General features: G+C 40.9%; 3 protein-coding genes and 3 pseudogenes across 3 annotated transcripts; 3 read left to right on the top strand and 3 right to left on the bottom strand.

Moving 5' to 3' along the window:
* The first annotated feature begins 14,901 nt into the window (after positions 1–14,901).
* Positions 14,902–34,829, top strand: LOC139819242 (uncharacterized; annotated as a pseudogene).
* Positions 34,830–35,001: 172 nt separating this feature from the next.
* Positions 35,002–44,024, top strand: LOC139818672 (uncharacterized; annotated as a pseudogene).
* Positions 44,025–44,123: 99 nt separating this feature from the next.
* Positions 44,124–45,360, bottom strand: LOC139818674 (uncharacterized; annotated as a pseudogene).
* Positions 45,361–48,870: 3,510 nt separating this feature from the next.
* On the top strand, positions 48,871–49,452 carry LOC139819240 (uncharacterized). Its single transcript, XM_071788438.1, has one exon. It carries the CDS (start codon positions 48,871–48,873, stop codon positions 49,450–49,452), a length of 582 nt encoding a protein of 193 aa, XP_071644539.1.
* Positions 49,453–49,867: 415 nt separating this feature from the next.
* LOC139818673 (uncharacterized) lies at positions 49,868–50,760 on the bottom strand. Its single transcript, XM_071787495.1, has one exon. The coding sequence runs from the start codon at positions 50,735–50,737 to the stop codon at positions 49,868–49,870; it is 870 nt and encodes a 289-aa protein (XP_071643596.1). The 5' UTR covers positions 50,738–50,760.
* Positions 50,761–53,703: 2,943 nt separating this feature from the next.
* On the bottom strand, positions 53,704–64,059 carry LOC139818671 (uncharacterized). The gene is made up of 2 exons (XM_071787494.1): positions 62,630–64,059; positions 53,704–56,149 (listed from the first exon to the last, which is right to left on the bottom strand). Exons 1-2 carry the CDS (start codon positions 62,647–62,649, stop codon positions 54,529–54,531), a joined length of 1,641 nt encoding a protein of 546 aa, XP_071643595.1. The 5' UTR covers positions 62,650–64,059; the 3' UTR covers positions 53,704–54,528.
* Positions 64,060–72,089: the final 8,030 nt, after the last annotated feature.

The raw sequence follows: 72,089 nt of genomic DNA, 5'->3' as shown, positions 1-72,089 counted from the left end.
ATTGGGGGATAACGTTTACATGAGCCCCCGAGTCAAGCTTGAATTTTACGCGTTTATTACAATCAAGTAGCTTAATCGTTTCATACCAACTGATATCGGGCGCATTTGATCCTAACGTATCAATTACATACGAACTTCGCGACTCAGTTTCTTCCCCGACTGCGTAAACATTTTCGTTTTTACAAACCTTTGCAAAATGATTTACTTTTTTACATTTCATACAAGTTTTGCCCCACGCTGGGCATTTATAACCGTGTTTATAGCCGCATCGGTGACAGTCGTTCCGCTGTGATGCCTCTTTGTAGTCACGTTGACCGTTGGTCTGCATTCCGCCTCTCTTCTTATGCCTGACGCCCTGATTCACGTTTGGCTTGGTCTTCTTCCCTGCCTTTTTCGTCTCATTTGATTGTTGTTTGACTCCATGAACATCCAGTTTCGTAGTTCCCTCGCAAAATTGTTTTATCTGTAGATCTGCTTGCTCTGCTGCTCTGCATATATCAATGGCTTTCGTTAAATTTAAATCTTTTTCTCGCAGAAGCCTGTCACGCACTTTCGAATCGCGTACACCACACACAATTCGGTCTTTTATTAACTGTTCTTTAAGTGCGCCAAATTCACAATTCGCTGCCAGTCTACGTAAATCTGCAACGAACGAGTCCATGTCTTCTCCTGCTCCTTGCGTACGGGTATTGAACTTGTGACTCTCCACACTCGGATTTGATTTTGGGACAAAGTATTCTTCTAGTTTCCGCTTGAGTAACGTGATGTCGGTTTTTTCGGCATCCGTCATGACAATCGTCTCGACTATTTCACGAACATCTTCTCCAATACAATGTAGCAACGCTGCCGCCTGAATTTTAGTGGTCTTCGCGTCTAATCCTGAGGCTACCGAGAAAAGCTCAAAGTTCGCCTTGAATTTCTTCCATCCCTTTCCGGGATCCCCTTCTAACGACATCGGATTCGGTTGCTTGAAAGAGTCTATCTTTCTCTGTTCGGAATTACGTCTTACTCGTCACTTTGTCCGGTTCTTGGTGTCACTGTGCTTTCTACCACTGTTCTTCTTCCTGACACTCACGGTTTTTTGCAATTCGTAAGGTTCGCTTTCGACTGCGCCATGTTATAAGTTCATTAATACCAGAACACTATATATTGGAAGAACGTGTCTTTATTACGTGTCTCTGTGTCAGCCATTACAGTCGTGTGCTGGCGCGTAACCTAGCCAGTGGTGCCACCTTAATTTAGTCACTAGCAAGTGAGGGCCAACGTTAGAACGATAATCTATAATCTATTACAGAGTGGATGCACTCGCCTTCGGCTCGTGCGTCACTCCGCACCCGTGTCCAATTCTCAACTTCCCGCACTTGTTACACAAATAACTATTTAAGTTCTATCCTAGAAGTGTGCACGAAGCGTATCACAATGCTCTGTATATATATTCTTTGTGAAGCGTTTAGGAAGCGTCAACGAAGTTACAATTAGTGAAATGTGCGAGAAGTGTATTGGTAAGCTGCATATACTCTTTACGAAGCATTTGGGAAGCGTAGACAAAGTGTCAATCAGTGAAGTGTGCGAGAAGTGTATCGATAAGTTTCATACACCCTTAACTAAGCGTTTGGGAAGCGTAGACAAAGAGTCAATCAGTGAAGTGTGCGAGAAGTGTATTGATAAGCTTCATACACTCTTTACGAAGCGTTCGGAGAGCGTTTGGGGAGCGTGTATGGGTATTCGAAACCGCAAAGGGTTAATGGAAAGTCATTAGATTGTCAAAGATGCGTAAAATCTCTTCATTTACGCTTCTCTGACGCTCCGAGAAGCTTTCTATTTTCACCAAGGAACGCTTGGCGACGTCCGAAATCAACCGCGGGGGCAGTCTAAATCGAACCGCGTACCGCGACCTGTGCGTGAATGTTATCGCGATCTACCCGCAAGTCAGGATACTTGAATAATCCGAAACAAGTGTAACTAAGAATCAACTTTATTAATAAAAAATTAAGTATCAAAAAATCTCGCGAGTGTTGTCCTTGTTCCCTGCAAATTGACGGACTCCGGTGCCGGCCTTGAGATCCATTTCATGGCACGGCACGACATATGTCAAATTCATTATTATTCATCCATTTGCAATTATAAAAGTTATTCAGTTTTATATAATGTCAGTAACCACAACCAGACAACTGTTAATGTTTAGTTATATCTTTCAACTAAAGACGAGAATATTTAGACCACATATTGTTTCTGTTGCGGCCTCAATTAAGAAATAGGACTTATGATTAAAAAATAAAGTATTATAACAATGTATTAAACGCGAAAGCCCGAGAATAAAGGAAAGATTTTTGTTTTTTAATACTGGCGGAAAAAGTTATTTTTTTTATATATTACATAATGTCATTATCCATTGAATACTAAGAACCCCACTGCAGGAAGGAACGAATCCCGGATCTTCCGGATTGTCTCCCGACAACGATCATTTCGGCAGTAAAACAACAACGACAATCACCGTTCTTCATAAATGCAAATTATGCAATTTTTCAATATAATTTACGGGAGGAAATATTCTTCCATTATTAGGAGAGATACATCTTTTTCTTCCGTAATGAAGATAATATATAACCATTATCAGGATATATCTGTCTTGTTAAAAAAATTAATACAAACATAGAATAATTCTCAAGAAAAAGTGGCTACAAAAGAATATGTTTAATAACTGATTTTCCGGCCAGATTTACAATGCCGGAAGTGGTTTTTATAAACAGAAAATAAAAGTTTAAAAATGTAGTATAGGGTTTGTAATCGTATTCTTTGACGAAAACAAAATATAAATTTCTCATTTTTTTAAATCTTTTTTTTTTTTAAACCTTTTTTTTCTTTTTCATTTTTTTTTACTTTTCATCCTTCTTTATTTTAAAAAGAATTATTATATCCATGTTTACCTTATTACTGCCTTTTCGTCAGTCAGATGGAATTATCATTGGTAGCGTCAATGGGAGAATATTTATTGAAAATGATAAGATTTTTCTTATAACATATTAAATCTCGCGACTAGATTTTTATAGCTGTCATCGCCGAGTCATGCCAAAACCACTGCTTTCGGGAATCCGAGTCAAATTGATTAAATAAAATCTGAGATTAATTCTGGTTCTGCAGCCTACCACCTAACCCAATGGGGACCTCTAATTTTCAACGGAAATATTACCAAATCGACGAGAAACAATTCCCGTCGATAAGGATAAAATCATATATACATATATCATTACCCATTGAATACTAAGAACCTCACTGCAGGAAGGAACGAATCCCGGATCTTTCGGATTGTCTCTCAACAGCGGTCATTTCGGCAGTAAAACAACGACAATCACCATTCTTCATAAATTCAAATTATGCAATTTTTAAATATATATTTAATATAATATATATTTTTAATATATATTCGCGAGAAGAAATATTCTTCCATTATTAGAAGAGATACATCTTTTTCTCCCGTAATGAAGATATATGTATCCATTATCAAGATATATATCTATCTTGCTAAAAAATAAATACAAACACGGATAAAATAATTCTTAAGAAAAAGTAGCTACAAAAAATATATTTAATAAAACGATTTAATAATTGAGGATTTCCATAAGAGAAATGTAAATCGACTTACATCTCTATTTTTTTTTTGTTGCAAAAAAGAAGATCAGTAAACCTTAAAGTTACCTTATAAATTAGATTGGCAGCGAAAAGTGCGTTAAAAAAGCTCGCCAAAAGCGTTTTTCAATTTTTGTAGTTTGACAGTCAGTTTCTTTGAGCAATGCCTTTGAGCGGACCTTCAGTGCCTTTAAGCAGTGAACAAACATCAGCAAGAAAGCGGCCGCCATAAATAACGACGATTATGATTCTCCATATGATTATGAAACAGTACATAATCAAGATTAAGATCTCACGTAACATGCTATTTATAATAGCAAATGGTGCTGAGATCATTACGGATTTGGAGAAACTTCTACAAAGTAGTTCGGCGCAACAAGCGCACGAAGATCTCCAAGGCTGTGCAGTTGAAATATTCCTCCAACAGCATTCAAGTATGAGAGGATTACAATGGTCTTATACTGCATATATCCTCTGAATGCTAAAAAGCTATTTCAGAGTTGGGGCACTGGAGCCAAATGCAATATCAAAAAAGAAACAGAAAGATGTAAGAACTGTCTTACATTCTTGCGATACGTCTCCAAAAAAAGAAAAACGCTTTTTTACATGGACTTGACAGAAGAAGCCCATAAAGATGTTGATACAAGCGCCAATAACGACTTTGATCTTGATATTTAAATAATATTTAGATTGTAATTGCTTTTTGTAATAAATTTTTATTTTAAAGTGACATAAATAATATAATTTGTTTCTATTTTTTTTCCCAAAAACTACTGTCGCTATAGAATGTAAGTATCATTAAATAAAATTTTTTTTTTTACACTTTTTGCAATATATTAAAATAGTTTTATTTATTACAAAAATTTATAAGTTTTAGGAAAAAACAAAACAAATTTTATAGCATGCTTTTATTTTAGTAATTTGACAATTAATATTAAGAAGTTATTTTATTATCCTCAAAACAGGGTTTTCTTGATTTACATCCCTCTTGTACAAAAGCTCTCAATTGATTCTAAACTAACAGGATTTACAAGGCTCAAAGTGATGGTTTTTTTATCAAAAACCAAAAGTTAAAAAATAAAATATACCCGTTGGAACCACATTCTTTATTAAAGTTAAACGTATTTTTTATTTTTTTAAATATTTTTACTTCTTTCTTTTAAACTTTCTTTCTATTTTCCGTCTTCCTTTATTTAAGAAAAAATTATTATTTATTATATCCATGTTTACTTTACTATTACGGCCTTTTCATCAATGATATAAAACTACTATTGATAGCATCAATGGAAAAATATTTATCGAAAAGAATATGATCTATTCTTATAAAAGAAAAGTACATATAAAATCTCGTGACTCGACTTTTATAGCTGTCGTCGCCGAATCATGCCGAAACCATTACTTTCAAGAATCCGGGTTTAAATTTAATAAAACCTGGGATTAATTCTGGCTCTGCAACGGGGACCTCTAATTTTCAACGGAAATATATATATTATACCAGTTTTGTTGTGCCGCACGAGGATCAGGTCGGTCGTAACGGCACTGGGGTCCGTCAATCTGCGAGGAAAGGACAACTCCAGATTTCTTTTTAATACTTTTTAATAAAGGCACTTTAATGGTTACACTTGTCTTGGTTACTTCGAATACCCTGATTTGCGGGTAGGTCGCGAGTAATACACGCACGGACTTGCCAGCCCGAGCTGTTCGAGCAGCCGAGCAACCAAGCAGCCAAGCAGCCAAGTACAGCGGCCAACGACCGAGAAAGCTGCCACCATGCGAAGCGCTGCGTTAATGTAAGTCCGATCCAATTTGAAATTGCGAGCGCCGAAAATAAAATTCGCGAGCGACGGAAAAGATTGCGAGCGACATTCGCGAGTGCCGAAAATAAAATCGCAGGCGCCGATAAATGTCGGACGGCGTACCGATATCGGATATACGCCCGCGGACATGGACCAACAAATCAAAATCAAAGATGAGCGAAAGTTCGCAAAGTAAATTGCAAGCTCCTCTCTAAACCTGAGACAACCCGCAACCCGCAACCCTCTGAAGAGATGATCACTAAAACGGGTGCAAGCTATAAACTCCCTCACCCCATGGATGCGGAGAACCTCCCATTGCCATCAGAAGGAGACGTAGGGCTCTACCAGAAGAAAGACGACGATGAGGATCCAGACAGACCAAAGGCAAGGAAAAGACCCCGTCACATGCCTACTCAAAATATAATGGAACAACCAAAAATAACCACACGACAGGATGACATACTAACTCTCCTCCGTGAAATAAAAGACATAATGACTAATCCATCCATAAGAGTAACAAAACTAGAAAAAGAACAGGAGCAGGCCAAAACACAAGCCAGGAAAAATCATGAAACAAGCCAAAAAAAAACCTGTGATAAAATCTTGAAAAACCTTCAAGAAAAAAGAAAAGAGAAAAGAGAATTATACAAAGTATTCTTTTAATGATAAATACCTAAGTAAAACTTTTCCAGCATGTGATTCCTCGGTTTCGACAGAAGCATCGTGTATAACACTATAACACGAATATCATCGTGAACGTGAAATATGAACAGAGGTTCGCTTTTTCCTCGTGCCTAATCGCAATATTACATACATTAAAATAACATGCCAACATTGTGATATTGCTTCATAAGTTTAAGTCGAGGTTTCCTCCACTCCACGGCTGAATGACGGGGAGAATGCAGCCGTCCACTGGGGTCGAGCCGGAGCCGTCGACGTCCCGGAGGAAGCCAGCCATCCGGTCGAGCAGGTCGAGCCGAATTACAAGTTAAACAAATAGGGTTTCAAGAAAAGTGCAAAAAACAAAATGAGCGATACCATGTCCCATTACAATGTACATCACGGAATGTAAGAGGGTCCAAATTAAAACCTTGGTGATATTTTTCGCAATGAATTCTTTACAGTGAGTTAATGAAAATGCTTATTAGCATCAAAATTTAAATCAATTATGTTAGGATTATTGAGACACAGACAACAATGGTTATAAAATAAAGTGTTAACTTTTTAATGAGAAGTATTACAAAGCAGAAGATATGTACAAGTAATCTTTCCTGTTACATATGTATGGGAGAAGAGATTAAAGGCCAGCAGCAATCAATCGAAAAAGAATAATTATAACGGATTTATCGACTACGTGAATATATCTATCTGAGCGCGTGCTGTGTGCTGTGGCGCCAACAAGCAAAAAGTACACGAACTATAAAAATAGCTAGATAGGTAAACTCTCTAACCCAAGACTCTCCTACTAGTTTGTCTATTATAGTAAAAAAAAAAAAGATTTAGGCTTTAAACTATCCCAATTAAGCTGGCTACGGAGTCGCATAAAAGTTTGCTTCGACAAGCCCTTTGTTAGAATGTCAGCTAATTGCTCCTCGCTTGATACGTAATTGACAGTGATATCCTTTTTCGTTACATGGTCCTTGATTAAATGGTAACGCACGTCTATATGCTTGGTCCTCCGATGGTGTTCCTGATTCTTGATAATATTCAGCGCTCCTTGATTATCAACGTACAACGTGGTCGCAGGTTGATCGACATTGAAGTTTGTAAGCAATGTTCTGAGCCAAAGAATTTGTTTAGTTGCCTCGGTTGCGGCCACGTACTCAGCCTCAGTCGTGGATTGGGCCACAATCTGCTGTCGTTGACTGACCCATACCACAGGTCCATCTGCCAAGATTAGAACGAGTCCTGTTGTTGACTTCCTGGTCTGCAAATAGTTGACGTAGTCTGCATCACTTATGCAATCAGCTCCTTATTTCCATTCGCTCGGTAGGTGATCCCCATGTTGATGGTTCCACGCAAGTAACGCAAGATCCTCTTAAGGGGATGCTGGAGACAGGTCTGTTTTACCACGAAATTTTCAGACACACAAATCTTTTGACTGATTTCACCGAATAAAAAATTTTTTGTCCAGAATTAAAGTATGGACGATAACGAAGACGGCAGGCACCAATTGCGTATGAAAAACAAAAAAAAATTAGAAAATTACATTTTTATTTTCGATTCTGCGGTCGACTCATGACAACATTTGCTGCAGATAAAAGTTTTAGACTGTGTACATATACAAAAACCTTGCAGCCGTCACGGAAATACAATAAAGAAGAATCCTGTGCTTGCAGAAATGAGCTGCGAGCTTTAGTATAAGAGAAAAGTATGTTAGAAAATTTCATATGCACATGTTACGCGTTTCCCCGAATTCAGCCAAAAACATACGGATCAGTATAACGGGTAGCCCTAGAGCAGGCGCTCTGTATGTATGTGTAAGAATCGGTGAGCACTTCTTTATCGACGCTGGTCGAGTTTGCCTGCGCTCTGTATGTATATGTAAGAATCGGTGAGCACTTCTTTATCGACGCTGATCGAGTTCGCCCGCGACTCCAGCATCCCCTTAACTTGCTGCCATGCTGCTGTCGTGAGATTTGCTATAAATCTGCTCACGTAGGACACCCCGAACATAATGTCAGGTCTCGTTACGACAGCGATAAATATCAGACTTCCAACTACGCTACGGAACTTTGCAGGTAACGTTTCAGGAATTTGTTCTTCTTCAGCACTCTCTAACAGTAAGTACTTATTTTCCACTACTGGAGTTGCTACCGCCTTTGACTCAGTCATTCCGAATCTCTCAAGAACACGGTTGATGTACTGTTCTTGTTTAATTGAGATGTCGCCAGTCTTCTCGTCTCGGTATATCTCCATGCCAACAAAGTACTTTCCGTTTCCTTCAGTTACCTCGAACTCGTTCTTAAGGACAGCGATGACATCGTTGATAGCTTTCTTTGATTTAGATACCAGCAGTCCGTCATCCACATAAACCACCAGCCATACAGTTTCTCCGTTGACTTTTCCTTTATAAAGGCACGGGTCGGCATTATCGCTTTTAAAATAGAACTTGCGCAAAAATTTGTCAAATCGCTTATTCCACTGTCTAGGACTTTGCTTAAGACTGCTAATCTTGATCATCATTTTCGTCTACTTGCTGATTACTCTCAAAACTCGATAATTGGTACTGTCACCTCTTTCTTACTTTCTTGCAGCTCACAACTTGCTTCCTCGTGGAACGTCACATTGGTGGAGACAACCACTTTCTTCGACTTCGGATTCATCAGCCGGTAATTGTCAGTTTCGACATCATAGCCGACTAGAATCATCCTTTTGGCCTTTGACTCCCACTTAGTTCGATGTACATGTGGCACATGGTTGAAGGCCACAGAGCCAATTTTTCGCAGGTGCGAAACTCTTGGCTTCTTACCTGTCCAAAGTTCAAATGGTGTAGAACTCGGTGCTTGTTTTGTCGGTGTCCGATTCAATATGTGGGTTGCGGTTACACATAGTTCGGCCCATAGCTCCTCTTCAAGTTCTGACGCTTCCATCATCAAACGAGCGCACTCCTCAATGGTCCGATTGTCTCTTTCGGATCGGTCATTTTGTTCTGGCGTGTACGACGCAGTTCTCTCGGCAACAATACCTTTTTCTACCAGATAGTTTTCGAACTCGCGATTTATGTATTCCAGTCCACGGTCGCTCCTGATCACCTTAATGGTCTCCTCATACTGTTTCTCGACATATTTTTCAAACTGCTTAAACCTCTCGAAGGCTTCATTCTTATGTCGGAGTAGATATATCTTCCTGAATCCTGTAGCTTCGTCCTTAAATAGAATGAACCAGCGCTTTCCTCCATAGGACTGAACACGCATCGGTCCACAGACATCGGTGTGAATGTATTCACCTTGCCGCCATTTCTTCTTTTCTGTAATCAATCGAAAATTTCTTCGATGTGCTTTTCCCTTTGCGCAACCTTCACATTGAAGTACGATATTGTCGGGAATTTTGAATCCTGGTAGCATATTTCTCTCGACCATCTCTCTCATGGCCTTCAAGCTTATATGGCCAAGACGTTTGTGCCAGGTTTGCACGCTTACATCTGCTACCGCGTTGATCTCTCCGGACTTCTTCTTCGTTGGCTTGACGACTCTCATTTTTAGTCCCCAGAGATTTTGTCGAATTCTCTTGCCTTCTGCCTTGACTCGGTTGTCCTTTTTACTCACCAGCTTGATACCATCATTGGTCAATTTTGCTTCGTAGCCGTTCTTAACTGCTTGACCAATACTGAAAATATTCTTCATACCGTTACGGTAATAGCACACGTTCTTCAATATTCCTGACTCCCACTGGTTCTGAACAAGAAATTCGACCTCGATGTCACCTCGGTCCTCAATAACCATCGTTTGATCATTGGCTACATGGAATACCTCCTGCTCTTCTTGGTATGTTGCAAATCAGTCTCGTCTTCCCGTTACGTGAGCGGATGCTCCACTATCTGCGACCCATTCTTCCATCTCGTCGGACTTTACCATTGAAAATGCTGTTTTGTCTTCTTTTTTACGACGTTCGTTCTTCTTAGCCGCTCGCTTTGGTTTCTCGCACTTCACTGCAATATGGCCCATTTGACCGCAGTTGAAGCACTTCACATGGCTGTACCGGTCGACTTTTTTGAACGTGGCTTTCTCTTTTGGCTGATTCTTTCGACCTTTTTGTACATGGAGAGATGCATTCAAAGATGTATTTTCAGCGGGCTGACTTACATCAAGATCTTCAGCAGCTTCTTCATGTTTTAGCATCAAGCACAGGTCATCGATGTTCTGTTGATCTTCAGGCTTGTTCCTCCAAATTGTGGCCACGCCACGATATTTACTCTTATATAAACCTTATTTGCAAAAATAAAAAATATAAAAATTATTAATCTTATTTTAAAATTTTACAGTAAAATAATTGGTTTCATAGATAAAATTAAAGGCCTGAAAATAGTTGAAAAAGTTCAATATTACTGTTTATTAAAATTTATTTTTAATAATAACAGTAAACATCGACTACAAGTTGTTGCTTGGAATAAAAAAATTGATCGAATTGAACATCATTCCTTGCGACGCCTGCGCCCGAACGGCGGCCTACTCGTGGCCCTCGTGAGTCTGAGGCCTACAATTTAATGCAAAAATGGGATCTCCATTTTTCGGGAAAACGCGGTAGTGATGCGGAAGCATTTTTAACACGCATTAAGGAAGCTCGCGCGATAATTTCTATCGACGACGGGGACCTATTTAAGTGCTTGCCATTGTTTCTGTCGGGAACCGCGTTATACTGGGTGCGTTTAGAAAGTCAAAATTGGCGCAATTGGCGGTATTTTGAAGCCGCATGGAGAGCTAGGTTCGGGGATCCAGATTACCAATACACATTTCAAAAGGAGGTCCTCCGGCGTACGCAGGGAGAACACGAATCCCCTGCGGATTATTTAACTTGTTTGCGCGCTCTGTTTGGTCGAATGAGCCCCCCCTTGGACCTTGGCGGAACAGCTCACCCTTGCGCACCGTAATTTGTTGCCGCGATTACAAATCGTGATCCGACGGTTCGAGTTTACCGACTTCCATAATCTTGATAGACCGTGTTGTAATGCGGAAGCCGAGTCGGCCTCATTGCAACACTGGGCTGTCAGCGCAAGAGTTCCGGCTATTGCCAAAGATATCTTAGGTGGCATTCCGGGGTTTACAGGTCACCGGGCAACTGACCTGAGCCCGGAAGCAAAAGCGCTGACAGCCGAATCAGCAACGAGGAAGAGACACCGCACGTTAAAAGGCCCGCCCTTCCGAGAAGCAGCGGGCAGTTACCACCGAGAGCACGAAGCGCGTTATTCTGTGTATCGTATCTTTAACCCGCAAGTCAGGGTTGTGTAAGAAGTGAACCAAGTGTAATCAGAACCAGCCGTTTATTAAACGCCACTGTTACAACCAATCTGGTCAGAAAGTGTTTCTTTCGCCTTTTTGCGGATCCAAACAAACCCGGTGCCGGCCCTGAGCTCCCATTCAAGGCGCGGCACGACAAAATTGGTGGCAGCGGTGGGATCTGCTAACCGGCCGAAGGGACATCCTATCAGAGGTTTGCCTAAAAAACGGGAACGAAACGATAAACACGCTTCCCAGAGTAAATCCACAGAGTAGCAGTCGCCGAGCGTCACTTATCAGCGACACCGGAGACGGCCCCGTCGACCTACCGCACAACGAGGCAGCGCGGTACCGAGCAGCGAAGCCGCGAAGCAGCGTGGCACGGAGCAGCGAGGCAGCGAAGCGGCGGACGACGACTCAGCAGATAGAAGACACCATGCGCACCGCGTCATTAATGTAAGTCCGTTCCAACTTATAATAAACTGTGCGAGAAATAGGGAAACGGACCGCGAGCGCCGAAAATACACTTCGCGATTACAGCAGATTACAGAAACTATAACCGCGAGCGCCGAACGAAAAATTCGCGATTACAGGAGATATAAGCGTGAGCGCCGATAGATGTCGGACGACTTGTCCCGGCATCCCCCTGTCAGCAACGCGTCCTTCGTACTCAGCGCGCGCGCGCGATTGAAAACAGCATTCGGAACCGCCTTCGCGCCGCACGACGTACGGACAACGCATCCTTAGACCGCGTGCGACGAAACTTAGACGCGCAACTGACCGACGATAACACGCCAGAGCTCGAGTTGCACCCGAACGTCATAATAGAACGCGGATTTGAATTTCTAGACGCGAGTTTCTGTAACGCGAACGAAAACCCGCGAGATAATGTAGCTAACCAAAACGGTGACGAACACGGTGACGATCACGACAGTGACGCACACAGACTGCCCCCGACCGAAGGTGACGCACGATCGGACACCTCGGCCGATACACAAAGCGAGAACTCCGGAAGAGGAGAATTCTCCCTGACTTCATACGATAGCGAAGTATTCGATCCGACCGAAGAGGATTACACCCCTCGGGCCAGCCAAATGAGCCAGCAACGAGCCGCCGCGGCCATTGCGCTGCGGGAGGATATATCCCCTGCGCAGATTAACGCAGAGATAGAGCGGCTCGGGCCCGCGACGAACAGGCGATCGTCCGAAAACGACCAAAGTCGAGCCCCTGAGCCGACGCGAGTAGAGTCGGGAGCACAGGACTCCGTGCTCAACGACATCTTAAATATGATGCGCGACATGCAAGATCGCATAAACCGCGCAGAGGCCGCAGAACTCGACCGCTCAGTCGAAGTTTTACGCGCGATCCGCGATATACAGGACCGCGTAGGCCGGCTAAAATTCGCCACTTACGATCACTCCGACGCGCGAGATCGCCGCGTACGCAGCCATGGACCGTTAGACGTCACATACGGGCGAACGCATAGCGACGTCCGAAATCAACCGAGACACAACATCGGGTTCCTCAACCTGAAGGAAGCCCGAACCATAATTCCCGAAACAAACGGAGAATCTCGAGAGCGCGTCCGCGAATTCATAAACGCGAGCACGTACGCGATGAAGAACATTCAGCCCGCATACAAAGCCATGCTTTTAGAAGCGATATTATGCACAAAATTCAAGGGCAAAGCAATGACGGATTTCGACACACGCGACATTTGCGATTTCGAGCAATTAAAGCGCAAACTAGAGTCAGGATATCTGGGCAAGCGCGGCATGATGCGACCTGCAACTAGACTTCAACTCCCTAAGACAGAAACCGGGGGAAAGCGCGCAGGAATACGGGAGACGCGTGGAAAAATTAGCACGCGAGCTATACGAGGCCATGGAAGAAGGTTAAGGACACACGCAGGAGCAGCAAAAACCAATCCTAGACAGTATCAAAATGCAAGCGTTGCACAATTTCCAAATAGGGTTGCACGACGACATTAAGATGTTGGTCCGAGCGCAACGGTATCAAAATCTACAAGAAGCGATAACCGGCGCCAGCGCCGAGGAGAAAGTCAGAAGCCCCTCCCCGCAAAACGGACAACCGAGAAACCGAAACAGATTTAATCCGGAAAACGCGACCGTGCAATGCCACAAGTGTGGAAAGACCGGCCATTACGGGCGAGATTGCCGTACGAGCCGACAAGCAAACAAATTCTCGCTGCGGAGATCGGACAAGCCCGGCGGCATAAATACAATAGAGTGCACCTACTGCAGGAAGGTAGGGCATAAGCGGGACGAGTGTTAGTCGTTGAACGGAAGATCAAAAACAGAGCGACCGCGCCAACCGAAAAGGGACGCCACGAAACAGGCGCCCGTAAGCACGCTGAGAAAAAACAAGTCGCGAGAAACGAACGACGAAACGTCCTTCAGCAGCAGCAGCAGCGAAGAGGAAGAGCGGCCCAGGAAGAATAAGGCCCGTGCCGCCGTGGAGTATCGAGTGACGCAGATAACGGCCCGTTGGATATGATAACTCTGCCCATCCACGAGGCGGAGAGAGGAAAAATGGACCTACTATTAGACTCAGACGCGACCCTGACGCTAATCAAAATAGGAAATTTAAAAGGAAACACAATGGTGCGAGAAGAAAAATTAGCACTGATAGACGTAACCGGACACCAGATCCACACGCTCGAAAAGATAAAGGCAACAGTGGATCTCGGGAGCAAAACGATACGCCACACTATGTACGTGGTGAAGGATGATTTCCCGATCGAGTACGAAGGAATACTCGGAAATGACTTTCTGACGAAGCACAAGGCCGACATATCAAACACGTCGAAGCAATTGAAGATAGGTAAATATAATAAAAGCCACATTCAAACTTCGACCGTATCGGAAGGTGACTTTACCGCCCCGCAGTGAGACCATCGTGGAAGCAGTAACCGACCATAACAGAGTCGGCATCGTAAAAAGCGGCGAGCCGGCGCCAGGAGTATTCATTGGCCATTGTCTAGTGAAACCCGTCGAATTCAAATGTCCGGTAAGCATACAAAACGTTACGGACAAACCGGTCAAAATACTAACACCACATGTAACATTAAAAGACATGCCGGTGAATGACTCCGCCGACGTTCTCACGTTACACGCGACCGAGGAACGCGAGCCCATTACCGCGCGACGCGAGAAATTACGCGAGCAACTAGAACTCGATCATTTAAATAAGGAAGAGCGCGAAGCGGTAAAACAAATCTGCGACGATTACTGCGATGTGTTCTATTTAGAAGACGACAAACTGAGCGCGACTACGGCAATAGAGCATGAAATAAATACGCGACCCGATAGCGCGCCGGTGAACGTGAAACCATATCGGCTACCGGAAAAGCATAAGGCCGAAGTAAAGAAACAAATACAGAAAGTGCTAGACGACGGAATAATCCGCCCTAGCGCAAGCCAGTGGAACGCGCCGATAATAGTCGTTGCCAAAAAATCTGACGCGTCTGGCAAAATCAAATTTTGAGTCGTAATAGATTTCGAAAGGTAAACGACCTAACCATGGAAGACTCCTTCCCCATGCCGAATATCACCGACATACTCGACCAACTAGGCAACGCGAAGTATTTCACGGTGTTAGATCTAGCATCAGGATACCATCAAATCCCGATGCACGAGGACCACAAGAGTAAGACGGCATTCTCCACCCCGGACGGACATTTCGAGTTTAACCGAATGCCGTTCGGATTAAAAAACGCGCCAGCAGCATTTCAGAGGCTAATGTACGCGGTACTAGCCGGATTGTTAGGCCTAAAATGTTTCGTATACATCGATGATATCGTAATTTACGGAGCATCGCTAAAAGAACACCTCACACGCCTAATCGCGGTATTAATCAGACTCCGCAAATTTAATCCGAAGCTACAGCCGAATAAATGTTCGTTCTTACGAAAAGAGGTAATCTATCTCGGGCACGTGATTTCCGAGGGAGGAATATCCCCGGACCCGAGAATTCCCGACCCCGAGAAAAGTGAAGGATATACAATCTTTCATCGGTCTAGCCGGGTACTACTGCAAATTCATAGAAAATTTTTCAAAAATAGCAAATTTAAGCTCTTGACACGGCTCACGAAAAAAGGCAAAAAGTTTAATTGGTCAACGGAACAGCAAAATGCGTTCGACCTGCTGAAAGAGAAATTAACGACAGCGCCCGTGTTGAATTACCCCGATTTCGACAAGGAATTCTTAGTGACGACGGACGCATCAGATAACGCCATCGGAGCCGTGCTCTCACAGGGGCCAGTAGGCCAGGATCGACCGATCGCGTACGCCAGCAGAGTGTTATGCAAAGCGAAACAAAACTATATGTTAGAAATACGGAGATGTCGGTAACTTTTAGATATGGCTACAGCCATCTATTGTATCAATAATATACTCTTGCGGTTCCATGAATGAATACTAGATGGCAGGTCGTTTCCGCCTAGTAACTATTGCAAGCGGACGCGTGAGCAACGCGGCGCACCGAGTTCCGCTCACGCTAGCATCACGTGACAAGAAGGCGAGTGGAGGGGATGCGCAAGCACGAACGTGCAGAGAGACGATCCCGGCCATTCTCAAATATTCGGTCGAAAGTGAAACAGTTCGAGTCACGTACCGGGCATTCTGCCACGATAATCCTTTATCGGGAACATGTTCAAGTTCCGTTCAATACTTATCGCTTGTGTCGTATTAATTACTCATGGTGTATTATTGCCCTTGTCGTTGCTAGTGTCGTATTCAACGCTCATTGTATTAATAGCTCATGTTGTAATATATTTCGTTACCGTGAATTTATACACGAGTCCGTAATACTCAGTCATTATTCGAATCACGAATAACGTTATCGAACACGTCAAAGAAAGAGAGAAAAACGACGTATATTCGGGGCTCAGCCGAGCCTTTACTTAACGGTGGGCATTCGAGCGATATTGAAAATCAAGAGCGGCCATCATTGACTTCGTTCCTCTCACGCAGCAAGACGGAATAGCCGCCATTATCCTGATTATCTGGCTCGCTTACAGCGAATGAGTTTCCCACTCTCAGTGGATAATTTTCCGCATAAATAAATATCGGATTATCTATAAATAATTGGTGGATGCTGCAGATTCCACGATAAGGTAACATTTGGATTTATAATCTCAAATATTCGGTTCTTTCGTCAGATATCTCCCTGATGAAAGTTTACAAGTAGGCACGTGCTAATTCAAATATTCGGTTACAGGATATAACGTTATTTTCTTATGATTGTCCTCAAAGAAGGACTCTCATGATTCATTCTGATTAATAAGAAAAGGAGATAAATTCTTATCTCGGGACGTAAATTCAGTGGAATTCCAATTAATACTTCTTATTGATGCGCATACAAGGATTAAATTTATCGTGAATTTATATTCCTTGTGTTTCATATATATTAAAAACTCATATTTCGTTTACTTTATAAAACTCTCTAGCACTTACTGTATATAACAAACGTTCTGTTAATTCGATATATGATTACTGTTTAAGATAATACATTGACTACTCGATCCTTTCTAAAAGATATTATAAATTGATTAACGACTTACAACAATTCTGAACTGTGCGAACTGATTAAGTTCTTTGCTCAATTACGTTATGTAAAATTACTATTGCGATCTTTCCGTATTTCTTTCGATTAATTATAAGGATCTATGCTTCAAATATTTACTGCCTTTAGTAACGTATACGGAATAATTATATTTACTAATTGCAAGAAAGAAGTTTCGAAGTTCATCAAAAGGACAATTACTGATAGACTGTTAATTTATAACATTATCTAATTAATTCCTGCATAATTCTTTCATTTATAATAATTCTCACTTTGAGATTTAATGTATTCAGAAATCTTTGGTTTCGTTATTCCATATTCGTTATCTTAACATGTATTAGTTGTGTTTATTCTCTTTATATATTCTTTGTATTCATTATAATTGATGTGTTTGCCTCGAAGATAATCCCTTGCAAAAGTTCTACATAGAGAAGAGATCATTTATTTCATTTTAATTATTAAGAATATTTAATACATTGAATATTCTTCCATACTTTATTCCTTGATTTTATTTTGAAACATTTCGTAAATGGATCTCAGGCTTAACTTATTATTGGTAATAAGGTTCCGTTAAACGAAGGGAATATCTTCTTTACAATGTTTTGTATTGAAATTACATGTTGATGATTACATTTATGTGTCTCGACCAAACGATATAATTAATCGTCTTACGAACTCAGTAAATTAACGATTCTATTTCTTAATTTGAATATCGTTTCTCCTTCTCCACCATCCTTAGCTCACGCAACATACGAGGCGTGTACACTATAACACGACCGAAAAGGAATTATTAGCGATCGTATGGGCGGTAAAACACTTCCGCCCATATTTATACGGAATTAAATTTAAAATAATAACAGATCACAAGCCACTGATCTGGTTATTCAATGTAACCGACCCCGGCTCGAGAATCGAGATTAATCAGATGGAGACTCAAGCTGGAAGAGTACGATTACGAGATCGTTCACAAAGCCGGAAAGAATAATGTGAACGCCGACGCGCTAAGCCGAAACCCGATACGCGGGCCGAACGAGCACGAGCGTGCATAGCGACGAAGATTCATTCGTCCTTCGACCACCGAAGTGTGCGCGTCTCTGCATTGAGACGATTCGGGTGCAACATAGATTCTTGTGTTAGTCGTTGCGTGTGTCTAATTCTACTTTTACTTCTCCAATCCTGTGATAAAGTGAGGGATTAATATTGAGAGACGAGGACAGAGGATATCCGCAGTAAAGCGGACGAGAGACGTACGACATTCAGAAACACGAGAGAGAACGAGCACCGCCATTACCAAACGATTCTAGAAGGACGATCGTCGCCATTTCGAGAAAGTCACTTGTGCGACGAGTTCATAGCTTATTGGCGATATTAATTACTTTGGTAGTGACAAACACGAGACATAATCCTATCAACGGATTATATCATTATAAAACAGAGAATTCTTCTAATCTCAGGTAACACTTTCAGTATTCATACCATTGATAATCTCAATACGCGGCCTGGTTTAACGGACATTCCGACCAGTTACGATATTTGATTACAGATAACACGAGAGCTAGTTGAACACGAGAAAGAAGTCTCCTGACTTCATATTTTATTAGACTGAGCTCAGTTTAAATTTCCTTCGCATTCTTTTACGGTTGCAACCTAGATAATGAAAGTTTAAGATTTAATTACTATGCAATTGGCCATTGCTTAAATTGGAGTTAAACTAGCGCGCACATTTATGTAAAGAATATTATGTTGTCAGCATTGTGAAGTGTCTCAGCTTACGTTACTCGGCGGTTATTGAATATTAACGTTTGCGTACGACAGTAGAATGTTCTTAGATTGATCGAATAGTTATTATCAAGATTTCTTGCAGAAGAAACGTCGTTGCTTGATAAAGTTCGGCTGTTATGTGAATTTGCGTATATTATATGAACATTATTGATTGTGGCAATATCATTGCATTAATAACTTCAAAATCACTACATTACTTCTCTCGTATTTATCTTTTGCAGCTAAATTACTAAGATATTGGTTTCATTCGTTGGAAACCAATTAATATATTACACTGCGTATTAATATAACTCGTCTCGTTCAACGGTATAATACGTCACACCGTTAATATATTGTCAACACCATTCAACAAATCACAATCTCTCTCTCCATTCGAATAAAAGATAAGGTGTCGTTTCCTCTCTTAGAACACGATCATTTTTACTACCTAGCTTACACTTCAAACAATATTTTAGGTTAAAATGCCACATCCTAACCATAAAAGAACGTTTCATACAATTAATTCTCCAACCCAACGAAAAATAAGGAAATTAAAAGCTAATATAATTAATGAAACTTTAAATTCTAACATATCATCTAATAAACCAATATTATGTAATGAACCAACATCTGAAATTATTGAGAATGTTTTGGATACATCAATGAATGCAAATGTATCAAACGATAGTGATCTTGAGGAAATAAATCCTGCTTCAAGCAGCGAAAGTGAAAGCAATGAGTTTTTACCTTTATTAGAACAAGAGTTTTTGAATAATAATGATGATGATAGTACAGATACTGAAAAAAGTGATTTTAAAACATTTCTTGCCAGTTGGGCAGTTAAAGAAAACATTGCACAGGCATCGTTACGTAGTCTTTTAAGAGGGATAAAACAATATACATGTGTTAAATGTCATCATGACATACCATCTGATCCTAGAACACTTTTGTGCACACCAAGAAGTACAAATATTAGAAATTGTGCTGGCGGAGAATATTATCACTTTGGTTTATTAAAGGCAATAGAAAATAGCTTTTCATCTCTTTCAAAAAATTTAAGTAATATAAAAATAAGTATAAATATTGATGGACTACCATTAGCAAAGTCTTCGCAACAACAATTGTGACCAATTTAGGGTTCCGTAGTACAATCAAAACAAGTTTTTGTTATTTGTGCATATTACGGTAGACAAAAACCTTCTAAGTCACAAGAGTTTCTAAAAGAATTCATAGAAGAAGCAAAACTATTATGTAATGATGGAATTTCTATCAATAATAAACACATTAAATGTAGTATAGATTCAATAATATGTGATACTCCAGCCAAATCATTTATATTACAAATTAAAGGACATACTGGCTATTCGAGTTGCACTAAATGTATAACCGAAGGTGATTTTCGTTGTAATAAAGTTTGTTTTCCTGAAATAAATGCTCCATTGAGAACAGATCTAGGTTTCAGATTAAAGACTGATGAAAATTTTCATATTGGAACCACAATTGTTGAAGAAATTCCAAATTTTGATCTTGTAGATAATATACCATTTGTTGTGAGGCGGAAGTCGCCGTGCCCTAATTGCGACACATAGCTGTCAGCGCGCATCCCGAATATTGCCAAACTCACCTGAGGTGGCATTCCGGGTGTCGCAAGCGGCTTCCAGGTCTCTCACCCGGAAGCAAAAGCGCTGACAGCTAAGTCAGCATCGCGGAAGTACCTAATACGCGAAGAGATAAAAAGCCCGCCCTTCCGAGAAGCGGCGGGCAGTCTAGAACGTAAGGCTAATCGCGCGCGACCAACGTAACTTATCCTATTGTGAACGCCCGCAAGTCAGGGCAGCGAAATTAACGAAGCTATTGTATCAAGTGACCAAAGGTTTTTATTAAAATATTATTGAACAAGAATCTGGCAACATTATTCCTCCTTCCTCCCGGCGGATCCAAAAGAACTCAGTGCCGATCCCTCGAATCAGAGGTACGCAGCGAAGCAGACAACGCAGAAGCAGTGAAGCGACCCTGTCACACTCGACGCGGCAGAAAGCGGTCACGATGCACTACGCGGCGGTACTGTATAGGCCAGTAAAATTAGGTTTGAAAATGGCAAAACGGATTGACAAGCCAATTTTTTGAGGGTAAGTAGAGGGTCATAGGAAATGCCCAAATTCACAAAGTTCCAACAAAATTTCCCTGTGCGTCGGCGGCCATCTTGAAAATAGGGGTGAATACTTAAAGTTTGAATATCTCGGCTTCTATTGGTCGCATTTTGTTCTTTTTTTTTAGTTTTGTAGAGAAAAATATTTGCTACAACTTTTGTTGGAAAAAATTTTTAATAGCTGTCAAGGAAAAAAAGTTAAAACCAAAAAAGTGCCGTCAATTAGAGGTTGAACAATTTTATTAACACTTATATCGCCGCCTGTTAGTTTGATAAAACTTGTAGAGGATTCAATTCTCTACAATTTTCGTATATATTTTTTTGCGGTGGCTTAAAAAACACTAGAGATAGAGAGCGCCAAAGTTGAGTGTATCTAGTAAATGCTCTTTTTCGTGGAAAAAATTCGCGGTTTTATTGTGAATTGTCGTATATTATAAAACTCTTTTCCGCGAACTGTACAGTGTGTTATTGTGTGTGTGTTATTGTTTGTGTGTTATTGTTTGTGTGTGTTATTGTGTGTTATTGTGTATTATTTTCGGTCAGTCGTGATCTGTATTTCGAGCGTTTCAGAGTAAAATTTCTCGAAAATGAGCGAGTATTTTATTTGTAGTCCATATGCCAGGTCGATTGAGCATTTTTATCGAGGTTGATGGTTTAAGTTAATGTTTTTTTTTTGTTTTTTGGGTCGTAAAACAGGAATCTGTAAATAGTTTTTTTGTAAGTCGATGCAATAAAAATTATTAACAATTTATTTGTTTAAATTGCCCTAGCGATCAAACTATACATCCTATAAAAAAATGAACTAGAGAAAATTTGTTCCTTTTTTTACGACGAACAAAATGGCGTTTGAATTTTTCCAAAATCTTGATTATTGACGGAATTGTGTCAATTTTTAGGTAATTACTGCTTATGCGTTGCGGAGTACCCTAGGCGTGCGCGCTCGCGCTCAATTGTACCACACAAGTTTTGCTCCTTTAATTTTAATTTAATTTGCTTTTTTGCTCTTTTTATTACAATTAAGCGCGAGCGCGCACGCCTAGGGTACTCCGTGACGCGTAGGCAGTAATTACATAAAAATTGACACAGTTCCGTCAATAATCAAGATTTTGGAAAAATTCAAACACCATTTTGTTCGTCGTGAAAAGAGGAACAAATTTTCTCTAGTTTATTTTTTTATAGGATGTATAGTTTGTTCGCTAGGGCAATTTAAACAAATAAATTGTTAATAACTTTTTATTGCATCAACTTACAAAAAAAACTATTTACAGATTCCTGTTTTACGACCCAAAAAACAAAAAAAACATTAACTTAAGCCATCAACCTCGATAAAAATGCTCAATCAACCTGGCATATGGACTACAAATAAAATACTCGCTCATTTTCGAGAAATTTTACTCTGAAACACTCGAAATACAGATCACGACTAACCGAAAATAATACACAATAACACACACAAACAACACACACACAATAACACACTGTACAGTTCGCGGAAAAGAGTTTTATAATATACGACAATTCACAATAAAACCGCGAATTTTCCCCACGAAAAAGAGCATTTACTAGATACACTCAACTTTGGCGCTCTCTATCTCTAGTGTTTTTTAAGCCACCGCAAAAAATATATACGAAAATTGTAGAGAATTGAATCCTCTACAAGTTTTATTGGAACATTTTTTTATCAAACTAACAAGGGGCGATATAAATGTCAATAAAATTGTTTAACCCCTAATTGACGGCACTTTTTTGGTTTTAACTTTTTTTCCTTGACATCTATTAAAAATTTTTTCCAACAAAAGTTGTAGCAAAGATTTTTCTCTACAAAACTAAAAAAAAAGAACAAAATTTGACCAATAGAAGCCGAGATATTCAAACTTTAAATATTCACCCCTATTTTCAAGATGGCCGCCAACGCACAGAGAAATTTTGTTGGAACTTTGTGAATTTGAGCATCTTCTATGACCCTCTACTCACCCTCAAAAAATTGGCTTGTCAATCCGTTTTGTAGATATTCGGTGTTTTTTGAGCTAATTTTACTGGCCTAGTAAGTCAACATTCCATTGTAAGCCGATACCGGCACACGCCGCGACGAAAACGTTATATCTCTGCGTGCGTACCCCGCGATAGCGAACACCGGATTGCGAAAAACCATCTTCGCGATTGCAGGCAATACAACCGCGAGCGCCAACAGAAAATTTTGCGAAAATAACCGCGAGTGCCGAAAGAAATTTTCGCGATTGCAGGCAATACAACCGCGAAGCGCCGAAAGATTTTTGCGGTTTCAGGACGCTAAAGTATAAGCGTCGATAGATGTCGGACGACTTGTCCCGGCATCCCCCTGCCAGCAACGCGTCATTCGTGTTAAGCGAGCGCGCGCAACGAGCCATCGAAAATAGTATCAGGAATCGTTTTCGCGCCTCACGACTCGCGAACGACGAATTAGATCGCGTGCGAAGAAATTTAGACGAGCAACTCGACGACGCGAGCTCGCCGGTGCTCGAGCTACATCCTAACGTCATCGTAGAACGCGAATTTGAATTCTTAGACGCTAGTCTCTGCGACGCGAACAGAAACCCGCAAGATAGCATAGACAACACAAGCGGCGACGAACACGATAACGCACACAGACAGCCCCCGACCGACGGTGACGCACGATCAGACACCTCGGCCGATACTCAGAGCGAAAACGCAGGGAGAGGAGAATTCTCCCTGACATCATACGAAAGCAATATATTCGACCCCGAGGAAGAGGATTATACCCCCCGAGCCGACAGAATGAGCCAGCCACGAGCTGCCGCGACCATTGCACCGCGCGAGGACATAACTCCTGCGCAAATTAACGCCGAGATAGCACGGCTCAGACCCGCGGAAAATGGGCAACCGCCCGAAGGCAACCCAAGTCGAGCCCCCGAGCCGACGCAAGTAAGCCCAGGAGCAATAGGCTCCGTGCTCACCGACGTCCTATGCATGATGCGCGACATGAAGGAACGCATGGACCGTACAGAGGCCGCAGAGTTCGAGCGCTCTGTAGAAGTCCTGCGCGCAATCCGCGAGGTACAGGAGCGCATGAGTCGAGTGGAATCCGCCACTTACGATCGCCCCGATGCGCAAGAACGACGCGTACGGATCAGCCAGGGCCCGCTGGACGTGACCTACGGACGGACGCACAGCGACGTCCGTAGTCAGCCAGGGCACCATCTCGGATTCCTCAGCCTAAAGGAAGCCCGTAACATGATTCCCGAAATGAACGGAGAATCCAGAGAGCGCGTTCGCGAATTTATTAACGCAAGCACTTACGCGATAAAAAATATACAGCCCGCGGACGAAACCATGCTCCTAGAAGCAATCTTATGCACAAAGTTCAAGGGCAAGGCAATGACCGACTTCGACACGCGCGATATTCGCGACTTCGAGCAGCTAAAACGCGAACTCGAAACGGAATATCTCGAAAAGCGCGGCATGACCCATCTGCAGCTAGAATTCAACTCGCTAAAACAAAAAGCGGGAGAAAGCGCGCAGAAATTCGGGCGTCGAGTCGAGAAGCTTGCGAGAGAACTGTATGAGGCCATGGAAGAAGGCCAAGGGCACTCGCAAGAGCAGCAAAAGGCGATATTGGAAAGTATTAAAATGCAAGCTCTGCATAACTTCCAAATCAGGCTGCATGACGATATCAAGATGCTGGTCCGAGCACAGCGATATCAAAGCCTACAGGAGGCAATAACCGGCGCCAGTGCCGAGGAAAAAGTTAGAGGCCCCTCCCCGCGGAACGGACAAGCGGTAAATAGAAATAGATTTAATCAGGGAAACGCGCGAAATGCGGGAAACGCGACCGTGAAATGCTACAAATGTGGAAAGACCGGCCATTACGGGCGAGATTGCCGTACGAGCCAACAAGCTAATAAATTCTCGCTGCCGCGAGCGAATAAGCCCGGTGGCATAAACATAATCGAATGCACCTACTGCAAGAAAGCAGGGCACAAACGCGACGAGTGCTGGTCGTTAAACGGACGACCGAAATCCGAGCGACCGCGCCGACCAAAACAGGAAAGTGCGAAAAAAGCACCGGTAGGCACAGTAAGAAAAACCAAAGCGAGCGAATCTAGCGAGGACGCATCCTCCGACAGCAGTAGCGAGGAGGAAGAGAAGCCGAGAAGAAATAAGGCGCGCGCCGCCAAGACATGCCGAGTGTCTCAGGTAACGGAGAAGCACAAGACGGGCCCGCTAGATATCATAACACTGCCTATACAGGAAGCGGAAAGAGGAGAAATGAATCTTCTATTAGATTCCGGAGCAACACTGACATTGATTAAAGTAGGCAACCTAAAAGGGAAAACAACGGTGCGAGAGGAGAAATTGGCATTAATCGGCGTAACAGGACACCAAATTCACACGCTAGGAAAAATAAAAGCGACCGTAAATCTCGGAAAAAAGAAAATACGTCACACAATGTACGTAGTAAAAGATAATTTTCCCATCGAATACGAAGGAATATTAGGAAACGACTTCCTAACTAAACATAAAGCCGATATCTCAAACACGTCGAAACAGTTGAAAATAGACAAAGTCATTTTCAAGCTACGACCGTATCAAAAAATAAAGCTACCTCCCCGCAGTGAAACCATTGTAAAAGCCGTCACAGATCATAACCGAGTAGGCATAGTGAAAAGCGGTGAACCTGCTCCCGGAGTTTTTATCGGGCATTGCCTCGTAAAACCCGTCGAATTTACTTGCCCGGTCAGCATATTGAACGTGACGGACAAGCCGGTGGAGATTCTCACTCCACACGTAACGTTAGAAGACCTGCCGGCGGACGACGCCGCGAGCGTACTCACGTTACATGCGAATGAAGAATACGAGACTGTCACAGAGCGACAAAAGAAAGTGCGCGACCAAGTACAGCTCGATCACCTAAACACAGAAGAGCGAGAGGCAGTAGAAAAAATTTGCGATGAATTTTATGATGTTTTTTACCTAAACGGAGACAAACTAAGCGCAACTACAGCAATAAAACATGAAATAAATACACGACCCGATAGTGCGCCAGTAAATGTAAAGCCATACCGGTTACCCGAGAAACACAAAGCCGAAGTGAGAAAACAAATACAGAAAATGCTGGACGACGGAATAATTCGTCCGAGCACAAGCCAGTGGAACGCGCCAATAGTAGTTGTCGCCAAGATGACGCGTTCGGCAGAATAAAATTTCGCGTAGTGATCGATTTCAGAAAGATGAACGATCTCACCATGGGAGACTCCTTCCCCATGCCAAATATTACAGACATACTCGATCAGCTAGGCAATGCGAAATATTTTTCTGTACTAGATTTAGCCTCGGGATATCACCAAATCCCGATGCATGAAGAACATAAGCAGAAAACGGCATTTTCGACTCCAGACGGACATTTCGAGCACAACAGAATGCCATTCGGTCTAAAAAATGCACCAGCTGCCTTTCAGCGATTAATGTATGCGGTATTAGCCGGACTGTTAGGATTAAAATGTTTCGTGTATATCGATGACATCGTTATATACGGAGCATCGCTGACGGAGCACATCAAGCGGTTAATCGCAGTACTGCTCAGACTACGAAAATACAATCTTAAGTTACAACTGAACAAGTGTGCATTTTTACGAAAAGAGGTCATTTACCTAGGGCATGTGATATCCGAAGACGGAATATCGCCAGACCCGTCTAAGTTACAAGCAGTAAAAGAATTTCCGACCCCGAGAAGAGTGAAAGATATACAATCTTTCATCGGGTTAGCCGGATACTACAGAAAATTTATCGAAAATTTCTCAAAGATAGCCAAGCCTCTAACAAAGCTCACAAAGAAAGGAGAAAAGTTCAATTGGTCAATCGAACAACAGAACGCGTTTGATCTACTTAAAGAGAAATTAACGACAGCCCCGGTATTGAACTACCCTGACTTTAGCAAAGAGTTCTTGGTGACTACCGACGCGTCAGATTACGCCATCGGAGCCGTGCTCTCACAAGGAACAGTAGGCCAAGACCGACCGATAGCGTACGCCAGCCGAGTATTATGCAAGGCAGAGCAAAATTATAATACCACAGAAAAAGAGCTATTAGCAATCGTCTGGGCGGTAAAACATTTCCGTCCCTATCTATATGGCGTTAGATTTAAAATCATAACCGATCACAAACCATTGATCTGGTTATTTAATGTAAACGACCCTGGCTCCAGACTAATAAGATGGAGGCTAAAACTAGAGGAATACGATTACGAGATCGTACACAAAGCGGGAAAAAACAACGTGAATGCCGATGCATTGAGCCGAAATTCGATAGCCGAAACATCAGCGATAAATGTAACGCAACAGGACGACGACTCCCCGAGAGAGTACTCGGAGGAGGAAAAGCGGCAAATACTCTACGAGTATCATGACTCGCCTACGGGGGGGCACCAAGGAGTCACGCGAACACTAAACCGTATCCGATTACAGCACAGCTGGCGTGGAATTACGGCGAATGTAGAAGATTACCTAAATAAATGCGAGTACTGCCAGAAGAACAAATTGAGTAGGAAGACGAAAATGGGCAATACTAATGTTAATGTTAGTAACAATAATATAAATGTAAATTGAATAAGTTTATGTTTATAAGACAATTTGTTAGAAGAAAAAAAAGTTACTTGTACGAAAGTAAACTATCGTTAGTCTTGTAAAAATATTAAATATATATGTCATTAATAAAAACGTTCAGAGATCAAAAATATAAGTTTGGAAAATTTATCTCTTAGATAAGTAAATTAATAATAATACAAGACACATATCACTATTAAGCTTAATTTTAAAGCATAACGTTGTTCAGTCTGTTACGATAAAATCTTCACAAGCGAAAGAGGAGGATCAATAAACTAGCACGGAGAAAAAGTTACGGTTGCTACAACAGAATAATGCTGTTAATTTTCGCCCATCCATACAAAAGGGTTATGGAAACCATAGTACTCTGGAAGTGACCTATGGTTTCCATATGGTTTCCATATGGTTGCCCTAACCTTAGTGAGGGTAGCTACTATATAGATGTTGCAACCATAATATATGGATGTTACAACCATAATGAACAATTATTCACCCGACAAAAAAAAATTATTTATTTCGAAATTTTATTACTATTTTTTAACTAAATTTGTTTCTTAAGATGCAGTCTATGATTATAAATATTTTCTCGTATTTAAAAACACATATAAAAACACACATACCTTGGTGGAATTCGAACTCGGGACCTCTGGATCGTGAGCCAACTGCCTTACGTGGTAGACCACTTCTTAATTTAATGTTAGTGTTATATTTAGTCTACATATGTCAACCAGCGCAAATATATAATTTTTCAAAAATCATCTTAAGAAACAAATTCAGTTTAAAAAAAGTAATAAAATTTTGAATTGGATATATGATATAATATTTCTTATAATGTCGGGTGAATGTCAGAAACCAGTGTCGGCTCATTACGAAATTTTGTGTTCGTAAATATATTTATGAAAAAAGTATATTTATAAAGGCCTATCTACATAAGACGCAGAACGCGAGTCGCAAGACACACGCACAGTCTACATGTCAATCTAACCTCTATACACAAAGAGGTTAGATTGACTTGTAGACTGTGTGTGTGCTTGCGACTCGCGTTCTGCGTCTTATGTAGATAGGCCTTAAAGTTAAAACATCCTTATCAAATCCACTTTATTCTATGCAGAAATTCTTTTGCGCGCGCAATAGAACTAAACTCTCAATCATGCAGTGATTCAGTGCTGTACCGTGCAGCTATATCTTATGGATCTCTCAACCATAATAATTGTGCTGCAGACCACATAAGAGGGATAGCAATAATCCTTTCGTTGAGGCAACCATATACGAGGGTATTATAACCGAATGTTACGTATCGTAAGAACTACGGTTATGACAACTGTATAAATGGGCATATCTTAACAGCTACATTGAATGTAATATCAATTTAACTTGAATTTACATCCATTTCTCTTTTAATCATAGAGAACATTGTTGTAACAACCGTAACAATTTTCTCCGTGTAGCATATGCTACCCCGACAAGAAAAGTCATAGATAGGAAGAACCTGTAGGGCACTTCGTTTTATACGTCAAGAAGCAATTCGGTTTTAACATTTTTCTTAAATGTAATTTTTTTTTATTTATCGGGGAAATAAATCTATTTTTTATCAAAAAATTATTATTTTTTGAATTTTATATCATTTAAAGACAAAATATATTTGATTAAAAAATGCTACAATTTAAATCCCTGATCCTAATCTAACGACGCATTTTCATTGGTAGCAAGCGTAATTACGTCATATCTTATATGCGAGTAGACATCAGGTTCAATGAGACAATGGATTAACATTATTGCTTTTATGAAGCGAACGAGCCACTTAGAGTGCTAAGAAAATTACTGAAACTCAAGAATTTGTAAAGAATTTGAAAATGGAAGGCTTTTTAGGTAGTCGAAACAATCTTTAAGCACAGTTAGAGGTGTCACAATTAGAGGAGTATCACAATTCTATGTATAATTATAATGCGCGAAAAAGCGTGATGTTTTCTCAACATTATTTTCGATTTTATTAAAATCTTTTTACATAAAAATTTGAACGCATTTAAAACTTGCACATCAAATTTGACTTATTGCTACGGATATTATTACAGACATATTAATTTATCGGCCATTCGAAAAATGCGCGCTCGACATAGTAGGCCCGTTAACAGTCACGAATAACGGAGATAAATACCTCCTCATGTTTCAAGACAATCTAACGAAGTTTAGCAAGGCAGTACCCGTAGAAAATCAGGAGGCAAATACAGTCGCAAAAACCTTTGTAACGAAAGTAGTCTTAGAACACGGAATACCGGAGAAAATTCTCACGGACCAAGGAACAAATTTCACAAGCAAGATATTTAAGAACATGTGCAAGCTACTGAAAATCGAAAAAATACAGACAACAGCATATCATCCCGAGAGTAACGGAGCGCTGGAAAGATCGCATCGTACTCTAGCAGAATACCTAAGACATTACATAAACAAGGATCAAACCGACTGGGATGAGTGGATACCCTACGCAATGTTCACGTATAATACGACGCCTCATACGACGACAGGACTTACACCGTTCGAACTTGTCTACGGACACCAAGCGAACCTACCGACAGCCCTAACAAGGCCCCCGAAACTAACGTATTTGTACGAAGATTACGCGAAAGAATTACGAGAACGAATACGCGCCATGAATCAAGTCGCGAGAGAGTATACCAAAGAAGAGAAAGAAAAAGCAAAGCAGCAATTCGACAAAAAATGCAATAAGGAAACATTCAAAGTAGGAGACAAGGTACTGTTACACGACGAAACAGTACGACGGGGACGATCTAAAAAACTCGATTCGCAATGGGTAGGACCGTACGTGATCGTGGAAAAACACAGCGACGTAAACTACACCATCAAAGTAAAACGCAAGACGATACGCGTACATGCAAATCGGCTAAAAGCATTCATCGAGGAATAAGGCTCACGCGCAACAGAACATTAAGCAGTAGAAATAAGCACAAAAAAAAATATATATATAGCATACATATAGTAATAAGATTTACCAAAAACATTACTCCCGATGAGGACGAACCAGGACCACGTCCCTCTGTCCTGTTGCGGAGTGTAGCGTCACCCGCAACGGGGGGATGGGCACCACAGTGCTAGGGCGGGCCACCTCATCATAAGGAGGAGGGGGCGATGGACGCGCCTCGTCCCTCTCGCTCTCCCTCACCTCGCGATCCGCAGCAGCCGCTGCCCGAAAAGCCCTCCTCCAATATTCGCGCTGACAGGCATCGCAGAAAGAGGGTGTAAAATATTGCGTACACCGAAAGCGCCGCATAATAAGAAGCAGCAAATAAAAAGCACCAAACACTGCTCAAAAGTAGCAGCCAACTGACGCGAAATTAAGCAGAAAAATTAAAAAAGGAAATCCGACACGGACAGACGTCAGCAAAACTTACATTAACCACGGGGAACACGAGGCCCCAGGACTATCAAACGAAAACGCAATTCGATGAAAAAAAAAAAAAAGAAAAAGAGAGATAAAACGGATAACGCTACGCGTCCACGCTAACCGTTGAAAGCTTTATCGAAAATTAAAAAGGCAGAGAGTAGAAGCATAAGCAAAAGACGTAGCATAAGGATAGCAGTAATAAAAATAAACAAAACTTACAACTAATCATGGCGAGGGGTACCACGCCCCAGATCAGCCAGCATACGGGAACGAAGCGCAACCAGCGTCAGAAATAATACCATGGTATCAGGCGGCGTACGTTGATCACGCCCCACCAAGAATTCACGCATACCGACACCGTAACGCACACGAGCGTGAACAAGGTCCGGAACCCCCGACCTGTCGGGAACCACCAAAGCCGGACCACCAGCCTCCTCAGCCTCCTCACCAGCCCGAATCTCATTCGGGTCCACAGCGCCAGCCCGAACTGGCACATATTCAAGCGGGGGCATATGGAGAAATTAAAAATTTACGAGACCGGTGACAGACTCAGACTGAAGCGACTTGTAAAGCAATATAAAAGTAGAAATCCGTGGACAGACATAGTCAGCAGAAAATGCGACAAAAATAACACCAAGTCCAAAATAGTATTCCCGTTACAGGACATCGTCTTTCACCTAGCGGGCGAAATGTCATCCGAACCGATGCCCCGTACGAGGTGACGTCATTTAGCGACGAGCCAGGAATTTATTTTGAGAAAATCGGGACAATGCAACTACAAGAAAATATATGGAAATTGGCTATCCGAATCGAAGTAGTGGCGTTTGGAATAAGATACCACCAGCTCCAACATTACCTTGGACGAATAAAAAATTTATGCGATCACGTAAAGGACGATAACCGAGACATATGTAATAACATACTCCGCATAACCGAGGATGACAATATGAAACTGACGCAACTGATAATACGACTGCAAACTATTTACAAAGTACCGACAAGCCGACGCGGACTGATAGACGCGATAGGAACCATAAGTAAAACATTATTTGGAACGATGGACGCCGACGATGAGAAACACATACAAGAACAGTTAGAATTAATGCAAAACCAACAAAATGTCATGCGACACGCGGCGAAAAGTCAGATTAAAATTATAAACGCGACGTTAGGACACATGGAAGCGCTAGAGCAAGCTATTAACAAAAACGAAAACCTGCTAGCGAATGTAACCAGACGAGTACAGGAACGAGTGTCGAATTTAGCGCACCGCGAGGAAATAGATGAACACCTGTTAGCAATAACTGCGATAATCAACAAATTAATAAACAATGTAGAAAACGTCTTAGCGTACCTCACTTACTCTAAGAGCGGAATAGTACTCGTGCGACTACTTCCCCTCGAAAATATTATAACCGAATTGAGAGAAGCGACAACTCACCTATCCCAAGGAGCTCATTTTCCTTTTAAAATACAAACCGAAAATTGGAATAAAATTCAGGAGTTTATGGAAATAAATGCTTATTATGATAACCCCAACGTTTACACAATCCTGACCTTCCCTATTGTCACATATCCAAAGTACGAAATTATAAGAATAACCCCCCTGCCGGTACACGACCGTAAAAATATATTTGTAATACCGAAAACTACGTACGACCTACTAGCTATTGATAAGGAAAACCGAAATTATGTAACACTGAAAGAAAATGATTTGAATAAATGTAAACACTCCGGCACAACGTTTGTATGTAACACGAACCACCCGGTATACTTCATAACGCCGCATGCACCCTGCGAGGTGCAGATATATATAAGAGCGGAAGAGGACAATTGCGAGCGTCGCCACATCCTCTCAACCGTAACATTTTGGATAACTTTAGCGGAGCCACAGGCATGGTTGTTTTCCACACCGTACAAACAGAGTATAACTATTTAATGCAACAATCAAGAAGAACATAAAATCGACATTAATCGAACGGGAAGAATCAAATTAACTGACAATTGCAAGCTAACCACGACAGACCTGACTCTACGAACGAAAAAACGAGAGCACACGACGCACGTGCAAATGCACCTACCACAATTCAATTTAACCTTCAAACAAGTAACTACAGATACCAAAATCAACAACGAAATAGCGACAGAATTAAAACTAGAACCGGTAATCAAAAACCCCGGGGAACTAACAAAATTAAGCCTAAACCTAAACGAGATAAATCAAGAAGTAGAAGACAGCCAAGCCGGTTTCTTATCAAATAAATACATAATGTACCCCGTAGGATCCCTATCTTTAATCATAATAATAACAGGGATTATAGTCGCGATAACATGGATAGCGAAAAGGAAAACGAACAAGAGTACGTGACGCGACTTCCTCACACAACGAAAATCATAACAAGATAATAATTAAAAAATAATAATAATAATAATTTTGTCTTGAACACATATGTCAATAAATACGAAAAACTTCAATTTAAAATCTCAGTTTTTCTTTCCCCCAGGGGGAAGGGATGTTGTGAGGCGGAAGTCGCCGTACCCTAATTGCGACACATAGCTGTCAGCGCGCATCCCGAATATTGCCAAACTCACCTGAGGTGGCATTCCGGGTGTCGCAAGCGGCTTCCAGGTCGCTCACCCGGAAGCAAAAGCGCTGACAGCTAAGTCAGCATCGCGGAAGTACCTAATACGCGAAGAGATAAAAAGCCCGCCCTTCCGAGAAGCGGCGGGCAGTCTAGAACGTAAGGCTAATCGCGCGCGACCAACGTAACTTATCCTATTGTGAACGCCCGCAAGTCAGGGCAGCTAAATTAACGAAGCTATTGTATCAAGTGACCAAAGGTTTTTATTAAAATATTATTGAACAAGAATCTGGCAACATTATTCCTCCTTCCTCCCGGCGGATCCAAAAGAACTCAGTGCCGATCCCTCGAATCAGAGGTACGGCACGACACATTAGATTATATGCATTTAGTTTGTCTAGGGGTTATGCGTCGTTTATTATATTTATGGCTATTTGGTGATAACAGATTTCGTTTAGAAAATAGAAAGCGTCAAAGTATATCATTAAATTTAGAAAATATTTTTAAAAGAAATGTACCATGTGAGTTTGTAAGAAAGCCTCGATCACTAACTTATGTGAAATTGTGGAAAGCAACAGAATATCGAGAAGTGCTTTTATATACAGGACCTGTAGTTTTTAAAAATTTTCTTCGTAGAGATATATATGATCATTTTTTAACTTTACATATAGCTATTAGAATATTATGTTCCAATAAATTACAAGATTCATTTAATTTATTTAATTATTGTCAAGAATTATTAGAACATTTCGTTACAACATTTGCATTAATTTATGGTAAACATAACGTTTCTTACAATGTACACAGTCTTATTCATCTTGTAAAAGATGTAAAAAAATTTGGTCCACTAGATAATTTTAGTGCGTTTAAATATGAAAATTATTTACAAACGTTAAAGAAACTATTAAAAAAACATGATAAACCTTTACAATAAATTGTAAGAAGATATATTGAACATGAAAAAAATAAAGTAGCAGAAAAACTTATGACAAAAGAAACTAATCATTTTACAGTAGATTTGAAATCTATTCATACATCTGGTCCATTAATACATGTCTGTTGCAATCCACAATATAAAATAATGAGAAAAGAAAATATGACTTTACGTATAGATGTACAAGCTGATAGTTGTTGCGCATTAACTGATGGAACTATTGTGTTAATAAAAAACATAGCACATAATAAAGATCTTAATGTAGATGTAATTATAGGTCGAAAATTTTTATACAAGGAAGATTTTTACAACATTCCATGTCCCTCATCATTATTACAAATATTTAGTGTACATAGTTTAGGTCAATTAGAAATATGGCCAATAAAAAATGTTGATACAAAATATGTTAAGTTACCACTATTAGAAAATAAATATGTAGTACTTCCATTGTTACATTAATATTGAATTTAAAAAATATATATATATATAGATTTTAGTTATTGTAATTAGATAATGTATATTTTATATTTTAATATACTAACACTTATATATATTGTATGTTTATAATGTTTATTAAATATATTTCTATAAAATATATTTAATATATATCTATAACTGCTAGTTTGCAGCTATGGAACAGTATGCTATAGAATTTATCGATGGACTGGAAATGATACCCTCTTCTTGGATAACGGAAAATAATAAATATACATATTGGCTTACTTGGCTTTCACATCAACCGAAAAATTTAGAAAAGCTGTGCAAAAATGTATTTCAAAAATAGACGATTGGCCGCAACATGAAATAAGAAGAATTTTAGCAACTGCAAGTAAGTACATACAAAAAATAAAATAAATAATTACATTAAATATACATAAATAATACATTTATTAGATAATTGAGTGTATTCTTCTTTTGTTGCTCATTCAATATTCTTCAATATTAAAATAGTATTAAATATAGTATGTTTGTAGCATATATAACTTATAGATATTTTTACAAACTTATAATACTTACACTTTAGAGTATAATTGTTAAAGTGAAATATATAATTAAGAAATATTTTTTTTATTTAAAAATATAAAATAATTTTTATTTTTATATTTACTATTTGCTATATAATTTAATTTTTTTAAGGTACATATGAAAAAGGAATGAAAAAATTAAAAAAAGCAGAATTTATATCAGATTTGAATTCTGAAAGTGAAGATAATGATACTTCAAAAAGGAGTAGAAAACATAGAGCCAAGACTGTTAGAAGTAGTGAAGAAAGTTTGAGTGAAGAGGAAAAACGTGTTTGTGTACCATCGTATCCAAAGATTCCACACAAAAAAAATCTTGATAAACAGTCGTATGAAAATTCAACAATTAAAATGCCATTGAAAAGTTAGTAAAAAAATGTATAGAGTATATTAAATACAGTAAAAAGATTTATAATATATACACTACAATAATAATTTATTTACTTATTATTTATATAGATAAAAATGTATCAAAACCGACCGAATATGAAAGTAACAATTCAAATATTAACCCAAACAAAACAAATGTAAAAACATTTTTTTTTTCAAGAAAAAAAATTACAGGTAATTGATAAAAATATGTATAATCATTTTTACAACAATAATTTCTATAATAATTTTATCTTTAGTGTCGCTTTCCAGTATTTTTATATTTTCAGTATATTCAGTAAATTATTTTATTTCAATATTATTAAAATAGTTAAAAACTAATTTCATCTTAATATTTTACATTTTCTGTTTTTTTATTCTTATAGAACGTGATTTTAATCAGAATAGTATCAAAGAAAAAGAGTTCAGCTTTGAAACTTGTAAAACTGATTCTACAATTTGTAAGTATTAATTTGCATTATTCTGTAATGTAAATTTTCGTGTATTCTATATTACATTTGTATGTATTATATATACTTTATGTTTTATAGAACGGTATTTTCTTATTATTTTATCTATATAAATACGTTATATATTTACAGCAACAACAGATTTTCAACGATATGTTATACGAAAATTAGTGGATATAGACTTCAAAATATCAAGATTACATGAGGAACAGATAACAATAAACACTAAATTAGATAGTATACAAAATCAAGTCCAAACTTTTGTATTAGATGATGGAGTGAAAAAGAAAGATGTCGAATTAGATTACATGGAATTCTTTCCGTTACAAACATTAGAAGAGCTAGAAAAATTCGAACAACAATTAATTGAGAATAAAATAAATCGTAAAGCATTGGTATGCGTTTTTTGAAAAATAATCTTTAAAAATAATTGAATCGAAAAAATTAAACTTATTAATTTTTTAAATGTAATTTATAATTATAATTATTTTATTTATTTATAAAAAAATTTATTATTTAATTTTTAGATTATACAAGTGGCACGAATAGGTGAAACGGATGCTAAATCGCTTACATTTAACATCTTACGTAGACTTCTGAGTGATTCAGTTGGAAGTTTATATAGCTACATTGGCGGAAAGAAAAAACGTTCATTTTTCGATTTATATTTACGAAAAATTATATTTGGTAAATACAATTTCTATTTATTATTTATAATATTTAAACTACTAAAATAAATACGTGAAATATTTTTCTGCATAAAAATAATATTGTTAACAAACGATTAGTTTTGTCATGTTCATGCATATTATAAATATTGTTGCGTGCATGCCGCCCGGTATACCTTTCCGACACCGAGCTGAAGCGTGCAACGGAAAGTCGAATGTAGCCTGTCCTTAGTAACGAGCCAGTTATTGATTTTATTGATTTAATGTAACAGCTGATAGATTTGTTCTCGAGCTGCTGGACCGTGCGGACGTGGTCCACGCTCCTCTGTATCGCGAGCCTTTAATAAACCTTAAGTTTGTTCTCCTTAATCACCGCAGTGTTTACTTATTTCCGCGAGCGTCGGGAGTGTGAGCGTGTGTGAGTGAACGAACGACTCGGCGAGCGCAACATTTTGGGGGCTCGTCCGGGATAAAAAAAGACGAGCTGCGCTAATTAAGACGGAAATGGCTTCGACCGCTCCCACGAGAAAACGGCTCCGGTCAGCGACTCCACAATCGAATGCTCCGGAGACGGCGGAAGTGATTACGCTGCAGGCGGTGATGCAGGAGATTCGTGAGATGCGCGCGGAGCGCATGCAGAGGGAAACCGAGTTCGCGGCGATGATACAGCAGCGCGATGACGAGCTTCATCAAATGCAGGAGAGGATTTCAGAGCTAAGTCCCTCCAATAATTTTCTTTCGGGTGAAAACGCGAGCGGCGCGGTGCGAGTGACGGGCGCGGGTGTAGACGCGTCCGGAGATAGAATTCCTCGCGGCGTTAAACTAAAGCCCGATACGTACGACGGGACGGCGCCGTTACGCGAGTTTCTTTCACAATTCTCGCTAATTGCCGTTGCGAATGGATGGAGTGAGGCGGAAAAAGCGGTTGTCTTGGCGTCGTGTTTACGGGGAAAGGCGCGTTCATTACTTGATGCGTACGCCGACGGGATCGAATCTCTCTCTTACGCAGAGTTAAAGGCGAAATTGGAATTACGTTTCGGAAAAAGTTAACTCGCACAAAACTACTATCTTCAGTTCACAAATCGGAAACAGCGCCCGGGCGAGGATTTCGCAGCGTTGGCCGCGGATCTGGAGAGGCTTTCACAGAAAGCGTATCCAGAATGCTCTCACGAGGTTCGCGATAAAATTGCGAGCTCTCAATTTGTCGCCGCGTTGACCGACAGTTTTGTGAAGCGTACCCTTCAAGTCGAGGGAGTAACGTCGCTACGAATAGCGGTCGAGCGTTCGAAGACGCTCAGATTTATCAACAAAAATTGTTTTTTGGGAAAAAGAGACGCTACGCCGGGAGATTCTCATTCCGTCCAAAAAGGAGTTCCGGAAACAAAGAAATTTTCGAAGGGACAAAAGGGAAATGAGCGCCGAAAAACAAAGGAGTGTTGGGGATGTGGGGCAACCGGGCATTTCCGTTCAGAATGTCCCGCGCAGAAACAGGAAAACTAGCTTCTGTCGGGTTGATCGGGGCTGGCTCGACAGGCGAAGTCCGAGCTCCGGTTTACGCGCGCGGCAGAGCTAATATTGTGCGCCGTCTCGGAGGCGTGGGCGCAGACTCACGCAAACGTTGTTGTGTTAATGGATTTTTAGACAATAAATCTTGTATTTTTAGAATAGATACGGGCTCAGATGTGTCGGTTTTAAATTTAAGATTGGCGAATAATTTGAAGCAAGTTCCTCTTGATTTTTGTAATCTTAGATATCCTACCGGTGAGAGGGTGCCGGTAATTTCTCGCGTATTAGCCACGATTTCTTTGGGCAAATTTAATTTTGAGATGCCTTTTTATGTGGCAGACATTAGTGACGAATGTATTCTCGGGACAGATTTTCTTGAGAAAACGGAAGTTTTGGATAAATTTTTAGAGAACACTCTCGGTTTGACGAAAAGTGTGGAAGTTGAGCACGGACTAATTTGTTCTCGAATTGAGGACTGTCCTGCTCTTCTTCCGATATTTGAGCAAGGATTCTCACATTTAAATCCTTTACAGAAACTTGTCTTTGCTGATTTCTTGAAATAATTTTATCACGTCTTTTCCGAAAATATTATTGCCGGGAATTGTGATGTATTATGTCATACCATAGAATTGTGTGATTCTCGCCCTATTAAGCAGGTACCTCGCCGAATTCCCCTTCATCTACAAACGGAAGTAAATAAAATTTTGGAAGAGATGAAAGACCAAAAAGTAATTGAGGAATCAAGCAGCCCTTGGGTTTCTCCGGTTGTTCTAGTAAAAAAGAAGGATGGCTCTATACGGTTTTGTGTGGATTATCGAAAAGTAAATGCCATAACAAAGAAAGATTCCTTCCCTCTTCCAAGTATTGACAATATTTTGGATTGTTTAGCGGGGAATTCGTGGTTTTGTACTCTTGATTTAAAGAGTGGATATTGGCAGGTAAGATTAGATCCTAAGGATCGAGAAAAGACCGCTTTTTCTTGCGGAAACGGTTTGTGGCAATTCACGGTTATGCCTTTCGGTCTTTGCAACGCCCCTGCTACTTTTGAGCGACTTATGGAGAAAGTGTTGAAAGAATTAATTTCTAAGATTTGTTTTGTGTATCTAGATGATGTCATTGTTTTTGGAAAAAATTTTGAAGAAATAATGCGTAATTTAAAAGAAGTTTTTCTTCGCTTACAAAACGCTAATTTAAAAGTCAATCCTAAGAAGTGTGTATTTCTAAAAAGAGAAGTAAAGTACCTTGGACATGTAATATCTGCAAAGGGTGTTGCAACTGATCCAGATAAGATTTCTTCTGTTAAACATTGGCCGCTTCCGAAAACACGGAAGCATGTGCGAAGTTTTCTTGGTTTTTGCTCGTATTATAGGAAATTTGTCAAAGGTTTTTCTATTTTGGCTAAACCTTTGTACAAATTGACGGAAGAAAATAATAAATTTGTCTGGTCTTCCGAATGCCAAGAGGCATTTGAGAATTTAAAATGTGTTTTGACTTCTCCTCCTATTTTAGCTTTTCCTTCAGGTGAAGGACAGTTTATTTTAGACACCGATGCCTCAAATCATGGTATCGGGGCGGTGTTTTCTCAGTTTCAGGGAAAAGAAGAAAAGGTGATCGCTTATTTTAGCCGAGTGTTAAACAAATCCGAACGAAATTATTGCGTCACCCGACGTGAGTTATTGGCAGTGATAGACTCGGTGAAATCGTTTCATCACTATTTATATGGAAGGAAATTTCTAGTGAGAACGGATCATGTTTCTTTACGATGGTTGATGTCTTTCCGGAATCTGGAAGGGCAATTGGCCAGATGGTTGGAGCGTCTGCAGCAGTACGATTTTGACGTCTGTTATCGGAGCGGAAAGGCTCATGGTAATGCGGATGGTTTGTCGTCTAGACAAACGAAGTTGAGCGGAACGCCATTCCTGAGGATTCTCCTCAGCGAAGACTATACGTCCACAAGTCTCTTCTTTCGATCCTTCGTTAAGCTCTATATCTTTGTACAGTAACGACAAGACGTCTCCAAACACGGACTAGACGACTAGAAGAGACTTGTGGACGTATAGTCTTCGCTGAGGAGAATCCTCAGAAATGGCGTTCCGCTCAACTTCAGGATCCGGTTGTTTCAAAAATAATTCAAGCCAAAGAGGCTGGTAGACGATTTGATTGGCAGGAAATTTCTCCTGGAGAGCCTTCTTTAAAAATTTATTGGACTCATTGGGAGATGTTGACAATAATTGATGGTGTTTTATATAAGAAATGGCTCTTCCCAAATTTACAGAAGAACATTCTTCAAATTATCGCGCCTAAACAAAGGATTCAAGAAATTCTGAACAAGGCCCATAATTCACCTTCTGGGGGACATTTTGGCATTAATAAAACGTTACAGAAGATTCGGAAACGTTTTTATTGGGCCACTTGTAAAAAAGATGTAGAAAGATGGTGTGCTACCTGCAAGATTTGCATTGCTAGGAAAGGTCCCATCGGTAAGGGAAAATCTTCTTTGCAAATCTACAATGTAGGAGCTCCTTTTGAAAGGATACAAGTGGATATTTTAGGTCCCTTGCCTACTTCTACAGACGGAAATAGATATCTGCTAGTGGTAGTCGATAGCTTTACTAGATGGCCAGAAGCTATGCCTCTTAAAAATAAAAGAGCCAATACAGTGGCAAGATCTTTAGTAGATCAGGTATTTTCTCGACACGGAGTTCCTTTGGAGTTGCATACGGACCAAGGGAGAAACTTTGAGTCCCGGCTTTTCCAAGAAATGACCTCTCTGATGGGGATTAGAAAAACTCGTACGACCCCTCTCCATCCACAATCAGATGGGCAGGTCGAGCGTCAGCATCGTACTATTTTAGATTATTTGGCAAAGTTCATTTGTGAAAGTCAAAAAGATTGGGATCGATGGATTCCTTTGTTTCTACTAGCTTTTCGTTCTTCAAAACACGAAACCACTGGAGTAACTCCGGCGGAGATGTATCTAGGACAGGATTTACGTTTACCTTTAGATCTTCTTAGAGGAAGTCCTTCTTCGTTAATAAGGGAAGAAGACGGAGAGGTAGAATACATATCCAATTTAAGGAACAGATTGGATCTCATCCATCAGTTTGCTAGACATCATCTACAAATTAGATCAAAAACGTTAAGTCCTGGTATGATCGACGTTCTAGACGAATACTTTTCGAACCGGGACAAAAAGTCCGGTTCTATAATCCTCAACGAATTGCGGGGAAGGCCCCGAAATTGCAGAGTCCGTGGGTAGGACCATGGGTAATAATTAAAAGACTTAGTGATGTTGTGTATTGTATCCAAGAGTCTCCTCGTCGTAAAAATAAAATTGTTCATGCAGATCGTTTGGCTCCTTTTCAGGAAAAGGAATAATTTTCCGATTTCGTATTAGGGGAAGTGTTAATTCGATTCGACCTGAGTCTGAGCCCGTACTTAAATATTTTTAAGAAATTGCTAATTAGTTTTTGTTCAATTTTGCTGCGTTTTTAAATGTTTTGTTACAGATATTAACAGCATACGGATAAGGCATGACGGCAGGGGAATTTCAGTCTTCTCCTGGGAAACCTTTCTGGACTGCCTCTCTCACGGTTTTTGACCGTGGTTTTCCCGTGAGACTGAGGGCGAATGCCGGGGCAGGGGACAGAGAGCTCTTAGAGCGATGGGTCCACGGAAGTATTTCCCCCTCTGATCTCGAAGAAAGAAGACCCAAGCGCGCAAAGCTCAAGAGGGAAGAGGAGCACCGGCGGCAGGAGTCAGGGGTGAAGCAAGATCTTCGTCGTAGAGTCTGGCCAGCTCTATGAGAAGAGGAAGCTCCGGAGTGCGGTTGGAACCAAGAAGAGGACGGTGCCCGGTAACCTGTGGCAACAGCCCAGGGTAGGGCAGGAAGCCGTTCCGGTATCCTGGAATCGCACGATGGAGAGTAACTGTTGTGGAGGCTGGGATGGACGGAGCTCAGTAACTCGGTGCAGCAGCACGAGGAGAGCAGGAAACGGCTGCCCTAGTTAGCAAGCTGCCTCCCTGATTGTCGGGACGACAATCTGAAGAAGGGGGGCAGTGTTGCGTGCATGCCGCCCGGTATACCTTTCCGACACCGAGCTGAAGCGTGCAACGGAAAGTCGAATGTAGCCTGTCCTTAGTAACGAGCCAGTTATTGATTTTATTGATTTAATGTAACAGCTGATAGATTTTTTGTTCTCGAGCTGCTGGACCGTGCGGACGTGATCCACGCTCCTCTGTATCGCGAGCCTTTAATAAACCTTAAGCTTGTTCTCTTTAATCACCGCAGTGTTTACTTATTTCCGCGAGCGTCGGGAGTGTGTGAGTGAACGAACGACTCGGCGAGCGCAACAATATAAATAATTTTATAAGGGGCTAGCGAACAAAACTAGTTCTTGGTGTTTGTAATTATATCTCTTTAATCGACGAATACATATAATATTCCAATTTTAAAAACTGCGAGCCAATAAATGTCGGACTAAAAACACAGCTATCGTTGGAACATTAAAACCCTCCCCTCCCCGTAAATTAAATCGACGAGTTAATTATTTAAAAACTGTAAAGAAATTATTGCGAAAAATATTACCTCAGCCAAAATATGTATTTGTCAATTGAAGAGATATAATTACAAGCACCAAGAACTAGTTTTGTTCGCTAGCCCCTTATGAAATTATTTATATCTATTGTTAACAAATTCAATCAATTTTTTAAAGATTTAATTATATTAAATTGGATTTTTTAAAATTACTATATATTTATATATACCCATATTTATGTATTACTATATTTATTAATGTTATTTTATCATGTTTTTTACTCATTCTTATAATCTTACTTAGCTTTTTCAGTTTAGATAGAATATTTTATTATTTTTAAATATTTATTTCTAAATATTTTATTAAATATTTTTTTTTAATACTTTGACATTTTAACATATATTATAGGTGCTGTACGAATCTATTTGCCTGAGACTACCGAACAGAAGATATCAGAACCAATTAAATCCTGGTTAAGGCATGCAAGTGAGCGTAGCATGAAAAAAAAAGTATGCATGTTATTTTTTATAAATTTTATTGATTAATAAAATATAGTATTATATATTATTTTAAGTTTTAAATTTGTTAAAAAATTCTAGCATGGATAAGAGTACAGTTTCTACACAAGATGATGATGAGGACTTAGCAGAAGAGATGACTTCAAATGAATAAACTGGTCCAAATATCTAAGAGTAGAAATGATGAAGAAATGATTGCCGGCTTTGAAAAAATTTATTTGATATTTAATATACGAAGGCTTGATAACCCGATGTTACGTCCAATACCTTGTCCATCGATGGTGACGTATTAATTTTGACAAAAAAAGCAAAAAGCAGTAGCTAAACTCGCGCTGGTAGTAAGCTTACTACTTTATAAGATACAAGTATTTTTTATTTTATTTAATAGATATAGGGTTCAGTTATTTTATAATAGGTTATTTTATATAGGTTCAGTTACTTTTTTCAATATTTTTTCAAATTAAAAATAATATATCTAACGCGAACAAATTTATAAGTTTTACATAAGCTTCATTATACGTGCAAATGTTCGTTAATTATTTAAAATGATTATATTTTGTGTTATATTTAACATTTATTATATATTCTATATATATATTAATATGTTATATAATATATATATATATATATATATATATATATATATACAACATATCTTATATAAATTATATTTATAGTGTATCAAAAAAGTTTAATTTTAATTATTCAATAATTGCAGAATGTTTAATTTCATTAAAAAGAATTTTGTTTTTATATATTTCAATAAATTATATATGCGCATACGGAAAATATGCTCTTATATGTACGTATATATGTGCGAAAATAAAATTAAAATTTGTAAAACAAAATTCATGTATGTGTAATTCTAAATTTATCCTTAAATTATCCTGTACAGTACCTCAATAACATATTCAGGATGTATTATGGAAAAATTACAACGTCTCATGGACAATCGTAGGACTTTGAGCAGGATGTCCTGAGGATGTTTTTAGGTATAGCATGAGGCGCTTATTTGCTATTCCTCAGGATATCCTGAACAAGTATCAGGATTATAACAGGATGTCCTCTGCACATCCCGCAAAGAAAAAAGGATGTCCTTAGGATATCCATACGACATCCATGTGCTGTCCGAGTATATTTCATAGTATTTACAATCATGATATTTCTCAAAGAAATGATGCATACAAAAATATTTTTTGCATCAGGAACAACGTATTATGGCAGGTGCATCACATATGGAACAGCGTGGTATTTCTTGTACATCTTTTCCAGAGAAATAAAAATCTACTGGATTTTCAAACTGTGGTGGCCGTTCGTCGATATAGCCACTTTTGAACCAAGCGTATTTAAAAAGATTATGGAATCGTGGAGAGGACAGCTGTATATGCGTTAAGGATTGTAATTTAATGATATTATTTCTTAAATGTAAATTGATATCATAATTTAACAATGTAACGCGATCACTAAATGTCCTCACAAAGTTCTTCCATACTCTAAACCCATAAACATCAAGAGGTTGAATCATTGCTGTGGTTTTTTTTTTGGTATTGTTAAAATCCGTACATCTTTATCTTTAGACGGCATAAACTCTTGTAAGTTCGCAGGACAATGTCCGCTCCAAGAGTCTAGTAATAACACACTGAAACTTCCAGTTGCGGGTAAAAAAACGTTTGTGAACCAAGATTGAAAGTGTTGTGTAGTCAGTTTGCCTGATTTCGATGCTGCGATGAAAACATTTGCAGGCCTGAACAAAGTCGCTTCTACGCGTGGTCCAAAACTTCCACTGGCCTCTTTCAATACCAAATAAAGAGGTGATTGTAATTGTCCACTTGCAGAAATTGTAGGCATAATGGTGTAGCTGTGTGTCATTGTTGATTGTGATTTGTTGCGTGTATATGGTTTCGCACTGAGCGCATTCCGATGGGCGATAACGAGGGCGATAATATTGCTTATGTTTCGTACGAGATATGTGCGTTGGCGCCGCGTCTAGTCAGTCTCGTCTAGCGTGCGTTAACGGTCAGTCGACTCGTATATTAGCGTCTCGTAATTTGTAATCTTTCGTTATTGCACGGTGTATGAAAAGCTCTGCTGTTTGTGCGAAGCGCGAGAAGTCGCTTCAGGTTATGGGCCCAGCACGCTTCCACTGCGCTTAAAGATTACATCATGTTGACTTCGATGCAAATGCCTCAGTTCGAGAAGCTGTCGGGCGTCGACAACTTCCCCATGTGGCGTCTCCAAATGTCGGCCTACTTAGAAGTGCACGATTTGATGCAGGTGGTCGACGGCACGTACAAGATTGAACCTGGGGCGGCCGGGGCCGACCAGGTCGCCGTCGCCAGATTCAAAACAAAGGATGCGGCGGCTAAATTGGCAATCTTATCGGCTGTGGATGCTAACCAGCGTGAATACGTCAGTGCAGCAAGATCAGCGGCGGACATGTGGGGAAATCTGTGCCGAGTCTACGATCGAAAGAATCCGACATCGCGTACGAATGCACTCAAGGTGTATCACAGGTATTCATACGATGGTCGGTCGATGGCGCAACATATCGCGCATGTAGATAATATGGCACAAGCATGCGTTGACGCGGGCGAAGAAATCAGTGACGAGAACTACTACGCTAAATTACTCGATGATTTGCCGGAACGGTACACACCGGTGGTTATCGCCTGGGACGTGGTGGCGACGCAGTCTCGTGATGCGCTGCGACGTATGCTGTTGCAGGCTGAGGCCCGCATGGCTAACGCTGAATCGAGTGATCAGGCGTTGGCGGTTAAAAGCAAGACACAGCGAGCAGTGGCTGATCCGGCTAAGACTTCCGGGAAGTCGAAGAAAGGCAAAAAGGCTGTTACGTGTTACAGGTGTCAACGTGTTGGACACTATGCACGGGAATGTCAATCCGGCGATAAGAAGCAGGACAGTAACGGTGAGGAGAAAGATAGCGGTGTCAAGAAGCAAGATAGTAGTACCAAGAAGCAAAACGGTGACGGCAAGAAACCGGCTGCCGGGAGCAGTGACAATTGTTTCACCGTTGGCTCGAGGGTGGCTGTCGACAGTGATTGGATTGCTGACAGCGGTGCTACGTGTCACATGACGAATGAAAAGTCATGGTTTGCTGATATGGTCGACTGCTCAATGACTCTAAACGTTGCCAATAATTCGTATGTCGAGGCTGTGGGTCGTGGTACTGTGGCGGTCGAATGCCTGGTCGACGGCCGGTGGGAGTCGGCAAAGTTCCTCGATGTATTGTATGTGCCATCGCTGTCAAAGTCGCTGTTCAGTGTTGGTGCCGCCGGACGACAGGGTGTAACAGCCTGTTACGATGGACAGAAGCTACTATTTAAGAGAAATGGTGAGACTAAACTGGTTGCTGATCAACTTCCGTCGAATTTGTTCGGATTACGTGTGCGTCATCAACAGGTACATCAAGAGGCAAATGTGGCAGTTAGTGTACGGCGCTGGCATGAGCGTCTGGGTCACGTACGTGGGTCTTTCAACGATGCGACAAATGGTCAGGACGGGAGCGATTCCGGAACTGAAGATTCCCACCGACTACGAATTCGTGTGCGAGAGCTGCGTATACGGTAAGCACGCGAAGAAGCCGTTTAACGACGCTGATCTAAAGGCGTTCCGAAAAGGCGAGTTTATCTCAAGTGACGTGTGCGGGCCAATGCCAGTGATCTCATATGGCGGTCATTGCTACCTCGTCACCTTCAAGGATTACGCAACTGGTTTCCGTTTTGTGTTCTTTCTGAAAAGTAAAGACGAGGTATTCGACAAGTTTGTCAATGTGTACAATCGCATTGAGACGATGCATGGTACTCGCATCAAGATACTACGGAGCGATAATGGACTTGAATATCGCAACAGCAAGTTCCGTGATTTCTGCAATGCAAAGGGGATTGATCATCAGTTCTCGGCTCCATACACGCCAGAGCAGAACGGCGCCGCAGAGCGCGAAAATCGAACGCTCGTTGAGGATGGTCGGACGATGCGACTTGCGAAGAACCTGCCCGAGGAGTTGTGGGCGGAGTCAGTCTTGTGTTCGGCATACTTGCGTAACCGGATGCCGTCAGCTAAATATCCAGACTCATCACCGTACGAGCAGTGGTTTGGTTATGCTCCGAAACTTGAGCATGTGCGCCCATTCGGTGCGATTGCATACGAGAAGATCAAAGGACAGCGTACGAAGTGGCAGCCAAAGAGTGTTCGGCGCGTGCTAGTTGGTTACGAAAGCGAATCATCTAATTATCGCTTGCTCGATATGAAAACTAAGAAAATCACAGTCTCTCGAGATGTCATATTCGACGAGGATGGTCAGCCGCATGAAGATGAGATGGTATCCAGATGGGCTCCACGACCAGGAGCTGTGACTACAGCGGATGACACCGAATCGCAAACGGAGTCGAGTGCATCAAATGAAGATGAGGTGGATTCGCAGGCGGAATCGAGTGCATCAGACGAAGATAAAACCGACAAACCTACGGACAATAATAGAAAGCTGGAGTCGCGCCAGCTTCGTGACCGCTCCAGACTGAAAGAGCCTGAGCGTTATCAAGCGCATATATGTGAACTGATTGAGCCGACCTCAATGGCTGAGGCTGAGCGACGGTCAGACTGGTTTAAATGGCGTAATGCGCGGGACTTAGAACTTGAAGCTCATCGCAAGAACGGGACGTGGATCAAGTGTGATCTACCGCCAGGCCGCAGACCAATTTCAGCGAGATGGGTGTTTAAGTATAAGCTGGACAAGAATGGCGACATCATAAAGTACAAGGCTCGACTGGTTGCTCGCGGATACAGCCAGCGCGAGGGCGTCGACTATTCGAAAACGTTCGCACCGGTTGTGCGATATGACTCGGTGCGTGTGTTACTTGCATTGGCAGAAATCAATGATTGGGACATGCGGCAGTTTGATGTCCGAACTGCGTTCCTGTATGGGGAGCTCGACGAGGACATTTTCATGACATTGCCTGAGGGAGTCCCCGAAAGTGGTCAAGTAGTCAAGCTTGTAAAATCGCTTTATGGCCTGAAACAAAGCCCACGACAGTGGAACAAACGATTCAAACGGTTTCTGGATTCGTACGGGTTTGTAGCAAGTGACGCTGATAGCTGCGTTTTTGTTGGCATTGTGGACGGACAATTGGTCATACTCGGGTTGTACGTCGACGACGGATTGTTGCTGTCGAGATCGTCGGATGCATTGGACAAAGTAATTCGGGTGCTCAGGTTAGAGTTTGAAGTGACATTAGAAAGTGTCGATTATTTCGTCGGTCTTGAGATTCGCCGTAATCGTGAAAAACGGGAGATCCGCGCGGTTATATAATTCGTGTAGCCGAGAAATTTAGACTACTCGATGCAAAGGGGACGTCAACACCGGCACAACATGGGCTGCAGCTCGATCACTCGATGGCACCAGGGACCGAAGATGAACGACAGAAAATGTTAAAAGTGCCGTATCGCGAGGCGGTTGGTATGTTGATGTTTGCTGCGTGTGTTAGCCGTCCGGACGTTATGTATGCAGTGTCAGTGGTTAGCCGCTACTCAGCAGATCCAGGTCAGGCGCATTGGACTGCTGTCAAGAAGATAATCTGCTACCTGAGGGACACAGTAGAATATAATATTGTCTACGATGGATCAAACGCAGAAGGCCTTAAAATCTACTCAGATTCTGACTATGCTGCCGATCCGGATACGCGACGGTCAAGAAGTGGTTATGTGGCGACACTGGCCGGGGGCGCCGTGTCATGGTCGAGCGAGATGCAACCCGTGGTCGCTCTGTCAACAACCGAGGCCGAGTACGTGGCTGCATGTGGGGCATCAAAGGAGGCAATTTGGCTTCGACGGCTTCTTAAATCAGTGGGAGTCAGGCTCAGCAGCGCGACCAAGATGTACCTTGATAATCAAGGCAGTATTAAGTTGATTCGAAACCCAGAGTTCCATAAGCGAACGAAGCATATCGCTGTTCCACTTCATTCGAGAAGTTCATGAGAGCGGCGAGATCGACATCATATACGTGCCATCATCTAAGCAGTTAGCGGATATCCTAACCAAGGCTTTACCGAAGCAGTCATTTCTACTTAACCGAAAAGGGCTGCAATTAGAACTCGATGCGCTGAAGTTCTCAACCAGTGGGAGTGTTGCGTGTATATGGTTTCGCACTGAGCGCATTCCGATGGGCGATAACGAAGGCGATAATATTGCTTATGTTTCGTACGAGATATGTGCGTTGGCGCCGCGTCTAGTCAGTCTCGTCTAGCGTGCGTTAACGGTCAGTCGACTCGTATATTAGCGTCTCGTAATTTGTAATCTTTACTCGTATATTAGCGTCTCGTAATTTGTAATCTTTCGTTATTGCACGGTGTATGAAAAGCTCTGCTGTTTGTGCGAAGCGCGAGAAGTCGCTTCATGATTGAACTACACTTTCGACTGTTTTAACACCTTGTGTCGTTAACGTTCTGCCTGAATGTACTTCCAAATTAAATCCACTTTCGTCTGCATTATATATATTTTGTACATCAAAAACATCTATAAATGATTTTACAGAGCCTATGAATTCTTGGCACGCAATTTGTAATTGTTCTTGATTTTTCTTGGGTGAACGGTTTACAAATTTTGTTATTTTCCTTGACACTATTCCGTGTTTTCTTTTAAAATTTAATATCCATGTTACTCCTGCTTTAAAATAAGGAAGATTAATTTCCTCTTTTGCTTCTAGCGCCCATCGTCGCAGATCTAAATCATGCATAATGCTGTTTTTGTCGTTAGCGTCTTTGAATTTGTTCAAGACGTGTTCAAAAATGTATAATAGTTTTTCTCTATGAGTACCACCTCTTTGTAGGAAGAGTTCCCATTTATACAGCTGCGGCAAGGACTTTACCTTTTTAAAGCGATGTTGGACTGATGATAAACTGTAACGTCCCTTTTTTCCACTTTTCCAGAATTCAACAGCTCTTCGTTTATAGTTATTATTTACAATTTCGTATTCTTCCAATGTACAACTATCTTCTCCCTCATCTTCATCAAGTTCTTCTACTTCTTCTATTTCGTCAGTTGCGACAAATTCTGCCTCGTGTAAGTCCCAATAATTCTCAAATTCTAATGTAGTGTCGGTCTGCATAGCAAAAGATATGTCATCCATTGCATTTTTTATAATATTCTTTATAGTATCATGCAATTCAATTTCTTTATCATTTGTAGGTGTTTGTGGAATATTTGAAATTTGGAATAAAACCATTAACATATTGAGAACATTCGCAGGATTTACACGTAACATTTTGGTTTGTTAAGATAAAAATATGCACTTTTTCTGAATTAAAATTTTTTACAATCTTTTATACTTGTATAAATCGTTAAACGCGTACTTATACTAAAACTATGCGCAATATTTCCGACTTATATAGAGCCTTATTATCTTATTTATATCTTCTTTATATCAGAATGTTCCAAATATGGAAAATTACTGCAAAATAATCTCACGTACAACGTGTGTGATTACACATTGCATTGTACTAGACGTAAATGAGCGATATGCACGTGTACATTGCACGTTGTACAATATACATGTTTATATATTACACGTACATCATATTGCATATTTTCACGTAAATGAACGATACACGTGGTATAATATAATCGCTTCTGTTAGGTATCACAGTATATTGTATTAGGTGCATATCGCTCATTTATGTCTAATCACAATGCAGAGTAGTCACGTACGTTGTACGTGAAGATAGTCACATACGTTGTAGGTGAAGATAGTCACATACGTTGTACATGAAGATATTTTGCAGTAATTTTTCATATTTAAAATTGTTTCAATATTGTTTAAAGAATTATAAGTACATTCAAGATAAAAGTATCTTTATTTTACAATTTTATAATATTAAATAACGCAACAGATATTTTTTTAAATAAGAGATGCAAAAATAAATAAATTTTTGAAAAAATTATTCGTTGCGGTTAAATACACATAAATGTTCTTATTATAAAACTTTTTACACATGTAGGGGAGGTAAAAAGATGAATTTAGAAATTTTTTGTTGCTGCCAAAAAATGGTTTTAAAGGGTGAAATTACCCTTTATATGTAGAGCGGCTTTTTGTTTTTCTCGACATATTTCGGAAAGTATTCAAGATATCAAAAAATGTTTCAAATAAAAGTTTTATGGTAAAAACATCTTTATTCAACCACATTAATAAAATTTCAAAAAAAATTGTTTTTAATTTTTAATCAAAATTTTGTTTAAAAAATTATTTTTTAAAAATATTATTAATGTTGTCGAATAGAGAAAATTTTACTGTAAAACTTTTATAAGAAACATTTTTTGATATCTCAAATATTTTTCGAGTTATATCGAGAAAAGCAAAAACCGCTCTACATATGAGCAGTGGTTTCATCCCTTAAAACCGTTTTTGGGCCGCTACAAAAAATATCTAAATTCATCTTTTTACTCCCCCTACATGTGTGGAAAGTTTCATTAAAATCAGAATTTTCCACTTTGCGAGGTTCCTTTGTAAGACCGAGGGGGTAGTTTCATCCCCCTCCTCGTCAGCCCGACTCTCATTTGAGTCCACAGCGTCAGCCCGAACTGGCACATACTCAAGCGGGGGCATATTAAAAAATCAAAACGTACGAAACTAACGACAGACTCGGACTGAAGCAATCCGTCAAACGATATAAAAGTAGCAACTCGCGAAAGACCGCGGTCAGCAAAAGATAGACTCCAAGAAAGCATTCCGATTACAGGATACCCATCATCGTGTTACACCTCGCAAGAGCGATGACATCCGAACCGATGCCACCGTACGAAGTAACATCATTTAACGATGAACCGGGACTTTATTTCGAGAAAATTGGAACCATGCAGTTAAAGGAAACCACGTGGAAACTAGTCATCAGAATCGACGTCGCGGCATTTAAAGTAAGATACCATCTACTTCAAAACTACATCGAACAGGTCAAAGGACTATGCAACAAAGTAGACGACGACAGCGCATGTCACAACATCCTCCGCGTAACAGAAGACAATAATACAAAACTGACGCAACTGCTATTACGATTACAAACCGTATATAAAATATAACAACAAATCGACGCGGATTAATAGATGCAATAGGCACAATAAGTAAAACCCTGTTTGGAACAATGGACGCCGACGACGCACGACGGATACAAAAACAGTTAGAAACAATAAATAATCAGCAAAGAAACAATACAGCACGCGGCGAAGCACCAAATCAAAATTGTAAACGCCACGTTAGGACACATAGAGACCTTAGAACAGACACTAAGCAAGAACAAAAACCTAATAGCGAACGTCACGAGACGAGTACAATGAGTAGCAAAATTAGTACACCGCGAAAAATTAGACAAACACCTCCTAGTAATAAGCTCAATAACAGCTAAATTAGTAAGCGACGTAAAAGACACGTTAGAATACTTGACCCATGCGAAACACGGCATAATTCTCGTGCGACTATTGCCACTCGAAACTTTAATATCGGAATTAAGAGAAGCGACGACCCACCTATCCCGAGGCGCACACTTTCCCTTCAAAATACAAATAGATAATTGGTACACCATCGAAAAGTTTGTAAAAATAAACGCCTATTATGACAACCCCAACGTCTACACGATCCTAACGTTCCCAATCATCACCTACCCCAAGTATGAAATCGTGCGAGTAACCCCCCTGCCGATGTACGATAATAAAAATATATTTATAATTCCTAAAACCTCTCACACCCTATCAGCTATAAATAAAGAAAACCGGAACTACATAACACTGAACGAAAACGACCTAGACAGATGTACGCAGGTCGACACGACGTTTATATGCGATATAAGCTACCTCGTATATTTCATAACAGCGCACGCACCATGCGAGGTGCAAATCTATATACGAGCACAAAAAGACCGTTGCGAGCGACGTCACATTCTTTCGAATGTGACGCTCTGGATAGCTTTAGCAGAACCGCAGACATAGTTGTTCTCTACCCTGTATAAAAACCAAGTAATCATACAATGCAACGAGCAGGCAGAAAACAAAATTGAGATAAATGGAACAGGAAAAATTAAGTTAAACGAAAATTGTAGACTGACGACGACAGACTTAACGATACGAACAAAAAAACGAGAGTACATCAAGTATATACTGTTGTGTCCTCCTTTTACGGCGGGACACTATGGGATCTTTTATTCCACGGAGGAGGCGGGAATGATTATTACGACTTTCAATAAATGACAACTTTAATTAATCCACTCTGCGTTACAATCGTTATTCGCGTTTGATGCCCGTTACTGCTCTGCTCCCTGACTCCGATTGCCCTCTCGTCTCCTGTTGTCGCTTCCTTTTCAATCCTCGTCTTGTCCTTCAATATCGCTGAGTTGCTCGATCGTATCTGGGCCGATCGCGCAACTCATCTTTTGCTGATTCGGCGTTGCGTAACTCTCTCGGGCTTTCGCGGTCGCGTTCCCTATTGTTATTCTCGGTCTTTCTTAATATTATTCTTATGTTATTATTACATTTTAATTGGGGCCGCAACATCCCTCCCCCTTTGAGAGAAGGAAACTACGGTCTGTAGTTTTCGTTACAATTTTTTCGCTGCTTATCCTATTTTTATTTCTATTAGGGTGGTTTATTTTCTTTATTTGTTTCTGAGATTACATTCTTCTTATTTTTTAGTATAGTATCGCTGAGTCGCCCTGTCCGTGCGGTCGGGCGCTTGCTCGCTTCTTATGTCTTTTTATTACATAGATGATTATTCCTACTATGCTTAATATAATTATTAACGTAAGTGTCGATCCTACGGGGTATATGACATAGGGATTTTTTATTAGGGTGTCTTGGGATTTTTCCAATTCTTTATTTATATCGCTTATTTCTAGACTTAATTCCATTAATTCGTTCGATCTAACAGTCCCCTTCGTCCCAGAGGACGAGCGTGGCCTAGTAGACAGCGCACTGGTCTAATGAGCCAAAGGTCCCGGGTTCGATTCCCGGTAGAGCTAGAAAAATTATATTCGCTCGTTCTCCTCTCGGAAGGCAATGGCAAAGAAATCGGCGTTAAACTGCAGGTCCCATATACAATATGTATGATCCACGTGCGCAACACATGTATATGCAATCGCTCAAGTCCACAAAAATTCCAACGTTAAAAAAGATCCTAATTACAGGTTCTAATCTAATTTCTTTTTTTGCTTGTTCGTTAATATTTTTATTTATGTTTGTTAGCGTTAGGTTAAAATCTGCTAGGTGCATTTCTATTTGTCTCATAGTCGTTTGTCTTTTGGTTTTTATAATAATGTCGGGTGTGGTTAGTTTACAATTTTCGTTTATACTTAGTTTTCCTGTTCGTTCAATTTCTACCTTTTGTTCCGCCTGATCGTTACATTGGATCGCTATCTTTTGTTTTCTCGGCGCTGAGAACAGCCACGCCTGGGGTTCGCTCAACGCTACCCACAAGGTTACGTCTGACACCATTTGCCGCCTCTCGCAGGCGTTTACATATCCCGGCGTCCCCACATAAACTTGCACTTCGCATGGTGCGTTGGTCCCCACAAAATATATCGGGCAGTTTCGGTCACATACGTACTCTGCTCCGTTTCGTTTACAGTCGTTTAAATCGCGTTCCTCTAGCGTTATGTAATTATGATTCTCTTTGTCTATTGCTAATATGTTGTGAGTAATTCTTAGGAATGTGAAAATATTCGCGTGGTTAGGGACAGGTAATGGTGTCGTTTTTATTATGTCATACACGGGGTATGCTACCACGGGAAATTTGATTATCGTATAAATGTTCGGTTTATCATAATATGCGTTAATTTCTACATAGTTTTGTATCTCGTTCCAATTTTCTACTCTAGTTTTAAACAGGAAGTGGGATCCCTGCGTCAATTGTGACGTTGCCTCTTTTAGTTCGGTTATTATTTTTTCTATGGGTAATAGGCGGGTGAGTATTACTCCTTCCCGCGAATATGTGAGGTAGTCTATCGTGTCTTTCACGTCTTCCATTAGATCCTCTGTAATTGCGGTTAGTATTAAAAGCTGTTCGTCTATTTCTTCTCTTTTGGCGTATAGTGCTGTGTCCAGCTGTAACCGTCTCGTGACGTTCGTCATCAGTTGTTCGTTGTGGTATAACGATTTTTCTAAGGCCTCCATGTGGCCTATCGTGGCATTTATCACCTTTAATTGGCTTTTTGCGGTGTGCCGTAGAGTCTGTTGCTGATTTTGTATCAGTTCAAGCTGCTCCTGTATGTGTTTTGCGTCGTCGGCATCCATAGTGCCGAACAGCGTTTTGCTGATCGTGCCGATCGCGTCTATTAAACCTCGTTTATTATTATTTGTTTTATATATAGTCTGTAATCGCGTTAATAATTGCGTTAATTTTTTGTTATTTTTCTCTATCGTATGGAGAATGTTTTTGCACGTCTGCTGCGTGTCCTTTGCGATTATCGTTTCGCATACTTCTTCGGCTTGCTGTAGAAATTCCTGAAGTTGGTGATATCGGTTTCCTAGGGCTGCTACGTCAATTTTAATCGCTAATTTCCAAGTAGCTTCTACCTGTTGCAATTGTCCGGTTCTCTCAAAGTATATTCCCGGCTCGCTGCTGAATTGTCGTATCTCGTACGATGGTGCTGTCTCAGGTTTCGCTTTTTTCGCGAAGTGCTGGACGACGATCAGCGTCCTGTAAGATAAGGACTCATGTTACCTTTCTTCGAATTTTTACCTTGGCTTGATAATGTCTTCTCCTCGCGTTTTTTCTCTCCTCGCGCGTTTAGTCGCTCTTGAGACGTAGTCCAGAGTACCTTAATCAATTTTATTAAAATGCGTTGCATTCAGTGTAACTTATTTTTCGCGCCGGCGTCTTGTGACGCTTGCATGCGTAGTTATTGGTTGAGGGCGGCGCGAGCGGGTGCCGTCAGTTTGCCTGGTGCGCCTACTACTAGTGCGAGGCCCTCCTCGTCTCTCTCGCCCCCTCCCTCCTACATGGAAGCGGTCCTAACACCCCCGGGTACCTGGGTGCTTATCCAGCCCTTGGAGGTCACGTTATATGTGGCCTCCGGTCGACGTGTGGTGCGGATGATCCGCCGTGATTGATGTTCGGTAAGTACATATTATCTTATTTTCTTTAGTTTTTACGCCTATTTTCTATTGCCTACTTTCTAATGCTTATTGTTGTTCTTTTACGCTGTTTTTACTGTTCTATAAAGGGCTTTAATCGGTTTACGTGTACTCGCGTGGTTTTCCGTCCTTTTTTGATCGTGTAATTGACGTCTGAATGTTTTTCGATTATTTCATATGGTCCTATCCACGGGGATTCTAATTTTTTCGATTTCCCTCTACGCACCGTTTCGTTGTGCAAGAGAACTTTGTCTCCCACTCGGAAATTGATTTCTTTTGTCTTCTTATCATACGTCTCCTTGGCCTTAGATTTTTCGTTTCGCAAATGTTCCTTTGCAACTCGTTGTGTCGCTCTTAATTTTTCTTTTAGCTCTTGCGCGTAATTGTCATAAGTATACGTTGGTTTCGGTGGTTGCGACAGTGCCGTCGGTAGTGTCGCTCGGTGCCCGTATACTAATTCAAAGGGTGTAAACCCGGTCGCTGTGTGTGGCGTCGTGTTATACGCGAACATTGCGTATGGCGTCCATTCGTCCCAGTCTGTCTGGTCCGCGTTAATATAATGTCGCAAGTATTCGGCTAATGTTCTATGAGAGTGTTCCAATGCTCCATTACTCTCGGGGTGGTAGGCCGTTGTTTGAATTTTTTCTATCTTCAATAATTTACACGTGCTTTTAAATATCTCGCTAAGGAAATTCGTTCCTCTATCCGTCAGTATTTTGTCGGGGATACCGTATTCAAAGATAATCTTTGTGACAAATTCTTTCGCGATTGTATTCGCTTCTTGATTAGGTACGGGTATCGCCTTACTGAATTTCGATAAATTATCCTGAAACGTGAGGATATATTTATTTCCGTTTTCGGTCACCGTCAGTGGTCCTACTATATCTAGAGCACATTTTTCGAACAGTTTGTCCGCGGTGTCTGTTATTACTAAGGGTGCTTTATTTTTTCGCGATAACTTGTTCTTCTGACATAGTTCGCATTTATTAATGTAGTCTTCGACGTCTCGAGTTAATCCTCTCCAATTATGCGTCAACCTTATTCGGTTTATGGTGCGTTCCACACCCTGATGTCCTCCTACAGGTGCATCATGGTATTCGTATAATATACGTTGCTTCTCTTCTTCTGTGTATTTTCTTTCGCTCTCCTCTTCGTTATTCTCTTCTTTTTCTATCTTGTTGATATCTGTCGGCACATGTCGACTTAGCGCATCCGCGTTTCTATTCTCTTGACCGGCCTTGTGTACGATAGTGTAATCGTATTCTTCTAATTTCAATCTCCATCGGATTAATCGTGATCCGGGGTCCTTTACGTTAAATAGCCAAACCAATGATTTATGGTCTGTCACTACGGTAAATTTTGTTCCATAAACGTATGGTCGGAAGTGTTTCACCGCCCATACTATCGCTAGTAATTCTTTCTCGGTAGTATTATAATTTTGCTCGGCTTTAGATAGTACTCTGCTCGCATACGCCACGGGTTGATCTTGACCTATCTTTCCCTGTGACAGTATGGCTCCTATTGCGTAATCTGACGCGTCGGTCGTTACTACAAATTCTTGGGAGAAGTCCGGGTATTTTAATACCGGTGCTGTAGTTAGTTTTTCCTTAAGTATTGTAAATGCATTTTGTTGTTCTGCGTTCCACTCGAATTTGATATCTTTTCTGGTCATTTTTGTGAGTGGCTTGGCAATTGCTGAAAAATCTTTAATAAATCTTCGATAATATCCGGCTAATCCTACGAAAGCCTGGATGTCCTTTACCTTTGTTGGTCTCGGGAAGCTTTTTACTGCTTCTAATTTTGAAGGGTCTGGTGAGATTCCGTTTTCTGTTATTACATGTCCGAGATACGTCACTTCTTTCCGAAGGAATTCGCATTTATCGGGCTGTAATTTCAAATTATATTTTCTCAGTCTTTTTAGCACTTCAATTAATCTCTTATTGTGCTCTTGCAAACTTGCTCCGTATACTATTATATCGTCTAGATAGACTAAGCATTGTAATCCTACTAGTCCTGCTAAAACGGCTATTATTGCTCGTTGAAATGTCGCTGGGGCATTTTTCAATCCAAAAGGCATTCGATTATACTCGTAATGTCCGTATTGTGTCGAGAACGCTGTTTTTTCTTTATCTTCTTCTTCCATCGGGATTTGATGATATCCCGAGGCGAGGTCTAGCGTGGTAAAATATTTTGCTTTTCCCAGTTGATCTAGGATATCGGTTATGTTTGGCAATGGGAAGGAATCTCCCTCCGTTAGGTCGTTCACAAACCGAAAATCTATTACCACTCTCAGTTTTAATTTTCCTGATGCGTCTCTTTTCTTTGGTACTACTAGCAACGGCGCATTCCACGGGCTCGTGCTAGGTCTAATAATTCCGTTTTTCAACATCTCTTTCACTTGTCTATTTACTTCTTCCTTGTGCTTTTCTGGTAAACGGTACGGTCGGACGTTGACCGGTACGCTGCCCGCCTTCGTGGTAATCTTATGCGCGACGATATCAGTGCATGTCAGTGGTTCTCCTTCCACATGCAATACATCGCTGTAATCTCTGCAAATTTCCATAATGGTTTTCTTTTCTTCTTCGTTTAAGTGTTGCGTGCGTATCAATTTTTCGACTTTTTCGCTACGCGGCATTGTTTCTTCTGCTTTGTCTACTTGGTTTACTTCTATCTCTTTTGCTTCTTCTTGCTCTAACTCTTCTAATGTTACTTGCGGCATTAGCATTTCGACTGTCTTCTCCGTCGTATTTAGTATGCTTGCCGGACATAGAAAGTTTTCTGGCATCACTAGGCAATTTCCTATGAACACTCCTGGCATTGTCTCTTCTGCCTGTATTATTCCTAGTGAATTTTTATCGGTTGTGACTTGTACTATTGTCTCGCTTCGCGGTTTCAAAACCATTTTCTTATACGGGTATAATTTTAATGTGTTATTCCCTATGCGTATTGCGCTCGACTCGTAACTATATGACGCTCGATGTTTCTTTATAAAATCTACGCCTAGTATTCCGTCGTATTCTATCGGAAAATCATCCTTGACGACATATATCGTGTGCTTGATCTTTCTATCTTTCAAGTCAATAGTTGCTGTAAATTTTCCAATCGTATGGGCTTTATGACCTGTTACTCCTGTAAGGGCCATTTTATCCTCTTCTATCATTGTTTCGCCTTTCAAATGTTTTACTTTTATTATTGATACGGCCGCTCCGGTATCGAACAGTAAATTTATTTTTTCGCGCTTCGCTTCTCGCATGGGCAGAGTGATTAAGTCCAGCCCTGCATGCTTTCGCGGCTTGTTCGTCAGGTGTGACACCTGATACTCTAACGCCGGTCGGCGCTGCTTTGTGTCCTCTTTATCTTCCTCATCGCTATTCGCGGCTGAATTACTGTCCTTTTTTCTCGGGCCATTCGTTTTCGGGTGAAAAGTTTTATTTTGTCCTCGCGGATTATTAGGTTTGTTGTGATTCGTCCTTTCTTTATTTGGTCGACCATTTAACAACCAACATTCTTCGCGCATGTGTCCTGCCTTCTTGCAGTAATTGCAGACTTTATCTATCGCGTTTACGCGGGGTGTCCTATCGGGTTTCGGTAAGGAGAAACGGTTCGCATATCTATTGGTACGACATTCCCTTCCAAGGTGTCCGTATTTTCCGCATTTTTGGCATTGTACTATCGATCGGTTATCGCGCGGTTGCGGCGAGTACGCATAATTATTTTTGGGACGCGGCGGAATTCCACTCGGCCCGTTTACTTTTTCCTCGGCGCTCGCTCCGGCAATCGCTTCTTGCAATGTTGCGAAATGCTGAGCTCGGACAAGTAACTTGATCTCGTCTCTCAATCCTAATTGAAAATTCTGTAGTGCCTGTTGTTGAATCGTTTCTAATATAGTTCGCTTGCTTTCTATGGTGTGATTTCTTCCCTCTATCATGGAGTCGTATAGCTCCATCGCTAGCTTATCCGCTCTTAATCCGAATGCTCTTGCATTTTCTCCGGGTTTTTGCTTGAGTGTATTAAACTCTAGTTGTAAGTGTGTTGTGCTTTTGCGGCTCAAATAGCAAACTTCTAATTCCTTTTTTAGCTGTGCGAAATCTCTTATCTCTCGCGTTTGAAAATCTATCATTGCTCTTCCTTTTAGCTTTGTGCATAGCACTGCTTCTAATAGCGTTCCTTCTTCCATAGGATTTATGTTTTTCATTGCATATGACGCGGCGCTTAAGAATTCTTGTAGTTTACTCGAGGTTCCGTCGAACTCAGGTATCATGTCTCGTGCCTCTTTTAACCCTTCGCCCGTAAACTATAATTTGACTGGCATCGTCCGTAATCTGGGTCGTAAATGTCCTGTCGTTATTTTGACCTAGTAAATAATGTTCAAAAAATCTGAAAAAATTCTGTAATACTTGTATACTATCCTATTTTATAATCCCAAAGTTTATTTAGCGATTCATTATAAAATAAATTGTTTATAAATAATTCTTTATGCAAAAAATTGATAAAAATCCATTTTTATTAAAAAAATCATATCTCATTGAATTTTAAACCAAAATAAAAAATTCCAACGAAATTTTATAGTTAAATATGTGTACTTTCAAGAAAAAAATTCTGTATATGGGTCATTTTTAAAAAGTATAATTATTCTGAGGATTGAAAATGGCGTTTTTCGGGTTAAAGAAAAATAAGACTTTTAGCGTAATTTTTACATTATTTTATTAAAAAATCATATAAAATCGTCTTTCTCGTAAATAATATCTGATATTTGTTGCTTGATCATCCATTGTACTCTGAAAGTACATGTAATTTCTTTTTACACGTGTTTTCATCCACTCACATTTTGAGGTTATATACATATATAATATACACAATCATAAAAAAATATCACTTATATAAGTTAAAAATAACTGTAGTAATATGAAAATGACGTTAAATTAATTTTACTTCCTTGCACGAAAGTCTGGCACTGTCCGTAATCAGGGTCAATATTGGCACTGGACGCACTTTGACTCGCTGCTGGTCAAGCACACACTGGCGAATTCCAACGAAACTTTGGGCATGAGTTCTCCCCACTACCTACTTTTTTTACGAGGAAAAGCAAGCCCCCCCCCCCTTTTCATTTCGGCGGTATTCTATTTTGAATTTCGGCTTGTGCCATTTACGACCCAGATTACGGGCGAAGGGTTAAACGTAGATATCCGATTGCGCGCTCCGCTTGGTTCCGAATATCATATGACGTTCTTCCGTACGTTACTTCGAACGGGAGGTTACTTGGCTCGCGTCTCGCGTGAAATTCGCGGCGTTCAGGATTCGCCGTTTCTAGTTGATTTACGCGATCTTGTAAGTTGCGGATTCCGTTTAATATCTCGTCGAGGATGGAATCTCTATCGTCTCGCGGCGGTCTGGCCCGTGCGGGTATCCGGTTACGGTGATTCGCCGGGGTGTTTCTTTGTGATAGCAGTCGATTAAGACGGTTTATTTCTTCGTCTATTTCCTCTGGGGTTATCGGCGCGTTGTCATTTACGTTATTCGCGTCGTGGTTGCTATTTGTTGCTTCCGCCATCTCGATTACGTTCACGTGTCTCGGGGCAGAATAATATTCTTGCGGGTCAAATACGCTGCTATCATACGAGGTCAATGAGAACTCTCGTCTGTGTGTTCGCCTACTGGTCGTACTGTTCGCGTCTTCGGATTGTGCGTGCGCGTGTGAGGGGTGGAGTCTATTTTCGTCGGGGCAGTTATTTTGTCCTATTACTCTCGCGTCTAAAATTATAACGGAATCGTCGATTTGTTCGCGTTCGATTACGCTGTTCTGGTGTAATTCCGATTCTGATTCGCTTTCGCTTGAGTAGTACGCGTCTAAATTTCTACGCACGGTTTCGCGATTATCGCTTACGCCTTCTTCGGTCGTTTGCACGGGGCTTAGCGGTCTATTTTTACGCGCTCGTCGTGACGTCTCGCTATGGAGCCACGATTGGTTTAGTTCCGCAGGTGGATTTTCGTTTTCCGACATTTACGGTGATTGCGCTTTACATAATTTGCTTAATCGACTTACATTACGGTCGCTAGTCGCATGTTGCTGGTCGGTGCTCGTGCCGCCTTATCTGTCGGTGAGCCTCCGTTGAGGTAGGTCGGCGCCTTCTCGGGTTACGCTGCTCGCTTGTCCCTCGTCGGCCGCTACCGTGTTGTCCGCTGTTTTTGAATCTGGCTGCCTGTGTCTCCGTTGAAGATGTTGCACTGCCTCACTGATTCACTTATTTTTTGTTTCAGCTGCCGTTCCCGTCCTGCCACTGGATCCCTCACGCTGCCACCATTTGTTGTGCCCTCCTTTTACGGCGGGACACTATGGGATCTTTTATTCCACGGAGGAGGCGGGAATGATTATTACGACTTTCAATAAATGACAACTTTAATTAATCCACTCTGCGTTACAATCGTTATTCGCGTTTGATGCCCGTTACTGCTCTGCTCCCTGACTCCGATTGCCCTCTCGTCTCCTGTTGTCGCTTCCTTTTCAATCCTTGTCTTGTCCTTCAATATCGCTGAGTTGCTCGATCGTATCTGGGCCGATCGCGCAACTCATCTTTTGCTGATTCGGCGTTGCGTAACTCTCTCGGGCTTTCGCGGTCGCGTTCCCTATTGTTATTCTCGGTCTTTCTTAATATTATTCTTATGTTATTATTACATTTTAATTGGGGCCGCAACAATACAAAATCACCTACCACAGTTTAACTTGACTTTCAGAACAATAAAACAAAATTTCGAAAATAATAAAAAATCAGGAACAGAACTACGGCTAGAACCGGTGATCAATGATCCCGCAGAACTAATTAAACTAACCCTGAATCTCGAGGAAATAAACGAGAAGCTAGACAACAACCAAGTCAGCTTTCTATCTAATAAGAATGTAATATACCCCGTGGGCTCCGTGTCCATAGTTGTAATCATAATAGGAATAGGAATTACCATAATATGGATAATAAAAAAAAAAACGAAAAAGAATACGCGACGCGACTTCCGCAAACAACTAGAAAAACAGAATAATGTAACTTCCATGAAAAAAGAAAACAACACAAATATTAACGAAAAACCTCATGCCTCAGTTTTTCTTTTTCCACCAGGATGTTGTAATGCGGAAGCCGAGTCGGCCTCATTGCGACACTGGGCTGTCAGCGCAAGAGTTCCGGCTATTGCCAAAGATATCTTAGGTGGCATTCCGGGCTTTACAGGTCGCCGGGCAACTGACCTGAGCCCGGAAGCAAAAGCGCTGACAGCCGAGTCAGCAACGAGGAAGAGACACCGCACGTTAAAAAACCCGCCCTTCCGAGAAGCGGCGGGCAGTTACCACCGAGAGTACGAAGCGCGTTATTCTGTGTATCGTATCTTTAACCCGCAAGTCAGGGTTGTGTAAGAAGTGAACCAAATGTAATCAGAACCAGCCGTTTATTAAACGCCACTGTTACAACCAATCTGGTCAGAGAGTGTTTCTTTCGCCTTCCTGCGGATCCAAACAAACCCGATGCCGGCCCTGAGCTCCCATTCAAGGCGCGGCACGACAACCGGGAGCCCGCGATAAAATTTCTGTCAAATCTTATTCACCGCCATATTAATAGAATTAGTTGTTTTAATCGAGTAAGAAAGGTACATGATATTGGCGAGGTCGGTCAGCGGTACATAGATGCAGAAAATTATAACAAACATGTAATTTTTGAACGTGTCCTTGTCAAATCTTATTCACCTTGAAACTTGTTTGCTAGTTAGTTTTTAATAGATATAATTTATGAAAAAACGTTTCTTACGTTATCGTTGCGGGAAGCGCGGATTCACAACGAGAACTTGCCCATCGTGTTCGGGAAACGCGGAAGGGAGTTCGTAGGACGGGTCTCTACGGCCCCGAACCTCAGACACCCCTACGAGGACGTTACTGGAGTCGAATGTTACCTTCGAGCCGTCTGAGTTACCCCCGTTGCAATACCTTAAGATTCGCGTGGGCGGTTGTCCCATATTGGCGCTCGTAGATTCCGGATCGAGCCGTACCCTGATCGGCCGTGAAAAGATGGAGATGATACAAAGATCGGGTACACAGACGGGGCGCGGGGGAGGAGCGCGAATTCGCATGGCCAACGGGCAATTGGCCACTATTCAAAGCGAAATTTCCGTGCCGATGCGGTTAAAAGATCGAAGCTTTAAAATTTCCGTCGGACTGTTGCCCGATTTAGCAGTGCCCTGTATCATTGGGATGGATTTTTGACGAGATTCGGAATTGCGTTAAACTTCGCCAAGGCTGAGTGGTGTTTCGCGGATAGGTCGCGTGCTCGTTATTGTTTCCACTCGGACGCGACTCCGCGCGCTTGTTGTGGATTAGCCGAACTCACGTCGGATCAAAAGCGGCGTCTAAAAATTTTTTACGAACAATCGCAACGCGCCTCCGGAGAATCCGGGGCTAACGGATTTGACGGAGCACAAAATTGAGGTGGGGGACCACCCGCCAATTAAGCAACGGTGCTATTTAGTTTCGCCAAAGGTCCAGGAGGCTATTCGCGCAGAAGTCGATAAGATGTTGAAAGCCGGAATTATTGAACCCTCTTCCAGTCAGTGGTCGAATCCGATCGTAATGGTTAAGAAATCGAATAGCAAATACCGGTTTTGTTTAGATTTTCAGGGGGTAAATAAAATATCGAAAAAAGACGCGTACCCAATACCCCCTATGGACGGTATTCTAAATAAATTGCGTTCAGCCAAGTATATCTCGACAATAGATTTAAGTCAGGCCCATTTTCAGATACCTCTAAGTCAAGATAATCGCGAAATAACAGCATTCAGCGTTCCCAGTAAAGGACATTATCATTTTGTTAGAATGCCCTACGGTTTGACAGGGGCACCAGCTACTTTTCAACGGTTGCTGGATGGTTTAATTGGTCCGGAAATAAAACCGTTCGTGTTTAATTATCTCGACGACATAATTATCGCGACGGAAACGTTTAAAGAACACCTCGAGTGGTTAAAGCGCGTATTGGACAAAATCTCAAAAGCCGGTCTGACCATTAATTTAGAAAAATGCGAATTTTGCCGTTCACAAGTACGGTACCTGGGATTTAGGGCAGTCAAATTAGACAAAAGAAAGGCTTTTGCTCGAAAATAATGCGAACTTTTTTATTCCTTTTTAGGCGTGTTGGGGGTGTTTAAAAAAGCTTATTTCTGAGTTGTCGTGTTATTTGACCCAGAGATTTTTGAGGGGGGGGGGAGGGAAACCAAAATTTCCGCGGTTTTTTGCATTTATCTCGTTTCGATTAATACACGGAGAAAATTGTTACGGTTGTTACAACAATGTTCTCTATGATTAAAAGAGAAATGTATGTGAATTCAAGTTAAATTGATATTACATTGAATGTAGCTGTTAAGATATGCCCATTTATACAGTTGTCATAACCGTAGTTCTTACGATACGTAACATTCGGTTATAATACTCTCGTATATGGTTGCCTCAACCAAAGAATTATTGCTATCCCTCTTATATGGTCTGCAGCACAACTATTATGGTTGAGAGATCCATAAGATATAGCTGCACGGTACAGCACTGAATCACTGCATGATTGAGAGTTTAGTTCCATTGCGCGCGCAAAAGAATTTCTGCATAGAATAAAGTGGATTTGATAAGGATGTTTTAACTTTAAGGCCTATCTACATAAGACGCAGAACGCGAGTCGCAAGCACACACACAGTCTACATGTCAATCTAACCTCTTTGTGTATAAAGGTTAGATGACATGTAGACTGTGCGTGTGTCTTGCGACTCGCGTTCTGCGTCTTATGTAGATAGGCCTTTATAAATATACTTTTTTCATAAATATATTTACGAACACAAAATTTCGTAATGAGCCGACACTGGTTTCTGACATTCACCCGACATTATAAGAAATATTATATCATATATCCAATTCAAAATTTTATTACTCTTTTTAAACTGAATTTGTTTCTTAAAATGATTTTTGAAAAATTATATATTTGCGCTGGTTGACATATGTAGACTAAATATAACACTAACATTAAATTAAGAAGTGGTCTACCACGTAAGGCAGTTGGCTCACGATCCAGAGGTCCCGAGTTCGAATCCCACCAAAGTAAGTGTGTTTTTATATGTGTTTTTAAATACGAGAAAATATTTATAATCATAGACTGCATCTTAAGAAACAAATTTAGTTAAAAAATAGTAATAAAATTTTAAAATAAATAATTTTTTTTTGTCGGGTGAATATTTGTTCATTATGGTTGTAACATCCATATATTATGGTTGCAACATCCATATAGTAGCTACCTTCACTAAGGTTAGGGCAACCATATGGAAACCATATGGAAACCATAGATCACTTCCAGAGTACTATGGTTTCCATAACCCTTTTGTATGGATGGGCGAAAATTAACAGCATTATTCTGTTGTAGCAACCGTAACTTTTTCTCCGTGTAGATAGCACTTTTTCGCTCATGAGAAAATCGCGCGTGTCGAGCCAATAAATTTCGATGTAATGTGCGGCTAATGGTAGGTATTTTCATTCTCTACAAGTTTTATATTAGTCATTTTTCGATTACATTTATCAGAAAAGAGACAGAAGCGAAAAACGCGCCGAGTTCCGAACGCTCGGCTCGACACGCGCGACTTCCGGAGGCTTCCCTGGGCTTAATTTTTGACGAATCGGAACGAGTCACCGCTCATTTTCTTCGTTTTTTCATGCCCTACAATTTTCTCTGAAGCGAAAAAGTGCTATCTATTAATCAAAACGAGATAAATGCAAAAAACGGCAATAATTTTGGTTTCCCCTCCCCCCCCTCAAAAAGCTCTGGGTCAAATAACACGACAACTCAAAAATAAGCTTTTATAAACACCCCCTACACGCCTAAAAAGGAATAAAAAAGTTCGCATCACTTTCGACCTCAAATGTCTAATTTGACTGGCCTAATTCGTCGTAGAAAAGGAGGGATTATCAGTCGATCCCGAGAAGACAAAGCCAATTATGGAGTATCCGGCTCCCCGAAACCTCTGACAGTTACGTCGCTTTTTAGGTATGTCATCGTGGTATCGTAGGTTCATACCACAATTTGCCACCATTAGCGAGCCGTTGAATCGCCTTTTGAAAAAAGGCAGGCGCTGGGAATGGGGGGATGAGCAGAATCGCGCCTTCGAAAGTATTCGCGAAAGTTTAATGTCCGCTCCCGTTCTTGCATGTCCAAATTTTGAAGAACCATTTGTACTGCAAACCGACGCGAGTTCCGTGGGGTGGGGGCCGTTTTGACGCAACGGTTAGAAGGCGAAAAGCGCGTAATTGCATATGCCAGTCGCGTATTATCCGACCCCGAGACGAGGTGCTCCGTAACGGAGCAGGAATGCTTAGCCGTAGTATCCAAGCCGGGGTATCCAAAAATTTCGACCGTACTTGAAAAGGTATAAGTTCACTGTACTCACCGACCATAGTAGTTTGCGATGGTTTCCCAATCTTAAGAATCCGACGGGTAGGTTAGCTCGATGGGCTTTAGAGCTTTTGGAATATAACTATACGGTCGAATATAGGAAGGGGGCCCTACACCACGTGCCGACACGTTGTCACGTATGTACGAGAGCGGGGAGGAGGAACTCGTTAGTACCGTCGTAGAAATGCCGGAGTGCGGAGATACCACCGACGCTTGGTATAAGAAACGGTTTCAGGAAGTATAGCCGCGGGCCCTAAAAGATTCGCGCACTGGAGGATAGTGGACGGTCAATTGTATTTTTTGCGGCCGAGACCGGTCATTTCCAACATTGTTGAAGATCTCGATAGATGGAAGTTAGTATTGCCGCAAGATCAGTGCGTACAAGCTCTTAAAGAATCACATGACGTCCCTCAAGCCGGACATTTCGGTATCGAAAAGATTTATCAGCGTCTTGCCGTCGCGTATTATTAGCCGAACATATTTCGAGAGGTAACAAGGTATATCCGGACTTGTAACACCTGTCAAAGAACCAAAGTAGAACAGGCGGGTCCAGCGGGGTGGATGGAACGTCGCGTGGACCGCGATTGCCGCGGATATCGTGAGACCGTTGCCTCGTAATAAAGCCGGTTACCAATATCTGTTAGTGATTCAAGACCTTTTCACGAAGTGGATAGAGAGTAAAGCGTTGCGAGCGGCCACGGGGCCGAAAATTCGGGAAGCTCTCGAAGATTTAATCGTGTCTCGGTGGGGCACACCGAGAATTCTTCTGACGGACAACGGGACCGAGTTTGTTAATCGAGTCATTAAAAGCTTTGCGGAGGAAAATGGCATAACGCACACGACCGTACCCCCTTATCATCCTCAGGCGAATCCGGTGAAAAGGGTCAATCGGGTGTTGAAGACCATGATAGTAGCTTTCATCGAAAAAGATCACAGGGAGTGGAATCTTCATTTGCCACATTTTCGTTTTGCGTACAACACCGCATTACACTCGTCGTTAGGCACCTCTCCCGCCTTTGAATTTCGGGCGCGAGTTATCGCCGCCCGGGTCATTGCGCGATCAGGGGAATAAGGATGCCGAGGTGGAGGCGCGAGATCCCGAAAAATGGTCGCAACGAAGAAGTTGCGGGCCATCAGGGAGTGGGTGGCGGAAAACCTCGACCAGGTAAACCAAAAGCAGGTCGCGCATTACAATTTGCGCAGGAGACCGCGTAAGTTTCGTGTCGGTGATTTAGTGTTGCGGCGACAGCATGTGTTATCTTCCGCCGCGCAGGGCGTGGCTGGCAAGTTGGCACCAAAATTCCAGGGACCGCTCCGAGTAAAACGAGTGATCTTTCCGGCAGTTTACGAGCTAGTTCGGCCGGACGGATCACCCGCGGGTAAAGTTCACGTGCAGGACCTTAAACCCTACCACCCTCCTGGTTACAATGTCTAGAGATACCTGGTTGAGAAGCTCCCAAACGATGCCTCCGAGCCTCATGAGACGCCTGTTGAGGCAATTCTGGATGCGACACCGGAAGGTCTTGAGCCTCATCGACGAGGCAGACCTGACGTTTTGGGACGACCTGGAGGAGGTCGCACAGTCCTACCAGAGTGTTATGTGGCACGATGGGCGCACGCGTAGTTGGGTCCTTACTCGAAGACGGGAGGGAGTATATTTTTACCCGTTACGCGGCCACACAGGCCCGTCCGGGGACCGCCACCACAGTCACCCGGGAGAACCGAGGAGGTAACCACTAAATGTAATCGTAGGACAATGTCCCCGAAATCATTATGAAATCATCAGAAATTATCAGAAATCATATGAAATCACTAGAAATCATATGAAATCAACAGAAATAATTTTGAATCTCAGTGTTATCACTGGAAATCATGTAGAATCACCATGAAATCACCATGAAATCCTCGGTAAAATCTGATAATATCATGTCTGTTAAGTTAGCACCCCATCCCCCCACAAAAAATCGGAATAACATACACGCACAAAAAGGAAATGAATATTCAGATACAAGGTATTCACAAAAAGAAGATAAATATTCAGATACAAGGCGTATACACGCACAAAAAGGAAATTAATATTCAGATACAAGGTATTCACAAAAAGAAGATGAATATTCAGATACAAGGCGTATACACGCACAAAAAGGAAATTAATATTCAGATACAAGGTATTCACAAAAAGAAGATGAATATTCAGATACAAGGCGTATACACGCACAAAAAGAAAATGAATATTCAGATACAAGGCATTTACAAAAAGAAGATGAATATTCAGATACAAGGCATATATACACGCACAAAAAAGAAATAAGTATTCAGATACAAGACATTCACAAGAAGATAAACATATGATAATTAGAAGTAAGTAGAACATAATTCGATATACATTTTCAGACAAGATGTCAATTTGCAATTCTTATAAGGAATTTGCTTGTTGTTCAGCTGAGAATTGAACTATTCTGTTTTAAAAGAAGTTTTATTTAGTAAATGTAAAGTTTAATACTATCTTCGGACAATATATTTTTTTTTCTTTAATTCTTAATATTTTCTGAAATGCAAATGGGATCAAACTTTTTTTACTGTCCATTTAATTAAGAATCCCGTGTGGGGTTGCTAGTCCCCCATCGGATGCCTCCCCAGGTGGCGGATTGGGGAATGCTCACCGGCTTGCCGGAGGATACCGGGGAAATTAAATACCCGGAGTGGACCAAAACTAGCAGAGCAGGCAATGCATAAAACGATTACGGAGATAATTACCCCAGGTGGCAGCCCGAGTATCAACTCGGAAAATCCACCCTCCTCGGAGGCAGGCCTCACGGATTCTGGGGGAGGCCAATAATTGCTTACTTACTATCCTGATCATTCCGATCAGCAGAGAAAATTGGAGACAGTAACCACAATAGAAGAATCATCCATCAGGGAAGAAAACGAGAAGCTTCGAACTAAAATAAGTGAAATAGAGATCTTTTATGCAGAAATGAAGAAAGAGATTTATATGCTCAAAACGGAAAATGGTATGCTAAAAAAGCTACATAACGATCATAATAATATTGGCCAGACCCTACTAGAAAACAGTAAGCCTATAGGGAAAGATACGAATGATCTAAAGCAATTATCAAGTACTTTTATAAAAGAATGTACTAACAAAAATACTGACACGGTGCAAGAGTACCGCACAAATAAAGAGGATTTGGCTTGGGAAACATCAACAACAAAAAAACCCTATAAAAAACGAAAAGCTGTATCTTCCCCAGAAAATTTAGCTAAACTTGATAAAAAGGATAAATCAAGAGATAGGAAGATAACCCAGAATAGAGATCAAGGGATAAAAGTCTGCTTCTATGCTGGTGCCGACAAAACCATAGGTAAAGAAAAAGGCTAAATTCCCACCGTTTAACCTGATCAATGTGAAAAAATACAACACTATAATGGAAATAATCAACATGCTAAGTAAAGATCCTGCCCCAATAATCACCAAAGGGGCTGAAGGGAAATATAAAATCAACGTCTATAATGAAGAAGACTTTAGAGAACTGTCCAACATCCTTAAAAAGAAAGGTATAGAATGGTTTAACTATGAGAACAAAAGTGAAAGACCAAACAAAGTGATAATGCGAGGATTGGACGGGTCTATTGATACCGAGGATATTAAACTAGCGCTCGCTAATATGGGATTCAATATCGTTGATGTCTCAAATATTCACATCAAGAAAACTAACCCCCGTAATATAGGTGAGAAAATTAGGATTAAGGCACAACTACATATGCTAACATTTAGCAGAGATGAGGATCTTAAGAAAATATTTAATATCAAAAATGTATTATATACCAGAGTTAAGATAGAAAAACTACGAACTAATCCCAAAATAGTAAAACAATGTAAAAAATGCCAAGGATTTGGTCATACTAAAAACTACTGCTATGGCAAAGAAGTTTGTGTTAAATGCGCGGGAAAGCATGCTTCTAGCAAATGTACAAAGAGAAAAAACTCCACCCCAAAATGTGCGAATTGTAAGCAAGAAGGACATGTGGCGAGCTACCGTGGCTGTCCTG

Source organism: Temnothorax longispinosus, chromosome 9 (genome assembly GCF_030848805.1).
Source record: "Temnothorax longispinosus isolate EJ_2023e chromosome 9, Tlon_JGU_v1, whole genome shotgun sequence".
In the NCBI taxonomy this organism is placed as follows: domain Eukaryota; kingdom Metazoa; phylum Arthropoda; class Insecta; order Hymenoptera; family Formicidae; genus Temnothorax; species Temnothorax longispinosus.
The sequence above is the reverse complement of the archived record's forward strand: the minus strand, read 5'-3'. Positions and strand labels throughout refer to the sequence as shown.

Excerpts from the sequence above, each read along its gene's own strand:
- LOC139819240 (XM_071788438.1), top strand. The coding sequence starts at position 48,871 with ATGGCACCAGGGACCGAAGATGAACGACAGAAAATGTTAAAAGTGCCG.
- LOC139818673 (XM_071787495.1), bottom strand. The coding sequence starts at position 50,737 with ATGTTACGTGTAAATCCTGCGAATGTTCTCAATATGTTAATGGTTTTA.
- LOC139818671 (XM_071787494.1), bottom strand. The coding sequence starts at position 62,649 with ATGCGACTAGCGACCGTAAT. Across the intron at positions 56,150-62,629 it reads ATGCGACTAGCGACCGTAAT|GACGCTGATCGTCGTCCAGC; the intron begins GTAAGTCGATTA and ends CTTATCTTACAG.